We start from the raw sequence: 68,382 nt of genomic DNA, 5'->3' as shown, positions 1-68,382 counted from the left end.
TATCTTTCATAACGGCAAAGATGGATAATTTAGATACAATGTTATGGGGTTCTTTTGAATTATGTTTCATAATGACAAAGGTGTGCACTTTAGATGTAAATTTAGGGGGTGATTTTGAATTATCTTTCATAATGGCACATGTGGGTAATTAACATATAAATTTAGGGGGTTATTCTAAATTATCTTGCATAATGATAGAGGCGGGTAATTTAGATGCAAAATTAGGGGTTACTGTATGTATTTTTTATAATGACAAAGGTGGGTAATTTTTATTTTAAATTACAATAGATCGAATGACTATTATCTGTGATGATGATTGGAGTCTATCAAATTAAAGGCTAGATATTTTTTATTATTGTAAGAATTTTTTGGTTTTTTTTTCTAGCACGTATGGTGGGAATTAACGTGGTGGCTTTGTTTGGGCATCTAAATAGTAATAGTAAGATTCTTTTGATTTAAATTCCCACCCCCTTTTGATTTGGCTTGGTCTAATTTATATTTGCCAAAATTCTATTCATATGTTTTGATTTGGATTTGAATTAGGATTCATATTCAGGTTAGATCAAACCAGAGAGACAAAGCCAAATTTCTATTCCTATGTTTTTTATTTAGATTAGGATTCGTATTCAGGTTAGATCAGACGAATGAGACGAATGCAAATTTCTATTCTAGGGTTTTTTTATTAGGATTAGGATTAGTATTCGTATTCAGGTTAGATCAAACGAGAGAGACACAAAAAAAAAGGTTCTAAAAGCAAAGGACGAACCAAACCAAGAAAACGTTCTTTCTTTAATATTAGAAGAAATACAAACATGCTTCCACCCGTTTCCAAAGTCTTCACCTTTTTTATGAAATATTTAAGTCAGATATTTTAAAAACTTTGATTATATATAACTTTAAAAGTATTTAGTTATGCATACATTTGTCTTAAAAAGTACTTTCTTTGTAAAAAGCGTATTTAATTTTTTAGATGCTCACTTATAATGTAATATAGCTGTCAAAACTATATTTGGAGCCGTGCTGTAGTCTATTGGTGGTGCTTCCAAACTAAATTCAACTTTGGCTTCTCAAGAAGGTTCTATGCCATTTACCTACCTTGGCCTCCCTCTCTCCTAAATCTGAAGGTCGTTTGGGGGTCATAAACCTAAAAACACAAAATGAGGCGCTTCTTTTGATGCATCTTCATAAGTTTTTAAGTCAGCTAGATATTCCATGGGTTCACGTGATTTGGGAGAAGCACTACAGAAATGCTGGAGAGATGCACTTAATAAACTCTTATACACGTTCAAGGGATTGTCAACTGTCAATTTAAATGTCAGTTTAAACAATGGGGCTTCCACTCTCTTTTGGCCGGACATACGGAATGGGCAGATACATTTGAGTGCTTTCCCTGAGCTGTACTCCTTTGCCCAGAATAAATTCATCTCATTTCAACGAGTCAAAGACTCACAGGATTTATTTGATCTCTTTCACCTTCCCATGTCTACCCAGTCCCTTATTCAGCTACAATAGCTGACGGAGGAGCTAGGTTCAGTGCCGCTTACACAACCTTTTGATGTTTGGCAAAATGCGGCTCCTTGAAGTTTGTATCAATTTTTTGGACCATCTTAACGATCTCGAACGAAAAAACTCAAAACTAGGAATTTATAAATCTCATCGACAATAGCAATTTTCATATACAAAGTATCTTTATTGGACACCGTACAAGAATGATATTATTTTTCTAAGGTGACAAGCCATAATACGCGATTAATATGCTGCTGGAATATCTTAAGGACCTTAAATGAAAAAACTCAAATATAAGAATTTGTAGATCTTATCGAGAGCTCATGGCATGAAAAAAACAATAACTTTTAGAATGGAGTATTTTCTAAGGGAGTCATTAAATGTTTCAAAATAATATAAAATTTCAGCACAATAGTAATCGTGACCAGGCTTGTCTGAGGTGAGACGTCCTCCTACTTCACGCCTTCACAACACAAAGCCAGCAGCTGTCGCCTGCACCACACCGTCATGCCTCTCTCCTGCATAGGTTCGTCGCCTCCCCCCTCCAGCGCCGAGGAAGCTAAGCGCGCTACGCCCACAGCAAATTGCACACATGGCTTCCTCTTGCTCCTCCGCTCAACACCAATGGGACCGCCGCCGTCAAGAGGACCGTCGCCACGTACTCTCAGGCCCGCCGACGACCTCGCGCCGCGCGTCAAGCGCTGGCGTCCCCGGCGCTGTCGTCAGTGAAAGCCGCCTCGCGGGCGTCGTCTCCCTCCGGCTCCGCTGGAAAAACTGCCCCACGGGCGGAGAAGGCCGACAGGCCCAAGGCGTTGTCGTCGCTGGCGCCGTCCATGCATGAAAGCCGGCTCGCAGACGTCGTCGTCTCGCTCCACTGGAAAAATAGCCCCGCGGGCCACGGCCGGTCAGGGGCACGCCCAGGGCGGCGACGACGCCAGCGCCGTCCAAGTCCCAGCATGTGGTATGTAAAAGCCTAAAAGGTAGCTATGGAAGGGAGAGATGCAGCAGCAGCCGTTGCAGCTAGCAACCTGCAAGTGGCCGTTGGTTGTTGGAAAGTTGGAATTGCTAAGATTTACTCTATAAAGGTTACACAGTTCGATCTGTAGCCTTTTGGTGAAGTTGCGTTCTTGTTTTTTGGTGGTGCCTGATTTAATTTATAACTTGTTTAGAGCTCTGAATAAATCATTTGCTTATCATCTTAGACTGCCTTATGTGCTGCTTTTCGTCTATGATGAAGAGAACCAGAACCGGACCATCATCATTTCGTGGTTCAGTTTTCGTTTTGTTATTAAGACCATATTAGCAGTTTTGTGTTGAGTCGAGTGTGGGCAGATTGAACATGATTATTCCCTTGCGATGGTACGTAACAAAGATCATGCTGGTGACTATATATAAACTTTTTTTTATGAAAACTTTATTTTTTTATTTGCCTGATCATAAAAAGTCATCATCTCAAATGTGCCTGGAGTACTATCCCCAAGTCATTTTGCACCCCATTTGAGATTTGACTAGCAGCGCTCTCCAGTTTGTAGGTAGCGGTACTGCAGGTGGAGTAGTATACTACTGCTCCACCAGTTAAGCGGTGCTCATGTCTTGGGCTCTTCAATTTCCGAGAAATTTGCTCTCCTTGTTCTCTGCTTTCTTGTTCAATGTGTATGGTAAGTGAATGTTGCTTATATGTAACACTTTGGTTGCAGATGAGACCGTGATATTTTGATTCATATCATCCCTCGCCTAGGTACACTGAAATTCCACGGCACGCAAGCCTTGTTTGGCTGCACATTGTATTCACCTCAATCCACTTCAACACACGTGGACTAAGGTGGATACGGGTGCAGCCAAACAATCCCTAATGTGGACGATGAGCGTGGAACATGCAACGATAGGTCATATTCAGGTTGCCGGATCCGACTACCATGGCCCACAGGGACCAATGATGTAGTGCCGCCTGAAGTGCTATATGGAATTGATTGACCATGTCTTAATGTTCATCATCATAAGGAAATAATTATTACTGTAAAACTTGGTGAAGCGTGTTAACCTCTGTAGAGGCCGCATCTACGTGTTATATAGCGCCCTGAGCTGACCAGGCGAACGTCTTGTACAGACTACAAACCGACATCCTGAAGATCAGCCAGAGGAATAGAGAGTTGGAACAGGCTCAGGCATCCGATAAACCTCAAGTATGACGTGCTAAGCAAATAGCTGATATAAAGCAACCATCGGCTAATATTCAAATGGCTTTTTTGTTGCCATCAAAGTTCAGAGCTCCGGTAGATCAAGAAGTTTATTCGGATTTTGATGAATCGAAGTATGAAGAGATAGTTGCCAAGCTGACGGTTATACAATAGGCTATATTTGACAAACCAGTCAGACATCAGCACTTAAAGGCTTTATATGTAAAAGGTTTGGTTGATAGGAAGCCAATGAATAAGATGTTGGTGGACGGAGGTGCTTCTGTCAATCTCATGCCTTACACCACTTTTCATAAGCTTGGCAAGGGACCAAGAGATCTGATTGAAACTGACATGATGCTTAAGGACTTTGGGGGTAATGCGTGTAAGACCCGGGGGCAATGAACGGCGAACTAATAATCGGGAATAAGACTCTGCTTACCACGTTCTTCGTCATCGATAGAAAAGGGTCATATAGTTTACTCCTTGGTCGTGATTGGATTCATGCAAACTATTGTGTGCCATCAACCATGCACCAGTGTTTGATTCAATTGCATGGAGATGATGTCGAGCTGGTTCGCGCTGACGAGTCCATAAGTATCGCAACAGCCGATCCAGTCTTTTGGGAGCTAGCAGACTTCGAATGCTTTTCTGGCAAGTTATAGGAAGGAGGTTTCATTGGAGTCAATAATGAAAGCCAACAGCCGATCCAAGCAGTCGGCTTTGAAAATTTGTTTTAATGGATAATCCATTAGATGGTACAGATGGCAAGCTAGGACATGGCTTCACGTCGGCCGATGAATTAGAAGAAGTAGATATTGGTTTTGGAGATAGACCTAGGCCGACGTATGTAAGTGCCAAGTTGGATCTTGAGTATAAGCGAGAGCTAGTTGATTTATTAAAGGAATTTAAAGACTGTTTTGCTTGAGAATACTATGAGATGCTTGGTCTAGACCGATCAATTGTTGAACATCGGTTGCCAATCAAACCTAGATATCGGCCGTTTAAACAGGCTCTAAGGAGATTCAACCTAAACATGCTTGATGATATCAAAAAGGAGACTGAAAGATTACTGGAAGCAAAGTTTATCCGACCGTGCCGATATGTAGAGTGGATATCGATTGTTGTCCCTGTGTATAAGAAGAATGGAAAATTAAGAGTTTGCATCGATTTCAGGGATCTGAACAAAGCCACACCCATGGATGATTATTCGATGCCGATAGCTGATATGTTAGTAGATGCAGCAGCCGAGCACATGGTTATTAGCTTCATGGGCGGCAATGCAGGATATAACCAAATTTTCATGGCTGAGGAAGACATAGCAAAGACCGCTTTTAGGTGCCCCGACGCAATCGGTTTATTCGAGTGGGTTGTGATGACCTTTGGTCTAAAGAATGTCGGTGCAACTTATCAAAGGGCGATGAATTATATTTTTCATAAGTTGATTGGCAGAATTGTTGAAATCTACATCGATGATGTGATGATAAAATCCAAAGGGTACAGGGAGCATCTAGCTGATTTGCGAGAGACTCTGGAATGCACAAGAAAACATGGTCTAAAGATAAACCCTAATAAGTGTGCTTTTGGAGTGTCAGCTGGACAATTCTTGGATTTCTTGGTCCACGAGAGAGGAATCGAAGTTGGTCAAAAAAGCATAAAGGCAATTGATGAAGCAGTTCCCCTGACTACTAAAACAGAGTTACAATCTTTGCTTGGTAAGATTAATTTCATTAGAAGATTTATTTCAAATTTGTCGAAAAGAGTTCTGTCATTTTCTCCCATGTTGAAGTTGAAAAATGATCAAGAATTTAAGTGGGGTGACATACAACAAAAGACGTTTGAAGAAATAAAAGAATACATGAAGTGTCCACCTGTACTGGTCCCTCCTCAGTAAGGTAAGCCTTTTAAGTTATACATATCGGCTGATGACAAGACAATTGGATCGGCCTTGATGCAAGAGTTTGATGGAAAAGAGCGAGTTGTTTTCTATCTAAGTAGAAGGCTCCTGGATCCAGAGACAAGATATTCTCCCACCGAAAAGTTATGCTTGTGCTTATATTTCTCTTGCACTAAGTTGTGACACTACTTATTATCGACCAAATGTACGGTTGTTTCCAAGGCTGATGTGATTAAGCACATGTTATCAATGCCAATACTGAATGGGAGAGTGGGAAAGTGGATTCTCGCGTTATCAGAATTTGACTTGAAGTACGAATCGGCTAAAGCAGTCAAAGGACAAATAATGGCCGATTTTGTCACCCAGCATCATAAGCCAAGTATTGATTATGTAGAGCCGATGTCTTGGATGTTATTCTTTGATGGATCATCATGCAAGCAAGGTGGTGTCATTGGTATTGTTATTATTTCGCCTTGGGGGCCAAGTTTTGAGTTTGCTCTTCCAACTGAACCAATGATCGGCAACAACCAAGCAGGATATGAAGTTATTCTTAAGGGACTTTAACTTCTTCACAAAGTAAAGGCCGAAGCAATTGAAATATTTGGAGATTCACAGTTAATTATTAATCAGTTGATCAGCCTATATGAGTGCAAAGAAGATACTTTGAAAGGATACTATGATGAGTGCCAAAAGTTGCTCAAAGAATTTCTTCATGTCTCTTTCCAACATATTCCGAGAGCACAAAACCAAGAGGCTAATCGTCTAGCTCCAAGTGCATCGGGATATCGAGTGTTTCGAGAAGTCTTGAGTAGTGAAACCTCGAATGATGATTGGAGACTCGAAATAGCTTATTACCTTAGAAATCCATCACAGAAAGTTGCTAGAAAGCTAAGATATAAATCAACTAAGTATGTTTTACTAGATGATCAGCTGTATTACAAAACAGTCGATGGAGTATTGCTCAAATGCCTAAATCGAGAGGAAGCTAAGGTGTTGATGGGCGAGGTGCATGAAGGGATAAGTGGAGCTCATCAATCGGCTTATAAGATGAAGTGGATTATTCGCAGAACTAGATATTTCTGGCCAACAATATTGGAAGACTGTTTTGAATATTACAAGGGGTGCTAGGACTGTCAATGTTTTGGTAATGTCTAGAAATCGCCTACATCGGCCATGAATACAATAATCAAGCCATGGCTGTTTCGAGGTTGGAGAATTGATTTAATTGGCCAGATTTTTCCGCCCTCAAGCAAAGGACATAAGTTCATATTGGTAGCAATAGATTACTTCACTAAATGGGTTGAGGCAATTCCTTTGAAGACGGTAACCTTAAAGAACATGGTTGATTTTGTCAAGGAGCACATTGTGTATCGTTTTGGGATTCCTCAAACTATAACTACCGATCAGGGGACAATGTTCTCATTAGAAGAGTTTGGAGATTTTACTGCTAGTATGGGAATTAAGCTACTAAATTCTTCTCCTTACTATGCTCAGGCTAATGGCTAGGCAGAGGCGTCCAATCAGATTATGATTAAACTGATCAAGAAAAAGATTGAGGAACAGTCAAGAAAGTGGCATTCAACGCTTAATGAGGCGCTATGGGCATATAGGATGGCCTGTCATGGATCAATTAAAACGTTGCCTTATGAACTTGTGTATGGCCATAATGCAGTTCTTCCTTGGAAAATTCAGACTGGATCAAGGCGTGTTACATTGCAAAATGATTTATCAGCCAAAGTCTACAAGAATCTTATAATAGATAACTTAGAGGACTTGAGTTACATTCGGCTGCGTGCTCTTGAAAATATCAAAGCCAATAAACTGAGGGTTGCAAAATATTACAATAAAAAAGTCAAGATTAAGCAATTTTTTGAAGGAGACTTGGTCTGGAAAGTGAAATTACCGATCGGGTCAAAGGACAGTAAGTTCGGCAAATGGTCACCTAACCTGAGCACTTGACTCCACTATCCTGAAGACTATAGGTATAGGACTCGAGCACAAGACACGATTACACGACGTTGGCTGACATGATAACAGACTAAACTAAAATACCTGAAACTAAATACTCAAATTGACCAAACTAACACCACAGCTAAGATTACACCCTTCACTGTCTAGTGGCAGACTAGCAGAGCTCTGCGCCCGGCGGCTGCGTCATGCATTTGTGCACCCCCCGCTGTGTAGCTTGTGCCCGGCGGCTGCGTCCCCGCACGGCCGGTGCTCGCTCCTAGAAAAGCCCGTGCGTTGCACAGCTCGCGCCGGCGGCTAGCGCTCGCACTCGGAGGAGCCCGCGTGCTGCAGAGCTCGCGCGCCCCGCGGCCAGAGCCCGGAGGACCACGCACATCTAAGCTCGCCCATGGCCACAGCAGTAGCAACCCGCAGGCACCCCCAAGCGCCACCGCCTCACCCCATCCATGATCCACAATGAGCTCAGAGTCTCGCACCGTCGATTCCCTCTTCGAGCTTCGCGGCCTCGTCTTCTCCAATAGGACCATCCACGACACCGACGGGCGCCACCTACGTATCGTTGACTACGGCCTTGGCTACGGGTTCCAGTGGCCGGGCCTGCTGTGCGTCCTCGCCGCAAGGGAAGGCAGCCCACCAGAGCTCCGGCATGGACCTGCCGCAGACTACTGTCAGAGTGGACGAAAAATGCTAAGCGTTGTAGGCTTTTGCTTTGAATGCGTGCTGAGTCATTGGATACGGAATGAAGGGTGGAGATCGCAGGAAAGTTACAATGTAACTTTGCTCTGTAAAGTCACCCAATCTGGCTCCCTAATTTACGCCCAATTCGCTTCAGCTTATCAGCCCGGCTTATCAGTCATGGTACAATGTTTTTCTCCCACAACAAAACAGCATAAGCCGGCTTATCAGCCGTAGAACCATCATCCGAACAGCCCGTTAGAAGGTTTGGTGTGCAGTTTGTAAACGGTCTGCGTGTTGTATCAGCTGCTTTGGGCGTGTAATAATTAGTACTCTTTGTTCTTGTAGTCTTAGCAGGGCCGGTCCTGAGATTTTTTTACCTAGAACGAAACTAAAATTTTGGGCCATTTTATATAAACACGATAATACTAGTACCATTCATGGCCAGTATATATACACAAATATACAAAATATTACCAATAAGCAGTTAACTGAATGCAAAAGCAATATTGATGTGAAATAATTTGTATATATATTGAATTACCTCAAAATTTTCTTCTAACATCCCTTGATGCCAAGACCTCGATGATGGTGTCAATATCAATCTCCAACAATCGCTTCTCAATGATTAATGTTTCCAATCCATTTAACCTTTGGATCTTCTAGATTAGCGTTAGCTGGTTCCTCCATATCTCAAATCATCTGTTAAGAAATTTATGAAGAGCCCCTCTCTGTTATTGTATCAAAACATCTATTCGTGTTTTCTTCTTTCTGTTGTCATTGTCAGAAGCATACTTTCTTGATGACATGGTACCGTTAAAATTTAGAGAAACAATTAGTCAAAGATTAAACAATTTGCAAATATGAAATTCCAAATGATGTCCGTTCGGGTCTGTGAAATCTGAATCAATGATTAACCTTTACCTTAGCGGTCGGCAGTACATGGTTAGGGAATACTCCCTCTGTCCCTTATTATCTGTCGTTTTCGGTTTTCAGGCCACAAGTTTGACAAGATTTGTAGAAAATGCGTGCAATATTTGTATCTCCAAATACATTTATTAAAAAACTAGATTAAAAGATCTATCTAATGATATCAATTATGTATCATAAATATTAATATTTTTTATATAAATTTAATCAGAGTCATTTCTCGGAAAGCGAGAACGACAGATATTTAGGGACCGAGGGAGTGGGGAATTAGGGATCGTATAGGAGATAGGACAGAGAATTAGAGATTTGTACATATGTGGATCACGTATTCACGTTTAGTCTCACTCGTTCACGTGCGGCCGTGCCTGCCTGTAGCCTGCCTGGCTACCCATCGCCCGCTGGTGACTCGCAGAGCGGCGGAGTCACAGTCGTATGCAGAGGAAAGAGAATGAACAGTCACCGACTCCGCGACTCGCAGTCGAAGGTTCAAAGCGTCTCGCGTCGTCATGAGGACCGAGGAGTCGCTGCTGCGGCGTGCCTACGCCTGTGACTCTGCGTACGTATGTTTGTTACTAGGCTCACTTACGCCGAATACTACTAGTGTCTGCGTACCTAGGGTGGGGCCCATGCAGCTCCCTAGGCCTGGGATGGTTGTCCCTCTCGCCCCGCCCCAGGGCCGGGATAGTCGTCTCCATCGACAACAATGGCACCAACGTTCAGTTGGATCAACTAAGTTGCTTCCATAATTATTTTATTTATGATATTTTTGCTCTTACTTTCTACTAAGTTAGTCCCCAACTTAGCAGAAAGTCGAGGTCTACTACACATAATAACCATGTACTCAGGTGCAAGCCTGTTTTTTTCTCTACGATTTAAGTATCTGCATGATATGTCTATGTGTAAAGCTTTGTTAACAACAACGACTTACGCCACAACCCAATACTGTATGGGTCACACCATCATATGGCTAGTGTCCTACGCATGGGGGCTACGGTCAAGTAAACAGAATGCATAACACAAAGGAAAAACAGCGTCAAGGAGAAAATACAACAACCCTTAAAATTACTTTAAGTGCTTTTATAACACACGTTCTATTCAGTTACTAGATTCCACAATTATTCTATTCAGTATTTTGATCTATATACTTGCATCCGTGATAAATATGGAGCTAGAAATAATCTTGATTAAATTCGATAACGGGCGACTATCTAACACATAAGGGCATCAAAGAGACTGTCGGACGTCTCGCCCTTAGTGAAATTACAAACGCTTAAATTGAATTTGAGCAACGAAATTATCTTGTCCATTAGACACAATAATAAGGCGTAAATTTAAGACGGGCGATCTAACGACAGCATCAGCCAGGAGACATCTTCGTCGAAGTGCTAACCAAACCATCTATCTCGATCAGTAGATCGGGTCCAAACCCCATGCTTATCTGTCAAGCGACAAGGCAATACTCAGCGAATTCCTCAGGAAGTCTATGCTGGGCGAAACGGCTCGTGCTGCCGCTCTAGGTGGAAACGGGGAGAACTGGACGAGAACAATCTGGGCGCACCTCACAAACTAGGCTACCCAGGTCGATGATGTGAATATAGAACGAATCAACCGTAAAGCCATGCTCCAAACAATTTGTAGACGGTATCCTCAACAAACGACGCCATAATGGGATTCTTCTCCAATGCATCGCACAGGCCGAGAGCATTAGTTTGCTCCACGACATCCACGGAGAAATTTGTGGGTTCTATACTTTCAAACGAATACTGGCGAACAGCTTTTGAAAAAATGTTGAAGCTGGTCTGAACACTACGCATTGGGAATCTTCCAATTATCAAACACCAAACTCATAACTCCTGAACTCTGAACTCCTGAATACCAAGATCGCGAACATTATCAGTATCCTTGGTAGAAGAGTTCGGGGGCTGACAGCCAACTCCCGACCAAAAAATACCCAGTCGCAAAGTACTTGATTGCGAGGTACCCGATCACGAGAAATTCCAAGGATAAATTTACCCAAGTCCAGAGGACTAGATTGTGAGGTGCCCGTTCACAAAGTTCCAATTAGCCAACAAACAAGAGTCTGGACAATCCGTACAAGCCAATTGTTGATATCCTTGATATTTCAGCATGTATGCACGAACGGCATCTTGTTACCCGGCATCCGTTCTAGCAACAGGCCGAAGTCCGATACAGCGCTGGCTCGATCGAGAGGCGGAGATGCAGACTCAGTACTCGGCACTTGCGACGCACAATCGAAGTCGAGTCATCGGTGGTGTCCCGTCTCCCGTGGCTCGCCGCGTGGGCCCGATGCCGGGTCGCGGCCTGTTTCTCGTACGCGGACGCTCGGTTCTCAGCATGCATACTCGAGCAAATCAGGCAATCAACAACTGCATCAAGCAGTCAAGCCGTCAAGCAAGGCGTCGAGCCGCAAGCAAGCGCTATGTCACATCCATCCATTCGGATATTACGGCTCGTTGACTCCTCTACTCGGCTATTGCCATTGCTGGAACAAGAGCTCGGGGGCTGACGACCAGCTCCCGACCAAAAAAAGCTCGATCGCAAAATACCCGACTGCGAGGTACTCGGTCACAAGTAATACCGAGGTGAAAATTATTCAAAATTAGAGAACTAGATTGCGAGCATCCGATCTCAAGGGGCCCGATCACAAAGTTCCTCAAGACTAAATCTCAATTACGTAACTTTCAACGACTACAAAATGCACAATCTTAAAAGATCCCGAGGCATATTACACCGCTACCTGGGTAAGGCCTTAAAATCTTTTAGAGCTTATCACCCACTGCGGTTTGTTTAGAGTCACGCCTTCTTGACTTCTACGAGCATTAAAGAATTCCCTGAATTCTAAAATTGCAAGGAAGTGTTAAAGGACCGATGACCGAACACACAAGCTCTTGTGGCAGATAAGCTCGGGGGCTATGTCGGTGCCATACACCCGGGTACCCGATGACAAGGATTTCCAACTACCGATGTGGCAGAACCGCCTAATTTAATGCCTCACAGGAGTGCTTGTCTTACATTAGACACTAAGCACTCAGGGGAGAACACTAGATTACTCGGTTCCGTCGGACACACCCCAGGGGAGAACCCGAAAATCCACATTTTTGCCATCAGGATCACAAATGAGAGAATAAAGCTTACATCATTCGTAACCATTTCTTACATCGCTTTTAATACAACAGCAGAGTATAATGTTTATTAATATAACAGCGGAATGAAATCATATTATCAGAGTTATAAACAATTTAATTGAACAGCGGAATAGAAACATATGAACAGAGTTACAGCGAAAATAAACCTCTATTAATGACATGATGAAGTATCGATATATAAACTACGACAACAGATTATTAACTTCCATTTATAAAAGCATTTGGCGAGAGTTATAAATAACAACTACGATCGCAGCGTAAAGGAAATCCTCGCTGAGCCCACCAGGAGGAATCCACACACAAAGGTCAGCTCTAGCATCTGCCTGTCACCTGCAACAGGGGGAATAAAACCCTGAGTACTCAATTGTACTCAGCAAGACTTACCCGATAGGAGAAAAGAAAAGACTCCAAGGATATGCAAGGCTATCTGGTTTGTGGGTTGCATTTGCAGAAAGCATTACTAAACGTGCATCCTTATCTTTGATTTTTAATAATAGCCGCATTAGTTTATTAACTAACCATTCTATGTAAGCACCTGTGCTACTTTCAAGCAGTGGTAAGCAATCAGATTTCCTTTGTCCATCTTCCATCTTTCATCTTCCAGTTCTTACTACGATGCTAAACCGTAGACAAGCCGTACCGGATAGCCCGGCGATTCGCGAATCAATGCCCCCAGCTGGGTACCCCGAAAACACACGCCCCGCTTGTACCCCAGGCACAAGCAGGACCAACCCGTCACTCTCCTGTCCCGGGTGTCCAGGTCCCCGTCCAAACTGGGACTCCAAGCCCCCGCCCCTGAGTCCCGGACTCAGTGCGGTGCAAGGACCTCCTCCACCAAAATAAAACCCTGACAGTCGGTCCGGAAAGAGCCGGATCCACGACAAGAGAGCAACAAGCTTTCCAAGCGCCCATACACAAGTATGTGCTCGGGATAATAAGTCTGTGACCTGCCTAGAGTCATATGCACGATCGGTCCTTAATAGACCAGACAGGGAGAAACGGTGTAACCAAGCTATGACCCGCCTCCGCGGCGACACAACTTCTTACACCCACCAATACCCAAACCATATCCCTGCCCGGTCACCATTTTCATATTTTCCAAGTGATAGTAATCCAATAATATATTTCCTATCTCTCGCGAGTGACAGACAATCACTCGACTTCTACCGGAGTCCTGTAGCATAGCAATCTACACGATCCTGTCATACTAGTAAGACTCATAGGATAAAGATATATATATGCAAGTGGGTTTCATTCAACTCCTTAAAACTTAATGCACCATTATAATTTAAACTGCAGAAAGTAGGGGTTGTGCACCGGGGCTTGCCTGGGAAAAATATAATCAGAAGTTAGCTTTCCATCATGGCGACATGATCTCCAAAAGCACCATTCCTCCAGCAACTCCCGACAACTCCGTGATCCACCGACGTCCCTATTATGATATGCAATGTAATGCCATGCAAAGATATAATTAATTGACTGCAATCGTAACTCGTATAAATACGCTTTACGCCTCTCAAGTTAATGGGCTAGTTCTAACGACGACCGTACTTAGCTATGTATTCATGTTGTCGAACAAGGCACTATTTCTCAACAATTCTTTTCGTTACATAAACCCAAGTTGTTTCTTTATCCCATTCTATCAATTTAATCATTATTCGCAATAGGACGCCATTATCTATTTAGCAAACTAGTTATTCCGGAGGCACAAAAATTACGGTGAGTAACTACTACCGCTAGGAGTCTACTATACAAATTTCAGATTCAACAATATTATCAATTTACCATACCAATTCCTGCAAGTTTACCTTTTCGTAATATTAATTATCTCTAATTAATTATATAGCTTCCTAAGAATATTATCCACTATGTGAACGAATTACACTAATAGGTATATCCTGATTTTAGCATAACAAAACTAGTTTGGCATTTTTATGATTTTTCTACACTTCATTCTCAATTCTAGAAAGGCACTAAATTAACCAAACTAAAACAGAGCAACAAGGCCAGGCCCGGGCGGCCAACTCGGCCCGCAGGCGCGCGGCGGCCCAGCAGCGCGGTAAGGCGCGGCGGCCCAGGCGGCTGAGCGGTCAGCCCACAGGGGCGCGCGCGGCCTTCCCACCCAGGCGGCCCAGCCAAGCCAATGAGGGCGCGCGGCCCAGGAGGCAGCAGACCCAGGCCGACCCATGACGGGGGCACGAGCGGCCCAGCGCGCAAGTCACAGCGCGGGCGGCCCAGGGCGCGGCAGTAGGCCGACCAAGCCGGGCAAACAAGGCTCAACATGACGTGGTGGCCGCCTATTTACGAAACGACCCCTACACTTTTCTCTAATCAATCCTAGGTCACTAGTACTGTTCAATGAGTCATGTATTTTGCAAAAAGGAACCCCGTATAAAGCTGCGTCTTGGATTTATACCCTCGCTCACCTCATCTTCTTCCCAAGAACAGAGCGCACGGAGCAGAGCCACCGGCCGGCGGCGAAACCCGGCAGGAGACCACGGCACAGACGACTGTGGGCCATGGAGGCGGCGTGGTACTGCGACAGCGAGGCGTTGGTGCTCGCGCGACGTGAGGCGTGGCCACAGCGAGGACGCGCGACGCGGGGACCGAACGGATCCACGGCGGGACGCTTCGGAGCGCGGCACGGAGGTGGAGGCGTGCGCTTAGCCAGTGGTGAGGGCGAGCCATACGTCCGCACGACAAGGCCGCCGATAGGTGCGACGGAAGCAGTGGAGGACGAGCTCGGGCTCGCAGCACCCACGGCGACAGGCGTGCTCGCGCGCGTTGGCGACGATGGGGCGCGGATGCGATGCGACTGCAGCTCCAGCACGGCCAAAGGAGGAGCCGCGGTGGCTGTGGAGTTGTGCTCGACACGGTCCTGGGCAGTGGCGGGCGCAGGGCACGATGGTGGTGCGGACACCGGGCAGAGCTCGGCTGGCTCGACCAAGAGCAACGGACCTAGCGTGGCGGGGCACGGTGGCCGCGGCCATGGCGACCAAGCGCGAGCCACAGAGGCGCGGAGGAGGCGTCGGTGGCGCGGGTGGAGCAAGGCGCTGCGGAGCTTGAACGGCGGGGCAGCGCGGGACCAAGGGGGCAAGCAGGAGAGGTGGCGCTGCTGGCACAAGCAGCGGGGATGCGGCCACGCCTGGCACGGGCGCGCTGCGCGTGGAGCTGCTGGTGCCACGCGGGACCGCGGGGATGCCAGCGCGCGGCAGCTCGGGCGCTGTGGCGGCTGCGTTGAAGGGAGAGGAAGAGCAGCAGGCAGACGCGGGGCCGAGGGGCGTGCGAAGCACGGAGGGACCGCGCTCGCGGCCTGCGCCCGGGTTTCGCCGTGGAGAGAAGGAGGAGAGACGCCGATGCCTCACGGGCCCAGGCGCGCAAGGAAAAGGTGCCGTGGTGCTGCGGTGACCGCGAGCGGGAAAAAAAAAGAAGAGGAGCGCGGGAGAAACCGACGACGGCGGACTGAAGTTCTTGTCTGGGGCGCTCGGCTCAGAAGAGAAGAGTTGAGACCGAGACAGACAGGTGCACGAGGCAGGCGTGGGCTGCCGGGAAAGAAGGGTGGCCATGTATCCGACAACGGAGGCAGGCAGGGCTTGGCGCGATGCACATGGAAATGGAGGGGTCAACGCGAGCAGTGCCCTCCGATGGCTCTAGCGGGACAAGCAAGGCAGGGGCATCCCATCACCATTGATACCGGGGCCCAGGGCCAAGCGGTCGGAACAGTGACCAACACAATTTTTAAAACGTCGACCAAAGCTAAACAAGTAAGACAACTTATTATATGTTTCCTATTAGGATCTCATTAGCAGGTTTTCACCTAACATGAACTCACCTACAATGTTCGCTTAGTTTTTCTTAACCGCAAAAGTGACTCATGTAAGGTTTGTTTTATCATTGCATGTGAGTTTAAAATTTAAAATCCATGGAACTCGTGTTGATAATTTCTCTTAAGCCTAGATCGAGGTGCTAAGTAAACTCGTAACACCAGAGGTGTTACAACCGACTCTCGGCTAAAGAAGTTCAAGCAGGATACGACAACCTATCCAGGAAAGGAGGCGTCCGAAGATGGAATTCCTGAAGACAAAGTCCTGATAGGTTTAGGCTGTTTTATCTTGTACCTCAAGTTATTCTAGATATAAATAGCGGGGGTCGGTAGGCTAGGTGATCATCCAATCTTACATCGGATCATCATCGAAACTTTCATAGGCATAGCTATATTGTAAACACAATCTCGCCGAATACAAGAATACAAGAGTAGCAACTGGACGTAAAGCTTTTACTCGTTTCTCGGGGGCCCGAACCAGTATAAATCTCGTGTCTCTACTGTGATTGATCTTTGCACCAAGCGGCATTCCTCAAGAACCAAATATCTGCCAGTAAAAAACATCAACAAAATTTATTTCTATTTTAATCTACTTAACTTACTATTGCTATTTGGAGTCTCTCTTAGTGTTATGCTTATCATATTTATACATATCTTTTGGTTCACCCCTGCCTGGAGTAAGTGTTTAGTTCATTGATTCATCATAAGTATAAGTTTATCAATCTCTTTCTAGCCATCGTTCCTCCCAGTGGTAAAATATAAATAACAATACCTAGAATATTCTCAGTGAAGTGCTACAATGGTATATCTGTGCGCTTGCAGAATTCTTATTTTCTTATTTGCACTATTAAATACCAACAGTGACTATCATTAGATCACACTTGATTATGCGAGGTTTTGTGAAGGGCTACACAGTTTGGATATATCACGATGAAACACCCGTTAATGTTGTTGAGCCACGAGAAGAAAATATGGAAGGCGAACAAAGTTACATTGATAGATTTATGCTTGACCTTGATGCCGAAGTGATGAGGGCCCGTGGTCGTGGTGGTCGGGCTGCTGAGGATGAAGCTGATGTCAATGATGGTGGAGCATGTGTGGGGGACGAAGCTGATGGCAATAACGGTGCAGGACCTGAGGGGACGAAGCTGATGGGGATTATTTGGAGGAAATGCTTAGGGCCATTGGACCAGAGATGATACTCAAGAGCGCGAAAGGTCTAGAAAATTTGGAAATGGTAAAAAAAGCAGCGAAGGAGAGTTTGTATATGGTGTTGAGAAGGGTTGTTCGACACACTGGATGGTGCTACATTTTGTGCTTGAGCTGCTCGTCCTGAAGGATAAGTACGATTGGTCCGATTGCAGTTTCAGTGATCTATTGCGTCTCTTGTCATGGTTGCTCCCACAACCAAACTCAGTTTCCGCTAACACATACAAGGCGAAAAAGGTTGTAAGTCCATTGACAATGGGGGTTGAAGAAAATACATGCATGCCAGAACCACTGTATCCTTTACCGTGGCGATACGTTCAAGTCACAAGATAAATGCCCCAGAAGTGGCGCCAGTTGGTACAAGAACAATGACCTTTGCGCTGGGGACAAACCCGAAGGGTCGTTCCTACATCGGGAAAAAGAGGAAGATGAATGGTGGGGAAAAGGAGGTTCAAGATTCTCAACCCCAAGTTGACATACCTTTAGGCAACGATATAAAGTAGAGGCAAATTCTAGCCTTGGTAATGTGGTACCTACCAATCGTCGATCGTCTGAGGTGTATGTTCCTAAACCCTAAGGAAGCTGCACTCATGACAAGGTGGGATGATGAATGCAAGGTGGAGGATGGTAAGATTGCACACCCAACAGATGGAACCCAGTGGCAACTATTTGATGCGAAACACACTCAATTTAGTGTTGACCCGAGGAATGTAAGGTTCGGCTTGAGCACAGATGGCATGAATCCCTTCAATGAGAGGATGAGCGACCACAACATGTGGCCAGTGATCTTAACCATGTACAACATCCCCACGTGGCTGTGTCAGAAGCGAATGTACCTTTTGCTCACTATTCTCATCCAAGGGCCAAAACAACCCAGCATTGATATAGATGTGTTCCTCGAGCCTTTGATGCAAGAAATGGAGAAGCTATGGAGGTATGGGGAGCCGATGTACGATGCATTCAGAAAGGAGGACTTCGTATGTAGAGCCATTATCTTTGTCACTACCAATGATTACCTCACGTTGTTTGCTTTGTCGGGACAGGTCAAAGGGAAGACGGCATGCATAGTATGCTTGGATGGTACTACATGGGTGTACTTGGATGCATCCAAGAAGACCGTTTTACCTAAGGTGTTGACGCTTCATGAAGACAACTCACAGATACCTTAGCAAGATGTTCTTCAAATTTTATGACAACAAGCCGGAGACTGAATCCGCTCTGGAGAGACGTTAAAACGGGCAACACGTGTTTCAAATGGTCAAAAACATACATGTCATCTTTGGAAAGAAATATTCTGATGGGACAAAGAGAGATAGAACCACACCTCCTATCCCTGGTGTCCCTTTCAAGAAGCAGTCTACCTTCTTTAAGTATCTCCTTATTGGTCGGACTTGCATGTCCCTCATGCTATTGATGGTATGCGCTTGCAGAAGAATGTCTTTAGGAGTCTCATTTCGATCTTGATGGACATACCGGGCAAGACAAAGGATGGTTTGAAATCACAAAGGGCATGGTCTAGCTTGATCAGAAACCAGAGCTTCATGCTCAACCTCTAGGTAATAGAAAATTCCTCCTTCCTGCAGCTAGCTTCAACATGAAACTAGAAGAGAGGAGGGCGGTGTGCAATTTCTTGAGGGAGGTAAAAGTTCCCACTGGGTTTTTAGCCAACGTGAGGAGACTAGTTTCGATGAAGGACCTATCGATAACACGCTTTAAGGATCATGATTGCCATGTGATGTTGATAGTGTTCCTAGTCGGGGTTCTTGAAGATGGCCATCACCCCATGTCTTACTTCTTTACCAAGATCTCACAGAAGGTGGTCGATGAAAATGAGCTTGATGCCCTATGGGAATTCGTGGTGGAGACCCAAAACCAACTTGAGATGTGCTTACCTCCCGCTTTTTCTAATATAATGCCACATTTCATGCTTCACATGATTGATCAGATAGTAGCACTGGGCCCTTTCTACTTACATGAAATGTAGCCCTACGAGCGGTTCATGTTGATACTTAACCGATACGTAATAAATCGAGCATACCCAGAGGGATCTATGATAGAGGGCTACAACACTGAAGAAGTGGTCGAGTGCTACCAAGAGTACCTAAAAGATAGGAGAGGGATTGGCCTACCAGACTCTCGCTACAAAGGGTAGGCTGGCTGGGAATGGCTTGACTAAAAAAAGTCTTCATTAACGGTGATTTCAAAGAAGTGGGTCAAGCACATTATAGTGTCCTACAAAGTGTTGAACTTATGCAACCGTACATTGATGAACATTTGGATATCATTAGAGCGGAGAGTAATGGCCGCACAAAAGAATGGGTCATGAAACAACATAGGCATCGATTGACTACATGGTTGAGGGAACAAGACATACCAGATGGGGAAACCAAAGATGATATTACTAGATAAAGGTTGGCTTACAACATTAATGGATATAGGTACTACACCAACGCGAGGGATAATAAATGTGTCAACCAAAATAGTGCCATTTGAACATATGATGTCGATGCATTGGGGCGAAAGACCACATACTTTGGCATCATCGATGACATATGGGAACTTGATTATGGAATGGGTACACAGATCGCCCTCTTTCGGTGCCGTTGGGTCAAACAACACCAAGTGAACGACTACGGGCTCACAATTGTAGACCTTGACAATCTAGGGTTCAAAGATGACCCTTGGGTGCTCGCTTCAAGTGTCGCACAAGTTATGTATTTACTAGATCCTATCAATCACCACCTCCCAAATTGGAAGCAAAAACACGTGGTTGCCACCGGGAAACAGAGCACTATCGGAGTTGACGGCGTGGATGATATTAACGAATACAACAACTATCAGGTGCAGACTTTCCCCAGAGGATTAGTGCAATAAAAAAGAAGCTCCCAAAAGGCATATTGCCTTGGGAACAAAAAGATGGCTAGGGCAAATTTGTTAGATGATGGAGGGTATCATTTGTGTGTGTAAGTGTGAGACTATCTATGTATCTATGTGTGTGACTATCTATGTATCCATTTATGTATGTGTGTGACTATCTATATTTTTTTCTAATTTATAGTGTTAGAAAATTTTATTGTTTCACAATAGAATGAAATAGAAAATTGTAAAACAAAATCTAAAAAATATTTGTAGAGGCGGATCAACTTTCTAGCCGCCTCAACAAATCTATTTATAGAGGTGGTTCAGTTCAGGAGCCGCCTCTATAAATGGTTAGGCTAGGAATCTGGCCTGCCTCTACAAAAACCTCACCTATATAACCCTAGCGTGTGGGACTTTGAAATTTTCTAAATCATTTGGGCACTCTTTCTTCAACCATGCCGTCAGGCTGCCCGATTTCGCTGCTGGCACCGCAACCGCTTCGGTGACCCGTGCGGTGCCTCGGCTCCTCCTCCCCGACTCGCGGACCCAGCATCGCCTCTCCCTCAGCCGGCGGGAGATCCCCGGTGGCTCCTTTCCTTTGGCGCACGGGAGGCCCCTGGCACGTGCGAGGTCACCATGGGCACCTCGCCTCAAAAGGAAGACACGTGTCCCCCGACGTGAGAGCTCATCTGCTTGGCTCGCGTCACAAAAATCTTCGGCTCATCCTTGCTTGCTAGCTTGGTTCACCTTCTTCTCTCATCTCAGCATAGGGCATCCCCAACAGACCCCTTCAAAGCGTGGTCTGGGTCGTCGGTGGTGGTGGGTGCCATCAACGCCGCCACCTCGATGGGCACCGATGCTTCCGTCCCCGGTGACTAGTCATCCGCCGCCGTTACGTGGTCCTCCAGCTGCTGGTCTATGGCGGTGGTGGTGGTGGATGTCGTAAGTGTTGCCTCGTACACCGGCAACGGCGGTGGCGCCTCCGTCTTCATAGCGTCTGTTGACATTTCTTATCATCACTACTAAAGATGTAATCTCTAGCAATGACACCAAAAATGCTTGTGGTATTTATGTGACTTAGAAAGATATGAAATTCTGCAAGCACATAGATATATCATTGCAGCACTTCACCGGGAGTATTCTAGGTTTTGTTATTTATATTTTTACCATAGGGAAGGTCTTGGCAAAAGAATATTGATAACTTTCCTATGATGGATCAATAAGCCAAACACTTATTCTAGACAGGGGTAAACCAAAAGATATAATAATATAAAAATGATAAATGTAACACTCAGAGTACTCCATAAGATAGCAATAGCAAGTCTAAGTAGATACAAGAAAGATTAATTCCTAAGTTATTCTTGTCGCAAGTCAAAGCATACAATGATGTGCATATATACTTAGCATTAGCCAAAAGATTAACTCCATATATATGCATAAGGGGCATTACTAAAGAAGAGCAAGAACATAGCTTGACTACTTCCGTCGCAACTAGGTCCTACTTGTCCTACAGACGGGAGGTGGACTACAAAGGACTCAACGAGGCTGTCACCTACGCGATCTACCACATGATCCGGAATGTAGGGTGCATCTACAGGTAAACAATGTATAAGCACCACGCTTACACAATGTCGATCACTCACCCCGTTCATCAACAAGAATGAGCGCTTTGCAATCCTATGCATAAACATAATGATAACTCTAACTACACCAAACATATAATCAAAGTAAACTAAGGACATAGTAAATATGAAGAATAATGTCATAGCAAATGTTTGAATAATAAAGGATACAGGGCTATACCAAGACGAACTCTGACAGGATTGAGAATCCAAGCGGGAAGGTTGACTCTCAAGATCTAACTTAGCTAGCTATGCCTACGAATATTGGTGTAGGGAGCTCTGAGGTTGAATGATCTTTGGGATGCCAAATGAATGATTCAGAATGCCTTCTGGAGGAGGTAGGGGGCTCCTTTTATAGGGGGCACCAGGCATCCTGTGGGCCCATGAATCTGTGGCAACTCATCATCTCGTCCTTTGATTCAAACCAACCTTGACTACGACAAAGATAGACTCTCAAAGGCAGTGGGGAACCGACCTTCGAAGCAGGGCCCGACATGTGGCCCCCCATAGGCCGGCCGACCTACAGGTGGGGCTGACTAGCCCCTCCCTATGTCGGTTTGGGTCAAATCACGGTGGTTTTCCTTGGACGGTGGTTTTGTCGTGGATGATCGTGATTTTCTCTGACGGATAGGTCCACTTTGCCTGTTTTCTAATTAAATCCTCCTATAGACATAAATTCACCAACACTTGTGGAAATGGTCAGTTTAAACTCCTAGACCTATGTTGATGATCATATTTATTCCATTTTTCATGCTATATTGATGGGTAAAAATGAGAGTTAACGACCGTCAACAAGTTCCCCCAAGCTTAACCTTTGCTCATCCCTGAGCAAAGCTAAACTTAACAATGGATCAGTAGTTGCATCAATGTTTTCACTCCTCAAAAGTACACATGTGTTAAATCAAAAATTCTCCTTTAGATTAAAATAAACTGATATATCTTTCCAACTTACCCATATTACCTTTTACTTCAATGGGGCTTCTTAGCCTTCACTTGGGTCTTGAGCAATTGAAAGATAGAATGATCAAGTCAAGTACTATGTTTCAAGTTCTTTGTTCCACCATTGTTTCAGAGTTTTTATATGTTTTCAAAATAAAATTCAGAGATCCCATTGTATGACACTCTCAAGTCTCTCAATATATGTGGTATTTGTGGATCCTCACCAAGGCAAAAATAATAGTGTTGTGCCTTTTTCCAACAACTAAAGCTTATGTAGAGCTCATAGGTGTGGAGATAGCATGTACATACTTGCAATACATATATCGTAAAGTCAAACCTTGGATCCAAAGAGAAATGAGTCATACAATCAAATCAAGATATGCATGTGTGTGGACATGTGTAGTGGATGTGGTGAAAACCTAATTCTACCTTGCTCCTTGAAAACATATCTCTCTCTTGAAACTTGGAAATATTTTTGTGAGAGCAGGGGTTATCTTTATTTTCTCTTTTTTTCAGGCGGGCATCTTTGTACCCATTGTTTTCAATATTTCGGACATCTTTGTGTCCATTTTTTTAATACTTTTGCATAGCCCCATATCTCTTTTTGCAACAAAACTTTTTAGAGAAATAGCAATAAGAACTTGGAGCATTTATTTGGTGGATGGAAAACCTGTCAGACATGTTTTTGTTTACTCTCAATGTAGGAGTAAAACATTTTTGAGTGGATCTAAATGGATTGACATGTTTTTGCGCCTACCCCCAGTATAGGAGTAGTACATATTTGAGTGGTGTGTATGTGATCTTTATTTTAAGAGCATGACAAATCTCTCATAAGGGTCATAAAGCTTGACAAAACTCAATGCAAAAGCAAGCAGCATATATGTGGAAGTTTTCCTAATCTAGATAACACATATGGCTTTGGTGAGAATTCAAGCTTTTGTCATATAGGAACTCATCATGTAACATTTTTATGTTTTTCAAAAGGTAAATCTCTAGAATTTTAGTGTTACTTGCAACAAGATAAATAGTAGCTCAGACCTTCTCATATCGTATCCGTCAATGACCTAGACTTAGATCAAGCATATGCTACCCACAAGTTTCAAGTTTAGAGTAAATCTTTATATCAAAACAGCTTTATCTAAAACTCAGAAGAATTCAAGACTAAAAACTAGGTACTTGAAAGGAATTTCAAAAGAGCAATTATTCATCACTTCCATTTTTAGAGATTATTCAGAGTCCCTTTTATTTATTTATTCAACTCTTAAAAAGAAATTAAAGCAAATTATATACACACTCTTTTTATTGTGTTTTTATATATATTTCTTGTTTATGTAAAGAAAACTAATAAGTAATAAAGTAAAAAAAAGAAAAAAAAAAAAAGAAATACTTAGTTGGATATATGAGGGTTTCTCTCCGCCAAGCTGGTTATTGGCGTGGTAGCTTAGTGAGTTGGCCGGATATTGAAATGTTGGAACAGAGTCTCCATATGTTGGTGTTGTTGGTGGTGTTGTTTGTTGAAGATTGGTCATCTCGTGTCTCATGGTTGCTTGCCATTATGTGTGGTTATGCAAAGTACCTTGCATGGCAGCTGTTCTTTCTTCAATGGTTTCAAGCCTATTGTCGATGTGATGAAGGGTCGTTTGTTCGTCGTGGTACCCACGGCCAGAGTAGGATATTCATCCTCCCTGAGATGAGTGATGTCCATCTGAAGTTGCTTCTTGGTCTTGCCAGAAAAATCTCCTACTATCATAATAGTGTTGGGGATATCCTGCTTGCCATTGTTCACTTGGAGGTTCTTGCCATGAGCCCCTTGAATGATCAGGTGTGGGTTGGCTCCAAACCATATACTGTTCTTGCCCATTATGGCACAATCATGTCTTTAGATCTTGCAGCCATTTTCCTCTTCTTAATCATCACCTGAAAGGTTAGTGACCAAGAATACCAAAAATTACTCTATCAAAGAACATGATCTCTCTCTTCTCTCTTTTTTTTAAGTTTTTATTAAAGTAAAAATCACAACTCTTTTAACTAAGCATGAGTCTTCATGTACTCACATTTTTTTTATTATTAATTAAGAGTGAACCTTCATGCGTTCACATTTTTTTATTGCCACCACAATGAATAGTCTTATGGGTTGTTACACACCACAAAATTATTCATATGGGGCTTTGATTTATTTAACATCAAAACTCAAAATGAGACTAAATTTATTATGCTTGGTCAAACTTTTTATTTTCTTTTCATATATATGTTATGCAAGAATATATTATTATTATTTTTATATTTTTCAATGCAATGCAGAAAATAAATATGCTAAAGGAAAATGCATGCAAGATAAGTTAGATACATAAAATTTATATTTTTTATATTAAGTGCAAGAATGAATGCATTTGGAAAAAGTAAATATGGATAACTACCGATTTACCTTTTGGCGCAGATTTAGTGTTTTAAGTCTTCTGAATCAGACTTCTCTTCGAATTGTTCTTCATTTGATCCTAGAGATAGAGGCTCTTGTAGTGGTACCTCTAGTGGTGGTAATTCAGATGATGACGCCACCTTCTTCCGCCATACCTTTCTAGGTTTTGAATTTAACTTTGATGTAGCGGGTTCTTCCTTCTCAACTTGTTCTTCCTCCTTGTTCTTGGGAAGTTGATTTCTTCAGCGTAATGTTGCGTGACGTCTTCTATTTGGGCAGTTCTTTTTGACCTATTTGTTAGTTGTATAACCATTGAAAACACACTTTACCTTCCATCCTGGAAATTGGAAATGGATTTGTCTAGATCCTACATAGATGACAGCGTTTGTAGTGTTGAGAAACAGTCTTCCAAGGATGAGAGGAATCTCTTCATTGATTCCCATGTTGAGAATCATGAAGTCAGCAGGTACATAGTCATCTTGTATCTTCACCAAGATATCTTTTGCTATTCCGTCTAGAAATCGAATTGTTTGGTCCACCATCTGTAATTGAGTGTATGTAGGCAACAAAGGTTCACCTATCAAGTTGTCATATGTTACCTTGGACATGATGTTGACACCAGATCCAAGATTGCAAAAGGTGTTGTGGAAGACTTGTTGTCCAGTTGAGCATTCGATTGTTGGTAGACCTAGATCTCCCTTCTTGGTGTTGAATGGTAAAGCAAGGAGATGATCATAGTTAGATCGAAGTGTGTTGATCATGTTAGCAAACTCAAGCCTTCCTTGTTCAAACTTGAGTTTTTGTGTTCCTTGTAGTTGATTCTTCTCCTTCTTGCTTCTACCTTTCTTGGTTGGAGGTTGTTCATGCAAAAATTTAGTGGAGTGCAACTTGCTATTTTTAAATGAAAACTTCTCCACTCTTTCTTTTATTTGGAAACTGATCTTGGCACTCCTAGCATGGATGGTTGCTTTAGCAGTGTGTAAGAAAGGATGTCCTAGGATTATGGGTGCCATTAAATCATGGCCGGTATCCAAGACCACGAAGTCCATGGGTACGTACGAGCTTCCAACTTGTATACATACATCTTCTGCAATCCCTTCAACTTTGCGAATAGATTTATCTGCAAGCTTCACAAGCATGGTTGTGTACAATAAATTACCAAATTGTAAAATGTAATCGTATATTACCTTTGGCATAACATTAACACTTGCACCAAGGTCGCAAATAGCTTCTTCAAAATCATGAAGTCCAATCTTGATTGGAATGACAGGTCGTCCAAAGTCACCTTTCTTTTCGAGCATGGATTCATCCTGCCATCCTCTAGAACTTACTTCTTTGTAGAAATCTGTATCTACCATCTCAATGATATTCACAGTTTCATGATCTTTTGGCTGCCCTAGAATCTTACCTTTTTTATTTGATGGAATAGTAGCCGCCAACTGAGCTATTTGTGATTCTAACATTTTATTAAAGCTAAGCTGCAGATGAGAAACTATCCATTTTATTGTTTATATTTTTTAAGACTTTGTCAGTGGAAGCTAGTTTTCTAGACATACCTTCCATAATTTTAGCTTGTCCATATACTAAATCTTTCAAGGATGATTGATTATTGGAGTTATTGTAATTATTACCTTGATAGTTACCTTGATAAGTAGGCCTCTGTTGTTGACTCCATCCTTGATTCTGTTGAGGACGATAGTTGTTGTTGATGATGAAGTTCACATCCTCTTGGGTTTCGGGACAATTATTCCCTGAATGTCCAGTGTTTCCACATTCTTCACAGGTCATGTGGGAATCATAAATGTGCACGACATCTTGCTTCTCATTGGCTCGATCTTTGAGCCTCTTCATTAGCAGGTCCATCTTGGTAGACAGCATGTCTACCTCCTTGACTGTATGCATACCTCCACTTTTCTTGCGGAATTGAAGACGTTCTTTAGATCATCCTTGGTTGGAGGCCATCTTCTCAACAAGAGCTGTTGCTTGTGGGATTATGAGGGATAAGAATGCTCCTCCAGCAGCAGCAGCCATATTTTTATGGGTGCAGTTAGTCAATCCATGGTAAAACGTCTACATGAGTAGCCAATTCTTCATCCCATGATGAGGACATTCTGATATGTAATCTTGAAAGCGTTCCCATGCCTCAGGGACAGATTCATCATGTTGTTGTTGAAAGCTTGAAATTCTACCACGTAGAGCGTTGGTTTTGCCCATGAGGAAAAACTTTGATAGGAAGGCATTGGAGCATTTTGCCCATGAGTTAATGTTATCTTTATTGGCGTAGAACCATTGCTTTTCCTTCCCCAAAAGTAAAAATGGGAAGAGGCGAAGTAATATGGCATTCTGAGTGACTCCATTGATGGTGAAAGTGCTGGAAAACTCTAGGAAGTGTTGGAGATGAGCACTCGCATCTTCATTTGCCTTTCCACAAAACTGGTTGGCTTGCACCATGTTGATGAGAGCTGGCCTAAGTTTAAATGCATTATCTCCGATGTTAACCGTTAGTCTAGTGCGGACGTTGGCCGCACTTGGAGGAGAGAATTAACGGAGGGTCTTGTTAGCCATGATCTCAAACACTGGTGTTGAGCAACATTCTGTCTATTTTTCTTCTAAAGCTAAAGCTGAAACGTGCTTGGATTTTTGAACTTTAGTCCTCCTAATTAGTGCTTTTGGATTTTCAATGTAGTTTTCTGGAAGGTCAAAACCAGACATACATTACCCTACATTAGATATAAATTGACAAAACAAGGGTAAGCCTGCTAAAGCAGTGGTGAATGGTTTTTTATCACCAACCTGTCGAGTTCATAAACCCGGGGTCCCTAATGGACCCGCTTTCCTACAAAAACTCAGCCCAGTAGACGGCATAGCGACAAACGCTCGCCTCCTGGGCTGGTCTAGATACATAATGATAGGCCAGGACAACGATCCGGTCCCCGACCGGAAGGCCTGGCCAAGGTGGGACCATAATCCGACTCCGGCCTCCTTTTCCGACTGGGGATACGCCAGACCTTTGTTCGTAGCTCTTCCCCAACCGACACAGTTGGGGCCAACTGGGAACAACCGACCGAGGATGCTCGCTTGGTGAGGGCCCGAGGATCAGGCAAAGCAGATAAGGTAAGGCGCTCAAGTCAACCACAATAATGCGGACCGTACCCTGCCATACCTTGCGCGCCTTCAGGACGGTGCAACCTTCCAGGCATGTCAGAGCACAAACAGTATTGTAGGCGCCAACATTTACCGTACTAGGCAAACACGGTAGAGCCTGCCACATGAGTCTGACATAAACAGTATTGTGGGCGCCGACGACTATCTCGTACCCAACAGCGTGGGCAACAAGACTAGGTAGCACACATATACATTCTCTCTCTTTCTCTGACTTGTAAGGCTATCCCCTTCGACTATGAAAGGGGATGAGCTCTCTCCTAAAAATCTCTCTGGATCCTCTGAAAAGAGAAGCTAGACGATTCGAGGACTCGATGACCTGAGGACTCGAACAGCTCAATAGCTCTAGAACTCTAAAGCTACATAGAGCATATGCTTCAATACTTAGCGCATGTTAGAGCACCCATCACTCTCTCGACCATTCGGCTTAGAGTCCGACCGGGCCTTTGACACCCCCTTCTCATTCCTACTCATTTGTAACAACCCCAGCAAACCATGAGCACCTGGGCTTAGGAATAAAGTCACCGACCGACTGAAACTGGACATAAGGCACATTGCCTGAACCAGTATAAATCATGTGTCATTGAGTGCTAGGCCACATCCAATCACAATGCATGGCAAAACTACAAATATTTACTTGTTGGTCACTTTTCGCACCGACAGTTGGCACCGTTCGTGGGGAAGACGCCGTGCGTTCTCACTTTTGGTTATCGAATGGCCCACCTTTCCACCATCTTCGTCATGGCGGGCTCGAGCAATGCGATCTGCTTCGGCTCACTGGAGTTTCCTACGCTCCCACCTTTTGGGATGTGGGCTCCTCTCATCTTCTAGCTGCTCTAGACTTTCCTTTTCAGGAGTCTGGACTTCGTCGCCGACCGGCTTCGTGAGGAGGCACTCGCCCCGACGTCCACTAGAGGAGGAGCGCTCTTCACCAGCCCTTGGCCACTCGATGACCCCAACATCGAGACACTCGCGCTTCACCTCCAGCCCATGCTGGGCTGAAACCCCATGGTGAGTGATGTACATTTTGTTCTTTACTCACTATTTAATACCTTCCGCCAACTCTCCGGGGGGACCCCATTGTCCCCACCGTGACCACCGTGCGACCGGTTCCCCTATGGCTTCGCGTCCCCTAGGGACACATGCTCATGGGGGATCCAAACGATGTTGATGCTGCCCCCTCTCACATCTAGGTTCGTGGGGATGGCGGGCTACGCTCTTGCCTCCTTTCACGACCTTGTCGATGATGAGGTTGAAAGCGATGGCTCCAGCATCGGCGACGTCATGGCACCTGGCCACCCTCTATCCCGAGAGTGCGCTATGGCGGATGCCCCGGGATAGCCACCGGTGGTAGCAGAGTCTCTACAAACTCACACCCCTCTAGACCATCATGTGAAGTCCCTCGCGTGTGCGCAAGAGCATGGCAAGGAGTTACGACAAAGGCGGCATAGTTAGTCGCCACATGCGCATCACCTGACGAGCGGCGCTTGAGGCCATCCTGGATGGAGGGAATGACCCCCCTCAGTTTGCTTGGGCTAGCTAGAATATCGCTGCTGCAGCGATGCTTCTACGTGGCCTCCCCAAGCCTGCCGACCCCTAGGAACAGGCAATCCACCAGAACCTCCAGGCGCTGGTGAAGACCACCGCCGTTCAATAGGCGGAGAGCTCCGCATCGCGACACTGGCTCATGGCCTCTTGTCCAACCGGCGGACTGGGGCCGCACTAGTCGAATTGCTCCATCCACTCACCACTATAGCTACCGGGCATGGGTAGGAAGCCACGGCTGCACCACAGCCCGACCCAGTGCCCGCTCCACACCGACCACCTATGCGTGAATGGCTTGGGCCGAACCATGATGCTCATAGCATCATCAACAATCGACGCCATGTCCGACATGATGTGCAGGAGGCATAGGCCTTGGCCTAACCATCGAGGGATGAGGGGACACACACCCCAGGCATGGTGGCCGACCAAACCACTGGAGCCCAAGCTGGGATGGCCCAGGCCATGGTCCTTTAGTCATCGCATTCCCACCACCCCCCAACATCGCCAGATACACCGGGGAGACCAACCCCGGTATATGGCTCGAAGACTTCTAGCTCGCTTGACGAGCCGGAGGAGTGGATGATGACCACTTCATCATCCAGTATCTCCCCATCTATGTGGGGGAGCATGTTTGAGCATGGCTCGAATTCCTTCCACCTAACAGCATTTGCGACTGGGCGGATCTCAAGAGGGTCTTTGTTGGCAATTTCTAGCAGACATATGTCCGTCCTAGGAATTCCTAGGACCATAAGAGATGTCAGCTGGAGCCCAATGAGTCCCTACGGGATTACATCCGCAGGTTCTCAAAGCGGTGCAACTCCCTTCTTGATGTCGTCGACATGGACGTCATCAGCGCGTTCCTCTCTAGGACAACCTATGAGTCCTTGATCCACAAGCTTGGCTATGTGAAGCACCAAACCACCCGTGACCTGCTCGACATCACCACGAACCACGCCTCCGGCGAGGAGGCGGTCAGGGCGGTCCTCAGCAACGGGTGGGACAGGGGCAAGGCCAAGAGCGAGGACCAAGGTGAAGGCCCCTCCACACAAAGGGGCAAGAAGAACAAGAAGGATCGGCACCTTGGTCGCTGCGACCGATCGTGTGAGCAATCAGTCCCAGTAGGGCCAGCCTAACCACATCGACAAGCTCATGGAGCATCCATGCACCAACCATGCCTATCCTGTCAAGCACCTCTACAAGGACTGTGAGCTCCTCAAGCACTTTCTGTGGTAGGCCGGCAAGCCAAAGGAAGGGAAAGGTAAGGAGGAGGAGGCAAACAAAGGAGGCATGGTGGGCAAGGATGATGATGGCTTCCCCAACTTTGAGGAACGCCTCATGATCTTTGGGGGATCCGATGCCATCCACTCCAAGCGCCAGCACAAGGTATGCTACAGAGGGGCATGCACTACTGAGTCGGCCGTCCCCTCTTTCCTTAGCTGGTTGGACTCCCTGATCACTTTTGATCGGAGAGACCATCCCTCCCATGTCACCCGACTAGGTTGTTACCCGCTTGTCATCGACCCCATCGTCCGCAAGAAGCACCTCACCAAGGTGCTGATGGACGGAGGCAGCAACCTCAACATCCTCTATGTCGACACCCTTAATGCCATGCGCATCCCCCAGTCGGAGCTCTGCCCAGTGAGCTCTCTATTCCATGGCATAATCCTAGGGACGCAGGCGTACATGCTCGGGTAGATCGACCTGCCCGTCACGTTTGGCGACCAAGCCAACTTCCGCTCGGAGGTCCTAACCTTCGAGGTGGTGGACTTTCTAGGGTCCTACCACTCCATCTTGGGGCGGCCATGCTATGCCAAGTTCATGGTGATCCCCAACTACACCTACCTCAAGTTGAAGATGCCAGGACTAAACAGCATCATAACCGTGGGTAGCACCTTTTTGCACGCCTACACGTGCGACCACGAGCATTACGAGCTCGCCACTGCTGTCATCAACTCTGCTGAGCTTCCGGAGCTCGGGAATTCGGCGACTCCGGTAGTTCTTGACTGCAATGAGCCGACCTCCTCAACTACCTTCCATCCAACTGAGGAAACGAAGGTGGTGGGGATCAACCCCATCGACCTGACCAAGATGATGTGGATCGGGACCAAGCTCCTGGCCAAATAGGAAAACAAGCTCACCGACTTCCAATGCGCCAATCGCGATGTCTTCCCGTAGAAACCTTCTGACATGCCAGGCATACCAAGGGAGATCACTGAGCACGCACTACGCCTCATCCTAGGCTCAAAGCCTGCCAAGCAATGCCTGTGTCGCTTTGACGATGAGAAGAGTAGGGCCATTGGCAAGGAGATCGCCAAACTCCTGGCAGCCGGATTCATCAAAGAGGTATACCACTCTGACTAGCTAGCTAATCTTATTCTTGTGAAAAAGAAGAATGGGAAATGGAGAATGTGTGTTGATTATACTAGCCTCAACAAGGCGTGTCCAAAGGACCATTTTCCTTTGCCACTCATAGACCATATAGTCGACTCCACCTCAGGATGCGAAATCATCTCCTTCCTTTATGCCTACTCAGGCTATCACCAGATCGCGATGAAAGAGTCTGACCAGGTCATGACATCATTCATCACCCTATATGGTTGGTACTGCTACATAACCATGCCTTTCAGTCTAAAGAATGCTGCCGCCACCTATCAACGATGCATGCAGTGATGCTTCACCGACCAAATCGACCCGCCTGACCAGCCTAACCAAGTCGAGTGGCCAAAACCAACAATCACCGTCTATGTAGATGACGTAGTGGTGAAAACGGCTCAAGCTAGTAACCTGATCGCAAACTTGGCCGCAACATTCGCGAACCTCCAAAGGTTCAGCGTCAAATTGAATCCCAAAAAATGTGTTTTCAGGGTTTCGAAGGGGAAGCTCCTTGGATACATCATGTCCGAGCAAGGCATCGAAGCCAACCCCAAAAAAATCACGGCCATCTCCAACATGGGCCCTATACGCAACGTCAACGGCGTACAGAGGCTCACCGGCTATTTGGCCGCTCTGAGCTAGTTCATCTCCTGACAAGGCGAATGGGGGATGCCTCTCTACAAACTTCTCAAGAAGACAGACGCATTCGTCTGGATAGAGGAGGCACAGCAGGCTTTGGAAAGCCTCAAAGCATCACTGACATCGGCCCCGATCCTTGTCGCTCCCGAACAAGGAGAATCCCTCCTCCTCTACATCATGGCAAGCAACCATGTTGTAAGCGTCGCCCTTGTCATTGAGAGGGAGGAGCCAGGACACCCCCTGAAGGTCCAACGGCCGGTATACTTTGTCGGTGAGGTACTCTCCGACGCCAAGGTTCATTACCCCTAGGTTCAGAAGCTTCTACACGCCATGCTGATGGCGACCCGAAAGCTCCTACACTACTTCACCGACCACAAAGTCATGGTTGTCACTTCGTACCCACTGGGAGACATCAGCCGCAACCGCAATGTCACGGAATAGATCTCCAAGTAGGCTCTCAAGCTCATGGGCCATGACATCAGGTATATCCCTCGCACTGCTATTAAGTCTCAGGCTCTTGCTGACTTCATCACCGAATGGACAGAAGTCCAGCTCATGACCCTAGACGTCACCCACAAGTACTGGACGATGTACTTCGATGGGTTGGTCATGGCGCCCGGCTCGGGGGCTAGAGTGGTTTTGATCTCCCTAGATGGGAGTAGGCTCTGCTACGTGATCTGTTTCCATTTTTTGGCCTCAAACAATGCCGCGGAGTATGAAGCCCTCATCAACGGACTCCGCATCACCATCGAGCTCGGCGCCACACGGTTGTATGTCCATGCCGACTCGGAGTTGGTCATCGACCAAGTCATGAAGGAGTCCTCATGCAAGAGCCCTCTCATGGCGGCATACTGCCAAGAGGTGCGCAAGCTCGAGGATAAGTTCTGAGCGATCGAACTACATCATGTCCCCTAAAAGGACAATGATGCCACCGATTTCCTCGCAAAATTGGCCGCTAGGCGGGTTCCGTCTCCAGATGGGGTTCATCAACGATCTCCATGAGCCGTCTACCTACGTTCTAGAGGATCTAACCTAGACGCACTCCGACACCAATCTGGCACTCGGGGGGCTCCAACCTCCCGACGTGCCCCGACCCCAACCAAGTACTCGGGGGCTCCAACCTTAGCGCCTCCATGGAAACATCACCCACCGACATTGTCATGATGGCACTCGATCTAGATGACTAGAGAGCACCGCTGCTCGCCCACCTCCTCGAGGAGGTTCTCCCACCAGAAAGGATTGAAGCGTGACAAATCGCTCGATGCGCCAAGACATTCATCGCCATCGGTGATGAACTTTACAAATGGAGTACGTCAGGAGTACTCATGAAGTCCATCCCAACCGGCCAGGGGAAACAACCCCTCCTTGAGATCCATGATGGAATCTGTGGGCATCATGCAGCCCCGAGGTCGCTGGTCAGGAAAACCTTTCACCAAGATTTCTACTGGCCCACTACACTCCGAGATACAGAGGAGGTTGTCCACAGATGTGAAGGATGCCAATTCTATGCTCGACAAACTCATCTGCCACTGTAGGAGCTTCAGACTATCCCCATCACCTAGCCATTCATGATCTAGGGCCTCGACATGGTCGGACCCCTCAAAAAGGCCCCGACGGCTTCACTCACCTACTCATAGCGGTGGACAAGTTCACCAAGTGGATAGAGGTGAAGCCCATCACCAATATCCGCTCAGAAGAGGTGGTCAAGTTCTTCCTCGACATCATCTATCGGTTTGGTGTTCCAAACTGCATCATCACTGACCATGGAACAAACTTCACCGGGAAAAAGTTCCTGGACTTCTGTGACGGATACGGCATTAGGATCGATTGGGCCTCGGTCGGTCACCCGTGCACTAACGATCAAGTCGAGTGGGCTAATGGCATGGTCCTCCAAGGACTCAAGCCTCGCATCTTAGATTGGCTCAAAAAGTATGACGGGCGATGGGTTGCAGAGGTCCCAATGATCCTTTGGAGCCTAAGAACGACCCAAACCAGTCCACAGGGTTCACCCCTTTCTTCCTCGCATACGGAGCCAAAGCAGTGTTGCCCTCTGACCTCGATCATGGTGCCCCGAGAGTAAAGGCCTTCGACCAAGACCGAGCCACGGAGGCTCAGCGGGATATGGTTGACTTGCTCGAGGAGGCTCATCAGATGACCATCATCCACTCCACTCATTACCAACAAACTCTCCGTAGGTATAATGAAAGAAAAATCAAGGAGAGGATCCTCGAGGTCAGTGATCTTGTACTCTGAAGGACCCAGTCAACCAAAGAGAAACATAAACTCTCTTCACCATGGGAAGGACCCCACACGGTGACCAAGGGGATCCAACTGGGCGCCTTTCGACTAAAGGACGACAACGGCAATGTTCTCACCAACACATGGAATATTGAACAGTTATGTTGTTTCTTCCCCTAAAGCTCGGTCTTACCGTTTCTTTCCATTCAACGTTTGCTCCTACAGCACTCTAGCCAGAGCACTCTCGGCCTAGGGCGCTCGGGGGCTCCATGAGGGTGCGATACAATCCTCCTTTTTACTATCATATAGTAATACTTTTCACCCAAATGAAAGGGCATCGCCCAGAAGAAAGGGCATTCCATTCCTTTGATTACCGTACATAACTTATGTTTTAACCTCCTGACCGATCACACCACACCACAACCTATGGTCACAAGCAGCTGAGCCTCATGGGCCATGCCTAGGTTCTTAAGGCTATAGCCCATGGGTCAATGGGCAGGTGCGAAAAAGAAAGGACAAAAAACAAAGCTACGCAAGGGTAAAAACAAGGGCGGATGGGACAAGCATGCCCTCATGAATGATTTCATCACAAAACGAATTCAAAATATTCATGAATGTAAAACTGTTCACACGATGGCTCTCCCATGAACTTGTCTTTTAAATGAACTAACTATTTCTACTCTAAACTATATTATGGCCCCCCAGCGGCATCGGCTGATGGCACAGTCGATGAGGACAAAGGCAGCTCACTTCCGGTAGGGACGATGTTCAGCTCTGTTGGGGGTGGGGCGATGCTTGCCTCTCACCTAGTCTCCATTCCCTCCATAGACTGGACGACATCTTCTCGACGCACATCTTCAGCCACGCTTGAACGACAAGCCTCCATCACCCACTACACGGTGACCTGCTCGACGACCATCTATGCATGTGGCACCAAACTCTTCCCTAGTGCATGGATTTTGTCTACGCTCCACCCATCGGTGTATCCTTGGTAGATGGCCGTGAAGTCCAGATCGGGGTGATGGGTCGCCACCAAGGTCAGCACCCCTGATGCCCCATAGAACATGCTATCGGAGATGAGCGCCCGAACTTCATTCGGGACCTCTGCCAGCTGGACGGCGGGCGTACTGGTGCTTGGTCCCAACCCGAACACCTTGGAGACGACCACTTGCGTGATGTTGCGAATCTAGTCGAGCTCCCCCTCGAGAGCGCATCACTCCTCAAGGGACTAGGCTAACGCCACCGCGTCCTGACCGACTGCTGCTTTGACCATGTGGGGGGTATGACCCTGGATACCCACAGCAGACCACATGGGCTATGCCCCTAGGGGTGGCCCAGCCCACAAGACAAAGCCTTGCGGGGCACGATTCTACTCGGCGCCTCCCGCAAGACTCCGGCAAGATATCCTGAAGATACTAGGAGATCTGTTAGGATACGTATGATCCCATGATTTCGGTAATCTGTTATTACTTTCCGGTTATCTCTCAGATCTAACCGACTTGTAACCCTGCCCCCAGACTATATGAGGCGGGCAGGGACCCCCTCCAAATGCACGCAATATCATATGATAGTCAATACAAACCAATAGACCACAGGAGTAGGGTATTACGTCATACTGACGGCCTAAACCTGTCTAGCTTATGTGTCTCCGTTGCCTTCTTGTTCTTGATCTCACGCTCCTCTGCCGATCAATCTACCTTCATGGGATACCCCTTGGAGGACTGCCGACGATATTATGTCGACAGTTGGCGCGCCAGGTAGGGGCTTGCGTGTCGTTTCCTTGTCAAACAAGATGGCTTTTTCCGTAGGCTCTTCGTCCCTTCCACAGCACGGCCAGATCTTCACGGTTGGATCCATCTCGTGGGTCATCAATGCTGACGGAGTCCGAGAGCACCTTGAGCCAGTGTAGATTGGTTCTACGCTGACCACCCTCGCACCTGCAACTATAGATCTGATCTTGGAACCACTTCTGAGGTTGCCTTGATCAACAACCCACCGCCCGCTTCCTCGCTATCAGAGGAAGCAGATCAACAATGATGATCTAATCGAATCCATCGATCGGGTTGGTCTGAAGCTCACCGATTGCCTCTCCATCGCCGAGTCGGCTCTGGACACTTTCGTTCAGTGCCGACCGCCCTCTGATCTGGATCTATCGGGGGCTGCTTGGCAAACTCCAGGGGGTATGGCCCTACCCTTTGGGCTCACCAACGCCGCCGCTAACTACCAAGACAACCTGAGGGGCAAGTTCGCCGACCAAGTGGGGGATATCCATCCTCTCACCAACCAGATCGCCGACCAGCTCCCGCCGACGATCAACATGCTGCACGCCAGTCGATGCCACAGAGCATCCCTCCAGACCATCCTGGAGGAAAATTCGGACTCTGAGTCCCAGGGCTCTATGGAGACCCTCACCAAAACCTGAACTGAGCAACCCCCTCTCCCGCCTTTCTGAGGTGGCGCGATCTTCAACGTCAGCGTCGATAGCCCCCCTCGGAATGGCGAAACCGATGAGGAACGCGCCACTCGTGAGAACCGGAACGTCAATCGCGCACAGCGCTATGCAAATGAGCACGCCCTTGCGATGGCCGAGGTAGCTCGCAACAACCAGTTCGACTCGCAAGGAAGGCCGCTCCATCACAACCTTGACGAAGAGTTTCTCTGCGTTGACGGCCACGACATCTTCAAGACCCCAAGTGCCAATCTGGCAGTAGCCGCCAATGAGCTCGCTCGCCTCCTGCAGACACCCGAGCTCACCAAGGTCGCTGCCATGCTTAAAGCGGCACACTGTCAAGTCAATGAGATCCGCGAGGATTAGAGACCTTCGTGCTCCATGAGCATGATTCACCAATCAGCTGTGCCGAGATCCAATCGTCGCCCCAGTCAAAGCCGTTTCACCAACCAGTCACTGCCTCTCTAGGGGCGAGCCGGGGGCCACCGCGCCGAAAACCTTCGCCAACACGACCAGGAGGTCGAACAGGACGCTCGAGTGCACCTCAGCAACCTCCGGGATGCACGACGGCATATCGAGCAACGTCGCTTCGGTCGCCATGAAGACGAAGTACACCGCCGCTAGGAGTACGAGAAGGAGTACGGAAACCCAGACTCAGCTCTCGAGCCGATCGACGTCAGCAATGCTGTAGTCGACACCGACCACAACCCCGAAGGGCCCCCAGCATTTATGAGGGTGCTCCGAACACTTCGATGGCCCCATGGTTTCAAAATCACTAGGGTCGAGCCCTACGAGGGAAGGATGAATCCAACACAGTGGCTATAGGCTTACGCCACTGCTGTCCGGGCCACCGGAGCAGACACCAGCGTCATGGCGAACTATCTTCCCGTCATGCTCACACCAGCCGCCATGAGCTGGTTCACAAGCCTCGCCCCAGACTCCATCGGATCTTGGGAAGAGCTAAAGAAATTCTTCACCAACAACTATATGGCTACGTGTACATGGCCGGGCACCAAACATGATCTCAACCGCATCACCTAGAAGATGTTCGAGCTCCTCGCAGCTACATTAGACGCTTCTCTGAGATGAGGAATTCTATTCCTAACATCACGGAAGCCGAGGTCATCACCGCCTTCATCCGAGGACTTCATCACCGCGAGCTTCGTTCCAAGTTCAATCGCAAGCCACCTACAGGCATCGGCGAGATGATCACGACCGCCAACCAGTACACCGATGCCGAGGAAGCCGAGGTGCGCTTCAACGAAGATACAGGCACTCATCGCCCGCCTCGCCACAATGATGACCGCGGCAATGACCGATGCCACAATGACTGCCGCTACGACGACTGTAGTTTCCACCGGGACAGCGGTCGTGACCGGCCAGAAGGATCCAAGCCTAGTCAAAATCACCGCCGCTGGCCAGACCACATCGTCGCTACCATCAATGAGCCTCGTGCCAAGCACAACTACGATGAGCAGTACAAGAAGATCCTCAATGGCCCGTGCCCCCTCCACAAGAACGCCAAGCATAAAATGAAGGACTGCCTCGACTTGGCCAAGGAGTTCTAGGACAAAAAGCTGGACGTGGGAATGGAGGTCGCCGACCACCTGGGGGCAATAACAATGCCTTCTAAGACCATGACAAGGTGGTCGCCACCATCTTCGAAGGCCTCGCCTCCACCGAGAGCAGGAAAGAATGGAAGCTCGCCGCCCGACGAGTGCTCGCCGTCACTTCAGAAGAAACCACCGCCAACCCCAGCTATCGCCCATGGTCCGAGGTTCCCATCACTTTTAGCCGAGCCGACCAGTGGGCAGACATACCCTACACAGGGTGTTTCCCCCTCGTCCTCGATGCAACCGTCCAGAAGGTGCTTTTTAGAAAAGTGCTCGTCGACGGTGGGAGCGCTTTGAATCTACTCTTCGCCGGAGCCCTAAAGGAGTTGGGCCTCGGGATAATAGATCTCAGACCCTTAGACTCCTCCTTCTGGGGTGTGGTACCTAGCAGGGCATCCAAACCACTTGGAGAGATCACCCTACCAGTGCAGTTCGGCACGGCAAGCAACTACCGCATCGAGCATATCAACTTCTACGTCGCCGACTTTGACACCACCTACCACGCCATATTTTGTCGGCCAGCTCTGGCCAAGTTCATGGCCATACCACACTACGCCTATCTGGTGCTGAAGAAGCCTTTGCCTGTAGGAGTCTTGGCCCTGTGGGCCAACCTCTCCATCGCCTATGCCTGTGACACAGAAAGTCTCGCCCTCGCCGAAGCTACCGACCTCTCCATCCAGATGGCTAGCGTTGTCACCAAAGCCAAGACGGTGCCTACCAAAGACATGGAGATTCCAGAGTTGGAGCCTCCTCATGCCTCCACCAAGTCCAAGGAAGTCAAGGAGGTCGGCCTCGGCCTCGACGACCGCTCCAAGACCGTGAAGATTGGGTCTCACCTTGACCCCAAATAGGAAAGCACCCTCGTCTCCTTCCTACATGCCAACACCAACGTGTTTGCTTGGAAACCTATAGACATGCCAGGGGTACCACAGGAGAAGATCGAGCACTCCTTGAATATCTCGTCGACCGCCAAACGGATCAAGCAGAAACTCTGCCGATTCGTGCCAAACAAGAAGGAGGCTATTAGGGTAGAAATAAAACGGCTCTTAGCTGCCGGATTCATAAAAGAAGTGTATCATCCAGATTGGTTAGCAAACCCTGCTCTCATTCGAAAAAAGAATAAAGAATAGAGAATGTTTGTTGATTATACTGATCTTAACAAACACTGCCCTAAAGACCCCTTCGGTCTGCCTCGGATAGACGAGGTTGTAGACTCCACCACCAGCTGTGAACTGCTCTCCTTCCTTGACTGTCACTCCGGCTATCACCAGATCTCCCTCAAGGAAGAAGACTAGATCAAGACATCGTTCATCACGCCTTTCGGTGCATACTGCTACACAACTATGTCCTTCGACTCAAGAACGCCGAAGCAACCTATCAAAGGGCCATCTAGATGTGCCTTGACCAACAGATCGGCCGCAACATCGAGGCTTACATCGATGATGTGGTCGTAAAGACCAAGACCGCTGACAATCTTATCGCCAACCTTGAGGAAACTTTCGCCAACCTAAACAAGTATCGATGGAAGCTGAACCCTTCAAAGTGCATCTTTGGAGTTCCATCCAGTATACTGCTGGGCTACATTGTCAGTGCTCGAGGCATCGAACCTAACCTAACAAGGTCTCCGCCATCACCAACATGAAATGTCCGACATGCATCAAGGATATACAGAAGCTTATAGGCTACATGGCTGCCTTAAGCCGCTTCATATCACGCCTCGGTCAAAAAGGGCTACCTTTCTTCAAACTCCTCAAGGCCTCCGAGCACTTCTCCTGGTCGAAAGAGGTAGACACAGCTTTCGAGCAGCTCAAGTTGTTCCTAACAAAGCCTCCGATCATGATGGCACCACGACCAGATGAAACTCTGCTGATCTACATCGCCGCCACTTCTTGCGTCGTCAGCATAGCTATTGTTGTCGAACGCGAGGAAGCCGAGCACGCCTACAAGGTGCAACGTCCGGTATACTTCATCAGCGAGGTACTTAATGAGCCCAAAACACGTTATCCTCATGTACAAAAGCTGTTATACGCAATTCTGATTACGTCATGCAAGCTCCGACACTACTTCGAGTACTACAAGATCGTCGTGGTCACCGAGTTCCCTTTGGGGGACATTCTCCACAACAAAGAGGCCAATGGCCTCATCATCAAGTGGGCTATTGAGCTCAGCACTTCATTGAATTCTGAAGTAGGCCTACCATCAGGTCACAGGCGCTCGCTGATTTCATCGCTGAGTGGACTGAGATCTAAGAGCCCATCGCTGCCACTTGCCCCGAGCACTGGATGATGTACTTCGACGGTGCCCTTAACATCAACGGTGTTGGTGCGGGCATTCTATTCATTATGTCGACCAAGGATAAGCTCCAATACGTTCTCCGGATACACTTTCTGGCCTCCAACAACGCCGCTGAATATGAAGCATGTCTCCATGGACTCCGTATAGCCATCGAGCTCGGCGTCAAATGCCTCATGGTGTACGGGTTCTCCGCGTTGGTCATCAACCAGCTCAACAAAGACTAGTCCTGCTCCAGTGAAAAGATGGATGCATATTGTGCCGAAATCAGGAAGCTTGAAGGGAAGTTCTATGGTATCGAGTACCATCACATGGTACGTGATCAAAATCAGCTCGCCGATCACTTATCCAAGTTAGGCTCCTCTTGTGCCACGATTCCGCCGGGGGTTTTCGTTCAAGATCACCTGACGCCATCTATCAAGGAAGAGAAAGAAGTTCAGGAAATTCCCCCTGCCGAGCAGCTGGTACTTACAGTACATTCATCGGCCGCCAATTGGAGGGAGCAATTCATCAAGTACCTCACCAGCGCCGAGGTACTCGCCGACAAGACTGAAACCGAACGCCTAATTCGTCGAAGCAAGCATTACGTGCTGGTGGACGGCAACTTGATGAGGAAAAGTGCCAAGGAAGGGATACTGTAGAAATGCATCACCCAAGACGAAGGAGTGAAGCTACTTCTCAAAATTCACTCTGGTTCCTGCGGCAACCACGCGGCCTCGAGAACACTGGTCGGCAAGGCTTTCCGAGCTAGTTTCTACTGGCCCACAGCCATCTCCGATGCAGAAGACCTTGTACGACGTTGTGAAGGATGCCAATTTTTTGCCAAGCAAATACACCTGCCGGCACAAGAGCTGCAAACCATCCTAGCTTCCTGGCCCTTCGCATGCTAGGGACTGGATATGATTGGGCCTTTCAAGCTAGCGCCAGGTGGCTTTCAGTACGTATATGTCGCCATTGATAAGTTCTCCAAGTGGATCAAGTACAAACCACTCATCTCAGCTACTGCAAAGAAAGCAGTTGAGCTCTTCGAAGACATCATCCATAGATTCGGTCTCCCGAACAGCATCATCACCGACCTCAGAACTACATTTAGTGGCCATCATTTTTGGGATTTCTACGAAGACCGGTGCATATATGTTAAATACGTCTCCGTTGCTCATCCTAGAGCCAACAGCCAGGTCGAATGGGCGAACAGCATGATCCTTGATGCCCTCAAAAAGAGACTATATCAGAAAGAAGAAAAGCACCCGGGCAGATGGCTCAAGGAGCTACTAGCTGTAGTCTAGGGACTGCGTACTCAAGCTAGTCGTAGCACTGGTGTTTCAGAGATCAAACCAACTTGTAACCCTGCCCCCTGGACTATATAAGGTGGGCAGGGACCCCCTCCAAACACACGCAATATTATACGATAGCCAATACAAACCAATAGACCACAAGAGTAGGGTATTACGTCATACTGACGGCCTGAACCTGTCTAACTCGTATGTCTCTGTTGCCTTCTTGTTCTTGATCTCACGCTCCTCTGCCAATCAATCTACCTACGTGGGATACCCCTCGAAGGACTGCCGACGATATTCTATCGATAGACCGTCTCCAACTCTTGCTCTAGAGAGTCGATCTTTCCACACAGTTCTGGAAAAAGACGACAAATTCAAAAGAAAAGGAAAGAAAAAATCAAGGCATCAACCGAGGGTGGAATAGATACGTACCAAGGCGGGCGCTTTTGAGAATGGAGAGCCCTTCCTCTTGTCAGGTCACCGTCTTGAGCAGTTGAGCGTTCGACTCCTCTGCCCTAAGCATCTGCCCCTAGAGCGCAACCACTTCTTATTCGGCATCTGACCGGGCCTTCTGCTCTACCTCCAGAGCCTCCAAGGACTTTTGAAGCGCCGCCTCGGTCTTTGCCAAGTGGACCTTCGCCGCATCGAGTTCCTACTCGGTGGCAGTCGCCTGCTCGACCGCACACAGTTTCGCTGCCCGTGCTCCCATCGCCTCGGCCGCCCGGTCTTGGGACTCACGGTGGGTGGACTCTAGCTGGTGCCTAAGCTCGTCGACCTACCACAACGTTGTTGCTTCCTACTCCATCCAACCATGCTCCTCCCGAAGAAATCAGGACTTACGGATCGACATCATCTCTAGATCCTATGAGGCAAGAAGCAAGCATGCTGAGACAACCACTGAAAGGCCAAGGAGTCAAGTACAACACCAATAACGCAGAGAACTTACCTCTGCAATGGGTGGCAAGTCGACTGTCATGGCCTGATGGACAAGCTCAACCCTCTCTAAGGCCTCCTTGAGCCTCACCGTGGTAAGGGAGAGATCGAACTCCATCGACAGTCCTCTCTCCTTGAGCAGGTGCTAGAGCTTCACCTCCTCATCACGAAGGACGAACCGGGCCTTTCCTGGCTCGCCGGGGCAAGGGCACACCAGCTTGTGGGTCACCCCCGACCCGCTGGAAGATCCAGCCATCGTAGTACCATGCAATGATAGGATCATCACCAACTCCCATGACGATAGGATGGCTGGTGGCTCCACCCTAGTATCTGCCTCGCCGGAGTAGGGGATGTCCACCACCAGGACTCCACGACCCATCGGAGGACACACTACCTCTGGCCTGGCAATAGAACCTTTGGACCCCTCCAGCTCTGACCAGGAGAGTGAACCATGTGCTCCTCTGCAGGGCGAGGCAGGGAGCCAGTTTCCCTCCTATCCTCCTCCATAGCCCTTGGGGGAGGGACCACAAGAGTCACCTCCAATCCAACCTCCACTATCACAATGGGGATCGCCACCATCACCACCACCGCCATGGCCACCGTGCTCGTAACTGGCCGGGAAGACTCAACCCCTAGTAAGGAAGGTTGCACCGCCGCCAGCCTGCTTCCTCTACCACTCATCGCGACCCACTGTAGGCTAGGTCTCCACTCTTCTCACACGGGAGGTGGGGAGATTCCCAGTCTTGCCAGCCCCTGGCTGCTGCCAAACAAGCGTAGGTTAGTCACACCAAAAACTCAACTATGAGAACAAAAGGGAGCATAAATGCATACCTAGATGAAAGCGGTAGAGCCCTGAAGCTCTGACTCACTAATGACAGGCCGACCGAATGAGGACCACTCGCGGGTCGTGACCCGTGCCCCCTCGTATTGGCCAAGGAAGGAGCCAACCTAGCCGCTCCCCGATTGGCCTATGAACGGCCACGACCACCAACTCATGGCGAAACCACCAGAGCAACTAGCAGGGCATCTCCCTATTGGGGGTCACGCACATGCGCCGACCCTGAAGACGTAGGGGAATGATCACGTCCCATCGACCGACCGGCGTGCTCCACCACACTCGGAGCAAGGGGGCGCGAAGCCGATGATGCCTCTAAAGGGCGCGGCGACCACGCCCGCTTCGCCTCTCATTCGAGGGTGGTGTCTTCGCTCATGACGTGCTTCCTCGACTTAGGAACGTCGCCGCGTGTCTCCACATCACACCCACCGCCGACGGATGTAGCCATGGGCTCATGGTGCTCCATCGAGGTCACAACAGCGCCCCTAACTCCTTCGTCCTCCGAGGCACTTGTGTCATCACCCATCTTCGTGGGCCCCTCCGACTCGAGCTCCGCCTCCACATCGCTCCGGCTCTCGCCACCCCCCCCCCCCCGGACCCGTCGGTTGATCTCCTTCTCCTTATCAAACCTCCTTTGGGCCTTCTGGGCTTTCTTCTTCTTCTTGGAAAGCATGGCCTCCCTCTAGGAAGCTTGCTGAGCTATGCCCTCTTGGCCCCCTCGGAAGATGCGGCTAGGAATTATAGCTCGCGAGTCCCTTCAAAATGGGCAACTCAAAATTAATCAAAACATCACAAAAAGGAGGATAAGGTCACGGGAAAAAAAGCAGTCCAAATTGGACAGCTTCGCGGCATGAAGAGGTCTGGGTGTTCCTTTGAGGGAGTCTTTATCCCTCAACTCTAGCACTCAATCGAGTCGACTCCAGACTTCATCCTTTGGCAACTCCTCCGGCGACACGCGTCAGGATCCATCGGGCCGGAGTATTCCCACATTGGCCTCATTCTTTTCACCAACAGGGCGACCCAATGCCAGAAGAGGGTATGGAAGACCCGCAACCCATCGAGGCCATGTTGCACAAGCCTCTAAAGCTCCATCTCGATAACCTCCAAATTGTTCTACCGACCAGCAGGACCCCACGACCAGCTTTCCCTCCTCTCCGGCTTTTTTCCGGTGAACATTGGGAATGATGCCTCCACTGGGTTCCTAATGTAGAACCACTCACCATACCACCCCTGGTTATAGTCACAGGGGGAGTACACAGGGTAGGGGACTGACGGCTTTGGCTTCTTCTGCAAGGCAAATCCCCCAACCGGCGCGATTTTGGGCAGCTTCCCCTCGGACAAGGCTTGCCCACTGAAGATCCGCTGGAAGAGGTCCATGTGTGGCTCCATCCCGAGGAAGGCCTCACAAACGACGATGAAGCCGATGATGTGTAGCACCCTAGTCGGGTTGAGGTGCTACAACTCTAGGCCACACTCGTTGAGGAGCCCGTGCAGGAACCAGTGCGCGGCATACCCAAGCCCGTGCTCATGGAAGGCAAGGAAGGAGACGACCTTGTTTGCCTGTGGTTGCGGAACAACCTCCCCTGACATAGGAGCCCTCCAATGCTCCACCTCCTTCAGTGGGAGCAGCCCCTTCTCTACGAAGGCGGCCAGCACCTCCTCATCCACATTGGAAGACCTCCAGTTCGACATCGTGCCTCGGATTTACGAATGAATCTGTGAGTTCTCCTCTCCCTCGCTCTACCCTCCTCTCTCCTAGGAACCACCATGGCACACGAATAGACTTGCCGAAAAGGAGGAAGGAGGAATGACAGTGGTTGAAGGAAGGCGAAAGAACGGGAGGAAAATCCTCTCCCTTCTCCCTATTTAATGCGAAAAGGCGTGCGGCGGGACAAGGCCCCTGGCTGATGGGACGCGCCCTGCCCGATGAAACATCACCTGGTTAATGGGACGTGGCCTAGGTAGGGCCCACGACTATTGCAATTGGGCATAGGAAACAAGGCACAACCGCACGCAAACGACCCTTCGCCTTCCCAGGTAGGGTTTGGAAGGGCCCACCAACAGAATCTCCATCGAGGAGAGGCCAATGGGTCACCCGAGTCGATAGGATGGCTCGAGCGGCTACAGAGAGATAGGTAAGGAGCAGTGGGATGCCCCATGTGGGCTATACCAACTCCATCATGAATGACGGGCCTGGATTCCATTCGGACATATCCAATAAGAGCTCCCCAAACCTGTCACTCAAGCCATCGAGGTAACTTTACCAACCCCTGTTCTACTTCTCCGATACATGATCATTCATTCATTCATTCTCATGCATGCTTTCATCCATACATTCATCCCATACATCCAAGTATTGCATATGCAATTGTTGCATCACAACGCTTCATGTTGCGTCATGAAGCGGTAGTCGCCTCATTCGATATCAGCGATGACTGACCGAAGTTCGAAGACCAGCCCACAAAGGGCTTAAGGCCACCTCACGTCAAACAGAGCTAGGGGAGAAAAACACAGATGAGCCCCAGTGGCCCTCGCCCGATCTGATCAGAAGCGAACAGGATCATCTCAACCTTCTTATTCAATCCAGACCTCAAGCCATGCAAACAGAATCTCCATCGAGGGGAGGCCAGCGGGCCACTTGAGTTGGTCTCCGGAATGGCTCGGGCATCTACCGGGAGGTGGGTTAAGGAGTAGTGGAATGCCACATGAGGGCTATGCTGACCCCGTTACGAACGACGGACCCAGATTCCACTTGGACGTACCCGTTTTTAAGCTCACCGAGCGCGTCACTCGAGCGAACGAGGCAAGTGACGTTAGCTCAACCCCTCTAGTTGTGGAAACCATGGACAGGGTAACGCATGAAACTAGACTGACCCCTCGGCCATGCCCGACACTTGGGTTTAGGCTCTGCCTCACTCAACACTTGGGTTGGTGCTCCATCTTGCCCGACCCCTCGGTCGTGCCCGACACTTGGGTTGGCGCTCCATCTCGCCCGACCCTTTGGCCGCGCCTGACACTTGGGTTGGTGCTCTATCTTGCCCAACCCCTCGACCACGCCAGACACATGGGTTGGTGCTCCATCTCACTCGACCTTTCGGTCATGCCCGACACTTGGGTTGGTGCTTTGTATCGCCCGACCCTTTGGTCGCGCCCGACACTTAGGTTGCTGCTCCATCTCGCCCGACCCTTCGGCTATGCCCGACACTTGGGTTCAGGCTCCGCCTCGCTCGACACTTGGGTTGACGCTCTTCTCACCCGACCCCTCGGCCACGCCCAACACTTGGGTTGGTGCTCTATCTCGCCTGACCTTTCGGTCGTGCCCGACACTTGGGTTTAGGCTCTGCCTCGCCCAACACTTGGGTTGGCGCTGCATCTCGCCCGACCCTTCGGCCGTGCTCGACACTTGGGTTCAGGGTCTACCTCACCTGACACTTGGGTTGGTGCTCTGTCTTGCCCGACCCCTCGGCCACGCCCGACACTTGGGTTGGCGCTCCATCTTGCCTGACCTTTTGGCCACGCCCAACACTTGGGTTTAGGCTCTACCTCGCCCAACACTTGGGTTGGCGCTCCATCTCGCTCGACCCTTCAGCCACGCTCGACACTTGGGTTCAGGCTCCACCTCACCTAACACTTGAGTTGGCGCTCCGTCTTGCCCGACCCCTCAGCCACGCCTGACACTTGGGTTGCCGCTCTGTCTCACGTGACCCTTCGGCCATGCCCGACACTTGGGTTCAGGCTCTACCTCGCCCGACACTTGGGTTGGCGCTCTATCTTGTCTAACCCCTCAACCACGCCCGACACTTGGGTTGGCACTCCATCTCGCCTGACCTTTTAGCCGTGCCCGACACTTGGGTTCAGGCTCCAGCTCGCCCGACACTTGGGTTGGTGCTCCGTCTCGCCCGACCCCTCGGCCACGCCCGACACTTGGGTTGATGCTCCATCTCGCCCGACCCCTCAGCCACGCCCGATACTTGGGTTGACACTCCGTCTTGCCCAACCCTTTGGCCGTGCCTGACACTTGGGTTGGCGCTCTATCTCGCCTGACCCCTCAGTCGCGCCCGACACTTGGGTTGATGCTCTGTCTTGCCCGACCCTTTGGCCACGCCCGACACTTGGGTTCGTGCTCCGTCTCATCCCACAGCAATCCACGATCTTACACCCACTAGGTGCGCTCGTGAAACGAGTGTAAACAGCCCCTTCATGACTTCACAGAAGTCCCAAAGGGGCTCGAGGGCTCCTATCAGGTTTATAAACACGGGGTCCCCAATGGACCCGCTTCCCTGCAAAAACTCGGCTCAGTAGATGGCATAGCGACAAATGCTCACCTCCTGGGCTAGCCTAGATACATAATGATAGGCCAGGACAACGATTCGGTCCCTGACCAGAAGGCCTGGCTAAGGTGGGACCACAGTCTAACTCTGACCTCCTTTTCTGACCAGGGATATGCCGGACCTCTGCTCGTGGCTCTTCCCCGACCGACATGGTCGGGGCTGACTGGGAATGACCGACCAGGGACGCCCGCTCGATGAGGGCCCAGGGATCAGCCAGAGCAGATAAGGTAAGGTGCTCAAGTCAACCATAATACCGTGGACCATACCCTGCCATACCTTGCGTGCCTTCAGGACGGTGCCACCAGGCCATGCTAGATGGGCACTATGCAACCTTCTAGGTGTGTCAGAGCACAAACAGTATTATAGGCACCAATGTTTGCCGTACTAGGCAAACACAGTAGAGCCTGCCACATGCGTCTGACATAAACAGTATTGTGGGCGCCGACGACCGTCTCGTACCCGACAGCGTGGGCAACAAGACTAGGTAGCACACGTATACATTCTCTATCTTCCTCTGACTTGTAAGGCTATCCCCTTTGACTATAAAAGGGGATGAGCTCTCTCCTAAAAATCTCTCTGGCTCCTCCAAAAAGAGAAGCTAGACATTTCGAGGACTCGACGACCTGAGGACTCGAACAGCTCTAGAACTCTAAACCTACACAGAGCATACGCTTCAATACTTAGCGCACGTTAGAGCACCCGTCACTCTCTCGGCCATTCGGCTCAGAGTCCGACCAGGCCTTTAACACCCCCCTTCTCATTCCTACTCGTTTGTAACCCCCTTTAACACCCCCCTTCTCATTCCTACTCGTTTGTAACCCCCAGCAAACTTTGAGCACTTGGGCTCAGGAATAAAGTCACCGATCGACTGAAATTGGACGTAGGGCACGTTGGCTGAACTAGTATAAATCATGTGTCATTGAGTGCTGGGCCACATCCGATCACAATGCACAGCAGAACTACAAATATTTACTTGTTGGTCACTTTTCGCACCGACACATCCATAAGTTAAAGTTTATCAATACTCTTTTGATTGCCTAGCTACCTTCCCTGGCAACAGCACCATAAATACTTGTTGACTTTTCTTAGCATCACTACTAAAGATGTAATCTCCAGCAATGATATCAGAAATGCTTGTGGTATTTATGTGACTTAGAAAGATTTGAAATTCTGCAAGCGCACAGATATACCATTGTAGCACTTCACCGGGAGTATTCTAGGTATCGTTATTTATAATTTCACCATAGGGAAGGACTTGGCAAAAGAATATTGATTACTTTCTTATGATGGATCAATAAGCCAAACACTTACTCTAGATAGGGGTACACCAAAAGATATAATAATATATGAATGATAAATGTAACACTCAGAGTACTCCATAAGATAGCAATAGCATGTCTAAGTAGATACAAGAAAGATTAATTCCTAAGTTATTCTAGCCACAACTTAAAGCATACAATGATGTGCATATATAGTTAGCAATAGCCAAAAGATTAACTCCATATCTATGCATAAGGGACATTACTAAAGAAGAGCAAGAACAGAGCTTGACTACTTCTATTGCAACCGGGTCCTACTTGGCCTATAGATGGGAGGTGGACTACAAAGGACTCAATGAGGTTGTCACCCTCGTGATCTACCACACGATCCAGAATGTAGGGTGCATCCACAGGTAAACAACGTATAAGCACCATGCTTACACAATGTCGACCACTCACCCTATTCGTCAACAAGAATGAGCGCTTTGCAATCCTATGCATAAACATAATGATAACTCTAACTACACCAAGCATATAATCAAAGTAAACTAAGAACATAATAACGAAGAACATAGTAAATATGAAGAATAATGCCATAGCAAATGTATGAATAATAAAGGATACAGGGCTATACCAAGCCAAACTCTGACGGGATCAAGAATCCAAGAGGGAAGCTTGACTCTCTTGATCTAACTTAGCTAGCTATGCCTATGAATATTGGTGTAAGGAGCTCTGTGGTTGAACGATCTCTGGGATGCGGAATGAATGATTCGGAATGCCTTCTAGAGGAGGTAGGGGGCTCCTTTTATAGGAGGCAACAGGTATCCTGTGGGCCCATGTCGACAAAAGATGCTTGGTAGTCCTCCGAGGGGTATCCCACAAAGGTAGATTGATCGGTGGAGGTGCACGTGATAGGTACCAGATGGTGACACAAGGCACAGAGACAGCGATTTAGACAGGTTTGGGTCGTCTGATCGACATAATACCCTACGTCATGTGTCTTTGTTGTATTGTATTGAATATGATATGTATGTAGATGTCGACTAGGGGACCCTTGCCTCTCCTTATATACTCTGGAGGGGTAGGGTTACAAGGAAAGTATCCTATTTGGTACTATACAATATCTTGTGGTGCACGTCGACCAGTGCCATGCACGCCTTGATCTTGTGGGCTGGGCCACCTCTAATGGTGTGGCCCATGTCTTGTCTTATGGATATCGGGGGTCATATCCCCCACAGCTAGTTCCCGAGCGCCTTGTATCCTTTGAGCAATGCTGTCTTGAACAAGTTCGAGCACTTTGATGTGAAGCCGGTCAGTTTAACTGGTGATCCGAGCAGTGGAAGTCAAAACCAACCAGTTTAACTGGTGACCTGGGCGATGAAGGTCAAAGCTGACCAGTTTAACTGGTGACCTAGGTGGTGAAGGTCGAAGCCGACCAGTTTAACTAGTGACCTAGGCGGTGAAAGTCAATGCCAACCAGTTTAACTGGTTAGGAGACCTCGGACTTAGCCAAATAAGGCTTGCTAGAAGGATGTAAGGGGCTCAAGATAAAATTTAAAAATTCTTCCACTTAGGAGAAGTGTAGCCACTTAGACTCCATCAATAAGGAGGGTAAATCAAGAAATAAGCACTACATTCACCGCCAGGTGAAGTGTAGCCACTTAGTCCCTGAGCCTGCTAAAAGATGAAGAATGAATCTTGTAGCAAGGTCAAAGAAAAGAAGTTTGAAAGCTTCCCAACGTCATCTGACATGCACGTATCAAGACCACAGACGTGCTGCCCAAGATCAGCACCCTGATCCAAACAGCATGGAGTAGCTTGATAGCACATCGATGAGACGTAGCAAGATCCAACCACCAAGGGAGTCCTCAGCTTAGCTGGCGATGCTTGCACGAAGAATCCAAACATGGAGGAGTCCCCAGTGTAGCTGGCGATGTCCAAGCACCGAGGAGTTCCTGATGTAGCTGGCGATGTCCGAGCACCGAGGAGTCCCCAGCGTAGCTGGCGATGTTCGAGCACCGAGGAGTCCCCAGCGTAGCTGGCGATGAAGCACGAGCGACGAACAGTCCGGTCAACTAGTCGGCGACGAAGTGAGCATTGAGTAGAAGCGACCGGTGAACAATCCAATCAACTGGTCGGCGATGAAGTCCTTTAACCTAGCAGTCCGACCAGTTGATCGGTGGAGAAGTCCGAGCACTAGGTGGTCTGATCACCTAGACGATGATCCTGTAATACAAATATATAGAACGGGTAGTACATGATGTAAAAATATATGAACTCTGGAGAAAAATCAGCAATGGTGATGAAATAGTGTATGCAGCTCTGACGATCAGTTGGTGTGAACACTTAGTGTTATTATGAAGATGTATTTATATTTAATATAAACTGCCCGACCAGTTAGTGTGTAGCTAAGTCTCCAGCCCTAGCTAGCCCGTTAACCATAACGCGGAGCGCAGAGCCCGTGTGCATGTAGGAAGAACAAAGCGTCGCTAAGGAGCCGCTGCCGACCACCCATAACACAGAGGGCAGACGCTCATGCATGTGTAGGGAGGAGCCGAAGACAGGGCCATCTCTGGGGACATCTGAGCATCAACATGACTATTCAGGGATTTGCCTTAGACTTAGCTGTATGTCATCTTTAAGATGGTATACATGAAAGAAAATCATTTGGAGAGCAAACATAGAGAAAGCAGCTTGGAGAAATATTATGGCGATATACGAAGATTGGAGAATATTTAGAAAAATATTAAAGCATGACTTAGCTGTAGACAGAAAGTCTGGTCGGCATCGTATGGCGTTATCTGGTCGGCGACGTGTGTAGCTCGCTTTATGGCTAGAATAAAGTTGATCTCATGTTGGAGTAGGATGGACGTAGTCGGAGCTTGGCGGTGTCAATCCACGTATGAAGACATGCATCGTGGTTGTCGAAGGATGTCGACGCAATCAACCGAGTTGCCACGAAGGATGTTGATCTTGAGTTACGCCATCTGGTTTGTCAGGGATCAACACGCACGAGCCCCACGGTGGGCACCAACTATCGACAAAAGATGCTCGGCGGTCCTCCGAGGGGTATCCCACGAAGGTAGACTGGTCGGTGGAGGTGCGCGTGATAGGAACCGGATGGTGACACAAGGCGCAGAAACAACGATTTAGATAGGTTCGGGCCATCTGATCGACGTAATACCCTGCGTCCTATGTCTTTGTTGTATTGTATTGAATATGAGATGTATGTAGATGTCGACTAGGGGACCCCTGCCTCTCCTTATATACTCTGGAGAGGTAGCGTTACAAGGAAAGTATCCTATTTGGTACTATACAATATCTTGCGGTACACATCGACCAGTGCTGTGCATGCCTTGATCTTGTGGGCTGGGCCACCTCTGATGGTGCGGTCCATGTCTTGTCTTATGGATACCGGGGGTCATATCCCCCACAGCCTAGGAATCTATGGCAACTCATCATCTCATCCCTTGATTAGAACCGACCTTGATCTATGGCGAAGATGGATTCTCAAAGGCGGTGGGGAACCAACCTTCGAAGCGGAGGCCAACATGTGGCCCCCATAGGCCGGCCGGCCTACAGGTGGTGCCGGTCGGCCCCTCCCTATGTCGGTTCGAGTCAAATCGCGGTGGTTTGCCTTGGATAGTGGATGAGAGGTCCTCTAAGTCGGTTTCATCGCAGATGATCGTGATTTGCTCTGACGGATAGGTCCACTTTGCCTATTTTCTTATTAAATCCTCCTGCAGACATAAATTCACCAACACTTGTGGAAATGGTTAGTTTAAACTCCTAGGCCTATGTTGATGATCATATTTATTCCGTTTTTCATGCTATATTGACGGGTAAAAATGAGAGTTAACGACCGTCAATAGCGTCCACAGCGGTGTTATCGACAGCTACTACGTCGTTGGCCGCATCTAGCTACTGGTACTAGTACGCGACCTCCTGGACCACTACTACAGATATGACATTCACTGCCGACTGCATCACTGCCAGATTTTAAGAAACCGATAGTGATTGCACATCACTGCCTGTTTTTGGCTAAAACCGGTAGTGATATGACCAACCGACACCGATATTCAGGTCTTCACTGTCGATTCATATCACTATCAGTTTTAGCCAAGAACCGACAGTGATATTAGGTCATCACTGTCGATTTTTGGCTAAAACCGACATTGATACTGTCACTGTCGGTTCATGGCTTGAACCGGCAGTGATATGCTTCAAAAAAATTCATAACTTTCTCATCTGATGTCCGATGAAGATGAACTTTATATTAACGTTGTAGTACTCGACGAGATATACATCTTTGTTGTTCAAACTTATTAGATTTGAGATCGTTTGGATGTCCAAATATATACCACAAGATTTTGTTGAGTTAATACCAAAGGAGTCCATATGGTCTATAGTAACAAGTGAGTGTGGAGTGGTAGTTAAGGATTTCGGATGCAGAAGCGCCCAAAATAAAAGTTGTAGATCTCAAAAAGTTATGGAACTTTATAATTCATAACTTTTTTGTTTGAAATCGTTATGATGTCCGTCTATTTAATTTGCAAGATTTCATAGAAGTTAACACCAACTAAAGCCATATGTTCCATAGTCATAAGTGAGGGCGTAGTGATACTTAAGGATCTCGCATGGAGAAGCAACTCAAACAAAAGTTGTAGATCTCAAAAAGTTATGCAACTTTGTAGTTGACAACATTTTCATTTGAAATCATCTATCTAACAAAAATTATGTTTGATTTCTAAATTTAAAATTTGAATTTTTTAAACAACCTCGGATGTAGAAACACCCAAAACAAAAGTTGTAGATATTGAAAAGTTATGCAACTTTGTAGTTGACAACTTTTTCATTTGAAATCGTCTATCCAAGGAAAATTTGGCCGAATGTTCTCACATTTGAAATTCAAATTTTCCAAACAACCTCGGATGGAGAAATGACCGAAACCAAAGCTGTAGATCTCAAAAAATTATAAAATGGTAGTTGACAACTTTTTCATTTGCATTCGTTTAGGGTCTCAAATACTCATTTAAAAATCAGATGAACATAAAATGGTTAGGACGAATATCCCAAATAGACACAAGCATCTTACAGGTGGACTGGTTAGGGGACAAACACGCGAAGCAGGAGGTCGCAGGTTCGAGTGCCGGTAGCCGCAAAGTGTGCTTTTTTCGCGTGACCGTTTGGCTGTCCGGTGGCACGAAATTTTTTTTTTCTAATTTTTTAGCCCATTTTGGGGGTTTTCTGGAAACCACATCACTGTCGGTTTATTGGAACCGGCAGTGATGTGTAACCTCATCACTGCCGGTTTGGCTGTGTCGGATCAAAATCCGGCAGTGAAGGGGGGTTTTGAACCGACAGTGATTTGACAATCTGGGGTAGTGCGGCTGTGTCGTTGTCGTTGCCGTTGCCGGCGTCAGCGCTGCTTTTGATATCGTCGTCTTGCGGCTGTTCGGTGGCGTGAAATTTTTTTCCTAATTTTTTAGTCCGTTTTTGGGGTATCTGGAAACCACATCACTGTCGGTTTATAGGAACCGGCAGTGATGTGTAACCCCTTCACTGTCGGTTTGGTTGTGTTTGTTCCAAATCCGATAGTGAAAAGGGGTTTTGAGCCGACAGCGATTTGACAATCTGGGGTAGTGCGGCTGTGCCGTCGCCGTTGCCGGCGTTGGCGCTGTTTTTTATATCGTCGTCTTGCGGGCCGGGCGCGGCTCCAGCGTGCGGTAACCGCCTTGAAGAGGGCCACGCACGATATCAGCACCGCGGCGCCGGCAGCTAGCCACTTGAAGAAAGCGTCGTAGTCCATGGATCGGAGGAGAAGGAAGCCGATCGATCTGATCGATCGGTCAGCGGTGGCGGGGGCGGCTACGATGACGACGTTGAGGTAGCTAGGGTCGTTTGTGGACATGCATGGACACTTTGTAGGAGTCTCAAATCGTCTTGTATATATATTTATATTTATTCCAAAATATAATGGAACAAGAACATCTTCGAGACGGAGTATACCTTCTTCTCGGACTCGTAGTCTTTGGGTACGTGTTCATCGTGAGAGCACTCGTGTTGACTTGGCTAGCAATGGGAAACCCGACGGCCGGGCGGTGGCCACCGGAGACGACGACAGACGTGCAGCCACCGCCGTTCGAGACGGTGGCGCGGTGCATTCAGATGGCGTCCAAGCCGAACTCTGACAGGATTGGGAATCCAAGTGAAAAGACTGACTCTCTAGATCTAACTTAGCTAACTATGCCTATAAATATTAGTGTAGGGAGCTCTAAGGTTGAATGATCTCTGGGATCATCTCTCAGGATTGATGCCTTCTGGAGGAGGTATGAGGGGCCTTTTATAGGGAGCACCAGGTATCCTGTGGGCCCATGAATCCGTGGCAACGATCCATCTGGACTCTAGATTCGAACCAACCTTGATACGCGGCTTAGATTGATCCTTAGAGGCGGTGGAGCGCCGACGTACGAAGCGAGGGCTGACTGGTGGACCCCATAGGCCGGCCGGCCTACAGGTGGGGCCGGCTGGCCCCACCCAGGCTCCTCTCGGCCCGATCTTTGATGATCTGTCCTAGATGGTGGATTCGAGGTCCTCTAAGTCGGTTTCATTGTGGATGATCGTGATTTGCTCTGGCAGATATGTCCGCTTTGCCTGTTTTCTGATTAAATCCTCCTGCAGACATTCACCAACACTTGTGGAATTTGTTAGTTTAAACTCCTACACCTATGTTGGTGATCATATTCATCTAGTTTTATAAATTATATTGACGGTTAATAATGAGAGTTAATGACCATCAACAAACATGCAACTCACCTACCAAATTGTTTTAGAAAAAATAAGGACCACATGTTGTTTCATGATTGATCTTGCAAAGTTCAAGACATATGATAAATGAATCAAGCCACATCTATGGGCCACATCACGTATTGTTGAAAGAAATATACCACATGCATCCTAGAATGAATTGAGCCATCATTTTGGAAAAGATTCATTGTGCTGCCAATTTAAGTTAATAAAACATAATTGAGCCATAAGTGATAGAAACAGGCAACATCGAAAGCAGAAGGCAAACCACCTGGTCGTACCCATTGTGAAGTGAGTAGCGCCCTCATTGCCCTAGGAAGCAAAAAAAAAATTGAGTGCATATTTCTTTTCGATATATAAAGTCATAGTTCCTTCAACAGTGCTCTAGTTTTTTGTGTAACACTATTTTGAAGCTAATAAAGGTTTCCCGTTGAAATGTTGTAACTCATCTAGCTGGTTTCAATGGTGATTTCCATTTTCTATAGATATAAAAATGGTTTAGTCTAAATGTTCAAAGTAATTAACTATAAATTAGAAAAATATGAAACTAATACAAAAACTTAAAATATAATATTTCTTTTTGTTGTCGATTTGGACTTATTTGGATCTTATGTGTTCTTGTTTACATTGCTTCATTGCTCATACTTGCTATTTTTTTAATTATCATTTTGTGTTTTGCTTTATTTGATCACATTATTAGTTGATTTCACGATGTTTTGAGACCCTGTTTTTTTCTGAAACCTATTACCTAATCATCCAATTTGACATAAAGCAAAGTACTAGCCATGCATTGACAAAATAGGATCTATGTATGATGTGGTGTTATCTTCTTGATCTTCTATGTAACATGCAACTCTCCTACCAATTTGTTTTAGAAAAAAGTAAGGACCACATGTTGTTTCATGATTGATCTTTGCAAACTTTAAGACATCCGATAGATGAATCAAGCCACAACTATGGGCCACATCAACTATTGTTGCGTGAAGGAAATATACCACATGCAACCTAGAATGAATTGAGCCATCATTTTGGACAAGATTCATTGTGCTACTAGTTTAAGTTAATAAAGCATAATTGCACCATAAGTGATAGAAATAGGCAGCATCGAAAGCAGAAGACAAACCACTGGTCATGCCCATTGTAGGAGACGAGTAACTCTCATTACTTTAGGAAGCAAAAACTTGGGTGCACATTTCTTCTTGATATGTAAAGTCATAGTTCCTTCAATGTTGCTCCAATTTTTTGTGTAACACTATCTTGAAGCTAATAAAGGTTGTTTGTTGAAATATTATAACTCATCTAGCTGGTTACCAAGACAATTTCCATTTTCTGTAATTAACAATAAATCTGGTTTGGTCTAAAAGTTTAAAGTAACTCATTTTAAATAAAAATATGAAACTAGTACAAAAAAAACTCTCAAAATTTTATTTTTAGGTCCTTGAACTACTGTGTCATCTAGGTCCAAACGAGCTCCAACCAGCCCACATGTTGGTATCTAGCGCTCCATCTACTTGCTCTCCCTCTCTTCTAGCTCCATCCACATGCTCTCCTCCTCTTTCCACATTCCAATCTAGTGTGGCATCGCATCTCTCGCGGTTGCCAACTAGCCATCCCCAACCCATGCCTTCATCATCATCCACATTAAACGCCACGACATCATCAATAGTGGTGGCAATAAGACCAAAGCTAGTGCTCCTTAGGTAGAAGAGGTACTTACTACAGAAATGATTTTAAGAGAACGATTGCTTTGCCATTAAGTTCCTGCCCTAGTCAAGAATGATGTGTGGATCCAACTGACGTGGAGTATATCAGGTCTATTTGGATCTAAGTGACATACTATGACAAGTTCACAGACCTAAATTATACATAGAGACAAGATTGAGAACCTAAAAATAGCATTTTAAAGTTTGGGAACTAGATAACACACAAAGACAAGTTCATAGACCTAAAAATGCATTTTAAGAGTTTGGGTATTTGAATGACACCTCGTGTTGGGGACCTAATACCGGGGTACCCCAGAAGGTGGAACCAATAACCACCGAACGTGAAAAACTTCTGGACGCATAAGGGCTCCGTTTCATCCCTTGTTCGAGTAACAGGAGTTTGGTTCCGCCTCGCCCGATGCCTTTGTGAGATAACTCTGCCTTGCCCGAGGGCTCAGGGTTAATCTCCATCTCGCCCGACGCCTTTGGGACAGGCTCGGTCTCACCCGAGGGCCGAGGGATAAACTCCGTCTTGCCCGACGCCTTTAGGGCGGGCTCGGTCTCGCCCGAGGGCTGAGGGATAGATTCCGCCTCGCCCGACCCCGGAGGGGCGAGGTCGGTCTCGCCCGAGAGATAGGAATTGGTCTCCGTTTCGCCCGACGGCAAGGAACGAGTCTCACCCTGCTCCATATCTAAAGATTGGATTCATCTTACCTGACAACTTCTCCCCATTCCCTCAAGATGATAAGTACAGGGCAAGACAAGACGTTCGGGTCAACCATGGCTCCAAGGACCATACCCTGCGCCCTGGCAGGAAAAGTACTGCCAGGGGATGACAGGACAGGTGCTTTAGACCCTTCTGGGCGCCGCAGAGCCCGAAAGGTTGGACAGGTGCGTGCTCCTCGCCCTGTAGAGTTGTAGGCGCCGCCTTCAGCCCTGGGACACATAACCCGACGAAGATATACGACAACCGCTACGCTCCAGAAAAGGATTTGCTATCCCCACGAACGACAGATTTTTCGTCACCACGCTATGGACCCAAGGGAGTGACGCCCGCTTCCCGACCCCTCAGGTCCGCCAAGTCAGAAGGCCTTGACCACGGCATTACGCCGGATCCTGACCCCTCATCCCTCCGACGAAGACTCACAAGAACCAAAAGGCGTGCGGAGCAAGGCTAGGGGAGGCTAATAAGTCAAAACCACTGTACTACAGCCCATACCCTACGCAGGGCAATGTTTTGTGATCAACCTGACATTCTACAGAGACATCAACAGTATTGTAGGCACTTATCTTCCTTCGTACTCATCGGAATGAAGAAGGAGGATTGGGTAGACGTGAGCCACAAGAATAAGGTAGAGCCCTCATCCTTGTACAGCCGGCCCCTTCATCTATAAAAGGGGATGTGCTTCCTCCATCAGAGGGACGGACTCTTGAGACCAAACAATACGACACACAGATACTCACAGTCAAGTTGCTTCGAACCTCTTGACCTACCTTCAACCCTTCCATCAGAGACTTGGGACCCATCCCTCTCTCGATTGTTTGTACCACTTACTACAGACCGTTCACAGTGCTGATAACACGAGCAGCAACAAACTAGACGTAGGGACATTCGGCCCGAACCAGTATAAATCTTGTGTCCTTTAGCGCACCATCCGAGCCTAACGCGCATTACTAAAAATTTACTTGCCGGTGCTCGTACGAAACACCGACAATTGGCGTGCCAGGTAGGGGAGCTTGCACATTCCAAATCAGGCCTCGGATGGCCACCCACGCAATCAGCTGGGCCCCGGGCGCACACGTGCATTTCGGTGACCTAGATTTCATCATCACACTAGGAGGAGAGCTGGCGCTGACTCACTCAGCTGCCCCATCTCTCCCGGCCATCAACCTCAGCCGTCTTAGGCTTGAGGGCCCACCGGGCAACTCCCTGGGAGTCCAGTCACCAAGGGAGGCCTCTCACAACGCCACCCTGTGTCTAGAAAGGTCCGTTCGGAGCGCCCCGACGGCGTTTCTGTTCGGTCTCCGCAACGCTGCGGCGACTGCTGGCGCCTTTAGGCGCTACGTATGGTTCAGTCACCCACGGACATCGAGTTTGTGGGGGCAATTGAGCACGATATGGAGACCCTCTACGAGCTCCTCAACGAGGAGCCAGGATCATTCTCTAGCTCAGATTCCAGTAGGGGGAGCCACCACCCTTCCCGGGAATGCTTCATGACGCAGACCCCCGAGGGTCACGTCGAAAGTGTCTCCAGGGAAGAGGTCACCCCTACGAACAACCCTGATAACAGATCCAGGGAAGAGACAACGGCCCCATCTCGCCTAAGGATGGAGCAGCTGAGGGCCCATCAGCAAGAGATCGATGAGGCCGGGCAAGGGCTTGTCCGGGAATACGTGGACATCAATCACGAGATTGAACGCCGCAAAGACGGGGAGCGCGCGCGCGCCACGTCCCGCACCGTACATCAAAGGATCCTCACCGACGATGGGGCCCTTCCTCACTTTGCCCGAGCCAGCCAGAACATCGCCGCAACAACCGCCTTGCTACATGGCCTTCCGGAGGCCGCGACGTCCGAGGATCGCTGTGCTCGCCGGGAGATTCGCACGTTGCTCGAGCGTGCAGCGGCGCAGCAGGCGGAAAGTTTGTTGTCTCGACGACGCGAACCCGACACCAGCCAGCGCACCCCCTCAGTGCGTCCCACCAAGGACGTGTCCGTTCACCAAACACCGCCAGCCGGCAGGCAGCCCTCCGTCGTCCCAGTACATCAACGCCTTGGCCATGGCCACGACGTGCGCAGCATCATCGACGCTCGAAGACGTGCCCACGGCGATGATGGAGAAGCAGCACGCCGCGGCTATCATCCCCGACGTGGTAGACGCTACGACAGCAACGAGGACCGAAGCCCGAGCCCCGGCCTGCTAGGCCCTCAGTCCTTCGGCCGACACATCCTCAATGATGCGTTCCCCCTAAGGTATCGACCGCCTACCAACATCCCTAAATATTCTGGCGAAACAAATCCTGGGCTTTGGCTCAAAGACTATCGGCTTGCATGTCAGGCTGGTGGTGCGAGTGATGACAATTTCATTATTCGCAATCTCCCGCTGTTCTTAGCCGATTCGGCGCGAGCATGGCTGGAGCACCTACCGTCCAATGCTATTCGGAGTTGGGCGGATCTGACGGAGATCTTCGTGGGCAACTTCCAGGGCACGTACAAACGCCCTGGAAACCCATGGGACCTCAAAAACTGCCGCCAGAAGGCCGATGAAACCCTTCGCGGGTACATTCGGCGCTTCTCTCGACAGTGCAACGAGCTCCCTAACATCGCCAACGCCGACGTGATAGGAGCCTTTCTGTCCGGAACAACCTGCGAATCCCTGGTCCACAAGTTAGGACGTAGGGGCCCGCAAACTACCAAGGAACTCCTGGACATCGCCACCAGTCACGCCTCTGGAGAGGAGGTGGTCGGAGCCATCTTTGATCGCTCCGATGGAAAGATGAGGCGGGACGAGGACGCCGGCGAAGGCGCCTCCAACCGTCCAGCCAAAAAGAAAAATAAAAAGCAACGGCGCGACAACTCGCTCGTGGCCACTGCCGACCGCAAAGGTGGCCGGAAGCCCACGGAAGGCACTCCGAACCACTTTGAGAAAATGCTCGAGGGGCCATGCCCAAACCACGCCTTCCCGGCCAAGCATCTATACAAGGATTGCGGCCTCATGCGCAAATACTTGGCCGGGGGCCTCAACAAAGGGGAGCAGGGGAAGGAACCTGTTCCCACCATAGACGACGCAGAGGAGAAGGACGATGCCTTCCTAATGCCAACCGGCGCCCTCATGATCTTCGGAGGATCAACGGTCTACGACTCCAAGCGTCGCCAGAAGCTCGCACGCCGCGAGGTCTATATAGCCAGACTAGCCATGCCAGCCTTCCTCCGGTGGTCGGAATCCGCCATAACCTTTGACCGGACCGACCATCCGGATGCCATCCCACATCCGGGAAGGTATCCGCTTGTCGTCGATCCGATCGTCGGACCTAAGCGGCTCACCAAAGTACTGATGGACGGAGGCAGCGGCCTCAACATCATGTACGCCAAGACGCTCGATGAGATGGGCGTCGATCGAATGAACCTCCGCCCCATCCGAGCGCCTTTCCATGGTGTCGTGCCTGGTAGGCAGGCTATGCCGCTGGGGCAGATCGATCTACCCGTCATTTTCGGGGATCGGTCCAATTACCGGACCGAGACCCTCACCTTCGACGTAGTGGGGTTCCCGGGGATTATCCACGCCATCTTGGGACGACCATGCTACGTGAAGTTCATGGCCGTCCGCAATTATACGTACCTTAAGCTGAAGATGCCAGGTCCCCGCGGGGTCATCACCATCGGCACCTCCTTCCAGCGCGCTTACGAGTGCAAAGTCGAATGCTGCGGACACGCATCTGCAGTCATTGCCTCCGAAGAGCTTGCCACCCTCAGGGAAGAGGTCATTGAAGAGGCACCCGACGCGAAGAAATCAACCGGGTCGTTCGAATCGGCAGAAGGCTCCAAGGAGGTCCTCTTGGACCCCAGCAGCTCCGAGGGCAAAAAAGTCCGTATCGGGACCGCGCTCTCCTTCGAATAGGAAAGCACGCTCGTCGACTTCCTCCGCGACAACAAAGACATCTTTGCGTGGAAACCCTCGGATATGCCAGGCATCCCGAGGGAGGTCGCCGAGCATACTCTCCAGATCCTCCCGGGCTCCAAGCCGGTGAAGCAACGCCTACGCCACTTCAACGAGGAGAAACGCAGGGCCATCGGCGAAGAGATAGCCAAACTGCTGGCCACAGGATTCATTAAGGAGGTATACCACCCAGAGTGGTTAGCAAATCCCGTTCTTGTGCGAAAAAAGAGCGGGAAATGGAGAATGTGTGTCGATTATACCGGCCTCAATAAAACGTGTCCAAAGGATCTGTTTCCTTTGCCACGAATAGACCAAATAGTCGATTCCACCTCGGGGTGCGAAACCCTCTGCTTCCTTGACGCATACTCTGGCTACCATCAAATCATGATGAAAGAGTCCGACCAGCTCACGACATCTTTTATCACCCCCTTCGGATCGTTTTGCTACGTTTCAATGCCATTCGGTCTAAAGAATGCTGGGGCAACGTACCAGCGTTGTATGCTCAATTGCTTCGGAGACCTCATCGGGCGAACCGTTGAGGCCTATGTCGATGACATCGTAGTCAAAACCAAACGAGCTAACCACCTTGTCGCTGACCTTGAGCAAACCTTTGCGAAACTCCAGGCAAATGGCATCAAACTCAATCCCGAAAAATGTGTTTTTGGGGTCCCAAGGGGCATGCTGCTCGGCTTCATCGTCTCCGAGCGTGGCATCAAAGCCAACCCGGAGAAGATATCAGCCATCACAAGGATGGGCCCGATCCAAAACACAAAGGGGGTTTAGCAGATCACAGGGTGCCTCGCCGCCCTCAGCCGATTCATTTCGCACCTCGGCGAATGAGGACTCCCCCTTTATCAACTCCTAAAGAAAGCTGACCGCTTCGAGTGGACGACCGAGGCTCAGGAGGCGCTTGACATGGTTAAGCGATTTCTAACTAAACCACCGGTCTTAGTTCCTCCATGCAACGGAGAATCCCTCCTACTGTATATATCGGCCACCACCCAAGTGGTCAGCTCCGCCTTAGTAGTAGAGCGAGAGGAAGAGGGGCATGCCTTCAAGGTGCAGCGCCCTGTGTATTTCATTAGCGAGGTGTTATCCGACTCCAAAACCCGCTACTCCCAAATCCATAAACTCCTCTACACCATCCTCATCACCAAAAGGAAGCTACGCCACTACTTTGAGTCACACCCCATGACAGTAGTGACGTCGTTCCCCCTCGGCGAGGTTGTCCGTAGCCATGATGCTACGGGAAGAACCACAAAGTGGGCACTCGAGCTGATGGATCAGGGCATTTCCTATGCTCCCCGAACAGCAATCAAATCTCAGGTACTAGCTGACTTCATCGCGGAGTGGACCGAGGTCCAGATGCCACCAGCGGCCGTCGATCAAGAGTACTGGATAATGTACTTCGATGGATCGTTGATGAAGAAGGGCGCCGGTGCAGGACTAGTCTTTGTATCTCCCCTCGGGGTCCACATGAGGTACATGGTTCGGCTCCATTTCCCCTCATCAAACAATACTGCAGAATACGAAGCGCTCATAAATGGCCTATGAATCACCATCGAGCTGGGCATCCGACGCCTCGACGTCAGGGGTGACTCTCAGCTGGTCGTCAACCAGGTTATGAAAGAGTCTTGCTGCCACGATGCCAAGATGGAGGCATACTGTCAAGAAGTCCGACAGCTGGAGGACAAATTCGACGGCCTCGAACTCAATCACATCCCCAGGCGCCTCAACGAAGCAGCCGACATGCTCGCAAAAGCAGCATCCGACCGAGAGCCAGTCCCAACTAGTGTCTTTGCCAGTGACCAACACAAACCCTCGATATGCTATGCGGGGTCGGAACAAGCCAACGATGGCCCTTCTAGTCTGACCCTAGGGGCCGATTCGCCAACTGCTTCGCCCGACCTCGAGGTCATGGAGCTTGAAGAGGACCCAGCAGTGGAGTCCGACCCTCCTGATGACTAGAGAACGCTTTACCTCGACTACCTCCTCCACGACACACTACCGGCAGACAAGACGAAAGCCCGATGGCTCGCACGACGCGCCAAGTCCTTCGTTCTTGTAGAAGGCGAACTCTACAAACGGAGTCATAGCAGGATTTTGCAACTCTGTATCCCTGGCGAACAGGGAAAACTCCTGCTGAGCGACATCCACGGTGGAGTCTGCGGTCATCATGCCGCACCAAGAACATTAGTTGGGAATGCATTCCGACAAGGTTTCTACTGGCCCACCACAGTAGCCGATGCCGAGCAAATTGTACGCACCTGCGAAGGGTGCCGGTACTACGCTCGGCAAACACACCTCCCGGCCTAGGCTCTCTAGATGATCCCCATCACGTGGCCCTTCGCGGTCTGGGGGCTCGACCTGGTTGGGCCGCTCAAAAAGGTGCTCGGGGGCTTTACCCACCTGCTTGTCACCATAGACAAGTTTACAAAATGGATTGAAGCTCGACCAATATCCACGATCAAATCCGAGCAAGCCGTGCTGTTCTTCCTCGACATCATCCATCGCTTTGGAGTACCGAACTCCATCATCACAGACAACGGCACGTAGTTCACCGGTAGGAAATTCGTTCGATTCTGTGATGAACAACACATCCGGATCAATTGGGCAGCCGTCGCACACCCCGAACGAACAGGCAGGTCGAGTGCGCAAACGACATGCTCCTTCAGGGCCTCAAACCCAGAATTTTCAACCGATTGAACAAATTCGGCGCACGCTGGCTAGCTGAGCTCTCGGTCGTGCTCTGGAGCCTAAGGACAACTCCTAGCCAGGCCACCGGCTACATGCCTTTTTTCATGGTCTATGGTTCCGAGGCCGTTCTCCCAATGGACCTCGACTATGGAGCACCAAGAATCAGAGCATACGACGAACAGGGGGCCGAAGCATCTCACCAAGATGCCATGGACCAGCTAGATCAAGCTCGCGACATCGCCCTCCTCCGTTCGGCTAAGTACCAGAAGGCGTTGCGACGGTACCACAGCCACCGGGTGTGGGGTCGAGCCTTCAACGTCGGAGACCTCATCCTCCGTCTTGTGCAGAGCAACAAGGACCGCCACAAACTCTCCCCGCCCTAGGAAGGGCCCTACGTCATCGCGGAAGTACTTTGGCCAGGCGCCTACCAGTTGAAAACCATCAACGGCGAGGTCTTCACCAACGCCTGGAACATCGAGCAGCTACATCGTTTCTATCCTTAAAATAAGCTTACACTCTTCCTTATCAGATTTTGTCATAACAAAACCCCGATCCTTAGTGACTTCCGACCCCTACAAATTGTGAGGGGTCAGACCTCACTCGGGGGCTGGCATGTGATCGTAACATATGACATATGTAATACAAGTATTACGCTTGCAAAAAAACCTCTTGTGTTATATTTACAAGCATTCTCTAAGTTTTCCATTCGCCTCATAAACGAGTCCCAAGGGCTAAGATTTTGGGAACCAATTCTGAATACAACTGGTAGGACTGCGAGACACCCACGCCCCAGCGGCTGCAACCTCTTTGCTCACCAGTTCAATCAGAATTAGTTCACCCACGTTCCTAGCTTCTTATGACTTAGACCATGAGAAGGGTCGGAAAGCACTAAAATCATTCCTACAGAAAGGAGAAAGATAAAAAATTGCTTGCCATAAGCAAAGGATGTAATTTTGTTCATTTTTTTGCAACAAATTCGTCACTTACAAAGCGATTTCATTACAAAAAGGAACAATATACTTATAAATTCAGAGGACTGTTTACTCAGGGGCTTCCCCACAAAGTTATTTCATTATAGTCTCTGCTTAGCTCTACTACAAGTACTACTGCGGTCGTTGTGCCACGCTCTCCATCGGCGACGCCTGGGGCATGTACACGGGCCAGCTCGTCTACTGCGGTCGCCGTGCCACGCTCTCCATCAGCGACGCCCGGGGCATGTACATGGGCCAGCTCGTCTACTGCGGTCGCCGCGCCACGCTCACCATCGGCGACGCCCAGGGCGTGTACACGGGCTAGCTTGTCCACTGCGATCGCCATGCCACACTCTCCATCAACGACATCCCAATATCCCACCGCTTCGCTGGATCCTCGAAGGCGCCACCATCTGCAACGCCTCCGCCGAAGCGTCTGGGGACTACGCCATCGTCGTCAGCCGCAACCCCGACAGCGACGCCTCCGCCGGAGCGTCCGGGGATTACGCCATCGTCGTCAGCCGCAACCTCGACAGCGATGCCACCACCAGGGTGTCCGAGGACTACGCCATCATCCCCAGCCACAACCCTAACAACGGTGTATGGGCAGGAAACGCCTCCCGCCAAAGGAGGAGCACAGCGGACGACGGCGCAGTCGATGACGTACGACGCCCACCGGCACCTCTTCTCCTTCGGTAGCAGCGACTCCTCAGCAAGGGCGGCACGCACCATCTCATCTACGTTGGATAACCTCCGGCTCGACATCATGCTCCAGATTCACGAGTGAATCGGTAAGTTTTCTCTCTCTTTGGCATTACTCTTCCTCACTCAGGAACCGCCGCGACGCACGAACGCATTCAGGGGAAAGGAAGAAGAAGGAGAGATAGCGGCTCGGAGGCAGAAGATGAGGTGGGATGAGAACTCCCCTCCCCCTCCCTATTTAAAGAAGAGCCACTGCAGCTAAGGAAAGGCGAAAGGTTGGACGAAAAACCCTCTCCCTTCTCCTCTTTAAATACAAAATCAATGCTGATTGATACCTGAGGGGACGCGCGGAAACTGACGGGACGTGCCCCGGTCGACGAGGCGTCCTCCCCGGTCAAACTGAACACTGCCTGGGTATGGCCCGCCACTGACCCGCTCTGACCGCGGCAATTAAGGCGCCCACATAGGCAGACAACCCTTCGCCTCCCCATGCAGGACTACGGGACAATCCGACGTCACGACCTTTTTGGATCTCCTAGGCCGGCCATTCATCCTAGAAGAGACGACGAACGAACGTCCAAAGAAAGATAAGCATCTCAGCTTTCTTACTTTATGCGTTAAAATTCATTCTCGAGCTTCCGACCCCGTCAAACGGCGGGAACACGAACATCACTCGGGGGCTGCCGAGGATGTCTACCAGTCTAGACATCCTCCC

General features: G+C 48.5%; 1 protein-coding gene and 1 non-coding gene across 2 annotated transcripts; both read left to right on the top strand.

Moving 5' to 3' along the window:
- The first annotated feature begins 27,277 nt into the window (after positions 1–27,277).
- LOC136484655 (small nucleolar RNA R71) lies at positions 27,278–27,386 on the top strand. The gene has a single exon (XR_010766156.1). It is a non-coding gene; the product is annotated as a small nucleolar RNA R71 (small nucleolar RNA).
- Positions 27,387–33,369: 5,983 nt separating this feature from the next.
- Positions 33,370–33,792, top strand: LOC136479180 (uncharacterized). The gene has a single exon (XM_066477128.1). It carries the CDS (start codon positions 33,370–33,372, stop codon positions 33,790–33,792), a length of 423 nt encoding a protein of 140 aa, XP_066333225.1.
- The last annotated feature ends 34,590 nt before the right edge of the window (positions 33,793–68,382 follow it).

The sequence above is a fragment of the Miscanthus floridulus genome, chromosome 9 (genome assembly GCF_019320115.1).
Source record: "Miscanthus floridulus cultivar M001 chromosome 9, ASM1932011v1, whole genome shotgun sequence".
Classification (NCBI taxonomy): Eukaryota; Viridiplantae; Streptophyta; class Magnoliopsida; order Poales; family Poaceae; genus Miscanthus; species Miscanthus floridulus.
The sequence above is the reverse complement of the archived record's forward strand: the minus strand, read 5'-3'. Positions and strand labels throughout refer to the sequence as shown.

What these genes read in the sequence shown, in the direction of transcription:
- LOC136479180 (XM_066477128.1), top strand. Translation starts at nt 33,370, where the DNA reads ATGGGCCATGACATCAGGTATATCCCTCGCACTGCTATTAAGTCTCAG.